The following is a 60,948-nucleotide window of genomic DNA, read 5'->3' as shown; positions in this document are numbered from 1 at the left end:
AGTAAGAGACACCCAGAGCAGGGGGTTTGGAAACATGAATGACTTCGTGGTCCAAGCAAGTCAAGCGAATTGTTGTAAGATGCTGGGGAATGGGAAGGATGGTGGCAAACTGGACAGAGTGATTTGCCTAAAGGAATTTGAATTCCATGAAAGAAAATAGGAGAGGCTCAGTCGGCTGAGAGTCCAACCCTTGATTTAAGCTTAGGTCATGATTTCAAGGTTGTGAGATGAAGCCCCAGGTTGGGCTCCGCGCTCAGCTGGGAGTCTGCTTCTCTCTCTCTCTCCCTCTGCGCCTCCCGCCTCGCACACTCACGCTCCCTCTCTCTCAAATAAATAAATAAATTTTTAAAAACAAAAAAAAGAAAATTGGAGAGTGAAATGCAGCCTCTGTTAACAACAATGACAACAATAATGGCTAATTACAAACTGACTCTGCACCAGAGAATAAGGTGCAGTGGTTCAGGATGTGGACTCTGGAAATAGGCTGCCGGGTTCGTCTCAGCCCTCTTGCCTGTTAGCTGTGAGACTTGGGTCCTGTCACTTAACCTTTCTGAGCCTGTTACCTCACTTGCAAAATGGAAATAATACCACCTACCTTAGAGGCTTGTCATGAGGATTCAAAGAGTGAGCACATGGGAAATGTGTGAAATGGTGCCTGGCCTGTGGAAAACACCCTAGAAGCGCGACTGTTATGATTCCGTGATGGCAAGAGTTCAGAGAGGGCCTCTCCGTGAAGGCGACGTGTACACAGAGCCCTGGATGGGGGAACCCATGCTGAACCCTGGAAGAAGAATGTTCGAGGCAGAGAGAAGAGCCAAGGAAAGTTCCCAAGGTGGGAAGTGGCTTTGCTGGGTCTGAGGAGTAGCAAGCAGGCAGGGGGCTGGAGTGCACTGAGTCCGAGGGAGGGGCGGGAGACAAGGTCCTGGGGGGGTCGGCAGCGGTGAGATCACACAGGGCCTTCTAGGCCGTGGAAGGAAGCCTAAGCCTGGATTTTACTCTGTGTGATGCAAACCACTGGGTGGGAGTTTGTTTTAAAAAAGGTTTTATTATTGAGGTATGGCAAGACCAACAGATCAGGAGACAACTACGATTGAAAAGACGGTTTGTGAAACTCACAGATCCCGAGAGAAGGAGCCATGACATGCTCCAGGGGGTCACATGGGGAAGCATCAGGTCTGTCAGGAGGCAGAGGGGGCAAGGGGAAAGCCTGGGCAAGAGCCTTTATTGTGGTTTCTGTGGGAGGAATGGATAAAGTAGGGGAAGGTGGTTTAAGATTGGCTAGTATGAATAATGTCCGCAGGCTCTGAGCGAGAGGGGCAGTCCCCAGTTGTCTAGCACCTGGCCCTGGGGTGAATAGTGCAGGGGGAGAGTGGCCCTGTGCCCGAGAGCCCTCCAGGAGGTGTCTGGGGGTATGGACTCTGGACTGATCGGCTTGCATTTGAAAGGTGAGCTCAAGAATGTCTTGTTTAGGGGCGCCTGGGTGGCTCAGTCATTAAGAGTCGTTAAGCGTTTGCCTTCTACTCAGGTCATGATCCCAGGGTCCTGGCATCGAGCCCCGCATCGAGCCCTGCATGTCGCATCGAGCCCTGCATGTCGGGCTCCCTGCTCTGCGGGAAGCCCGCTTCTCCCTCTCCCTCTCCCTCTCCCACTCCCCCTGCTTGTGTTCCCTCTCTCGCTGTCTCTCTCTCTCTGTCAAATAAATAAAATCTTTAAAAAAAAAAAAAGAAGAAGAAGAAAGAGTGTCTTGTTTATTATCTCCAGGAACGGCTAGCCTTGGGAGGGGCAGTCCCTTGGGGGTCAGCAAGCCCCCCACTCCCTCCATGTCATAGCATCAAAGTACAGAAAATTAAAAGATATGGTTAATACAGAGTTACAGCCAAGGAGGGATGGAGTTTACACTTTAACAAGATCCTCTGGCTTCCGTGAGGAAATAGTATTTTAGTGAGACGAGAGCAAAGCAGACGCCAGAGGTCAACGCAATGCTCCAGACCCAAAATGATGGCGGCCTGGACTTGGGTGGGGGCAGGGGGTGGGAGTCAGGCTAGTGTCAGGGTGTGTTTGGAGGTGGGGCCAACAGGACCTGAGGGACCTGATGAGGATGCTGTTGGGATTACAAGAGGCAACTTGCCAGGGGGCCGTCCTGTCCTTATTTCTGGGATTCATGCCTGTGTTTCCTCCTCCAGTCATGGACTGTACTGTCTCATTCTTCTGATGTTAATGGCACAGTAAAGACGTTCTAGAAAATGATACTTCCAGAGTAGAGATTGAAATAAAGTGTCCGGCATGCCCGGGTGGCTCAGTCAGTTAAGCATCTGCCTTCGGCTCAGGTCATGATCCCAGAGTCCTGGGATCGAGCCCCACATCGGGCTCCCTGCTCAGGGCCACTATCCCCCTGCTCTCTCTCTCTCTTTCACTCTTTCTCTCTCTCTCAAATAAATAAATAAATAAAATCTCAAAAAAAGAAATAAAATGTCCGACACGGTGCTTGGCACATAGTAGGTACTCAACAGACCGTTTTTTCTTCCATAAGGGAAAGTATAAAGTCCTGCAGGTCTGATGTCGGAGAGATCATGGTTTGGTCCTGGCTCTACCACCACTAGCTGGGTGACCCTAGACAAGTGATTTCATCTCTCTGCATCCCCCTTCCCTAATCTGGAAGCAGAGATGCAAGCACCTAGCTCTTCCGGTGGTGGCAGGGATTAAACGAGGCGAGGTCTGTAAGGGGCCCAGCCCTTGCATGGGCTCCCACCAATTGCAGCCATAATTATAATGTCTTAAGGAATGTCGGTTGAGCCAGGCTTTGGAGATGGAGCCAAGACTCCCAGAGAAATAGGACTGAGCCCCCTTTATCTCCTCCTTGAAGCCTACCTCCTGCCCCAGCTCCCACTGCTCTGCTGGGCATCTCCTCAAAGAGCCAACAGAAAGCTGTGTTTACTCTGCCAAGTGGCATCCCTAGGGAGCCCCGCATCCAGCCCTGGCTTTGAAAAGCAGACTGTTAATTACCTGGGGTTCCAAGCAGCCTGACCGCTATGTAAACACTTGCCTAGCCGGCCTGTCGATTAACTCCTTGGCACCCAGGGCTGAGGTCGAGGAGTCTGGGTGTGGGCCGATCTGGAAGGGTCGAGGAACTTGAAGAGGTTGGGCACGGCTTTGGGGCCTTCAGAGAGGGACTGATTCAGGTGAAACATATAGGAGGAGGGAACAGAATGACTCTGACTGTGGTTTGAAATTTCCTTTATTTGGCCTGTCCGGTCCTGCTATCCTCCAGCTTCCACCCTAAGACCCCTGTCCTGGGAATACAGGCCCCAAAGGAGGGGCAGGGCTGAAAGCTCAGCCTGCAGTTTCAGGCAGGGATGGTGTCCTGTTTGTGAGAGGCCGGCCCAGCGAAGCTTGCTCACCTCAACCCCTTCTGGCTTTCTCCAGCTAAGAGACACCCACCCTATAAGAAGCAGAGACCCACCTCCCAGGGGTGGGGGACCCAGGCCCTGGGCTGTGTGTCTAGGTGTGGCTGGTTAGAAGGTAGCCTTGGCTGACAGTAATTACTCACATGTGCACATGCCAGTCCAGTTGGCCAAACCCTTTCCCCTGCATTGTCTCCTTCATCCAGCTCCATAATAAACCTCTGAAGCAGGAATTAGGCCCCTGAGATGCAGTGGCTCAAATCTAGGCTCTGTTACTCACTGGCTGTGTAGCCCTGAGGCAGTCACGTCACCTCTCAGGAGCTTGCTAAGCTCACCTGTTCAATGGGGACAACAGATGCCCGTGGTGGCAATTTTACTCTGAGGCTTAAATGAAATCATGGATCCAAAGAGCTCCATCATGCCTGGCACCGGGGAGCAAATGTACCGGCCCCTCCTTTAAATTCCCTTGAATTCCTCTCTTGAATTTTACAGAAGAGGAAAATGAGGTTCACTGACCTATCAAATTATAGTCATCCAAGTGTTTAGAAAAAATGATCGTACCCTAGCAAGCACGTGTCAAAGTTGTATTTCACTCATTCATAAGGAAACTGTCGGATGACAGAGCTGGTTCAGGGGACTCATTGAGGATGGTCCATGAAGCACAGAGAATGCTGGAACAAGACTGCTAGTCAGATTCCAACCTGGCAAATACCCTACAGGGCATGACTTACAACCTTTGGGATGATCTCTACTGGTCAGAAATCATTTGTATTGCTGCTATTAGATAAAAATCATTTGTATCTTACCTGTTTTCTACAACTTAGTGTCTTTTTTAAAAGATTTTATTTATTTGACAGAGACAGAGAGCACAAGCAGGGGGAGCAGCAGGCAGGGGCAAAGGGAGAAGCAGGCTCCCCGCCGAGCAGGGAACCTGGTGCAGGGCTGGATCCCAGGACCCTGGGACCATGACCTGAGCTGAAGGCAGATGCTGAGCCAACTGAGCCACCCAGGCACCCCTACAACTTAGTCTTATTTCTCATACTTATAAAATGTCTGGGCCCCCAGTACGTAGGGGGTCACATGACCCTTGGGGGCTTCTTGGATGATGCCCCAGGAGAATGATGAAAGTATACACAGTCTCCTCATTGCTTCACTTCCAAGTTTTGCACATTTTTCCTGACAAAGTCAAGTGTTCATAGGATGGGAAAGGGAAGGATTGGGCTTCCAAACTGTCAGAATCACTTCTCAGTAAGAATTCCAGATCTTTTTCCTCTAAAAAGCTAGTCTTGCTACTACGTTAGGATGATGGAGAGAAAGTGAAGGTCCAGGAAAAGGGTGTGACTGGTCCAAGGTCACACAGCTCTACCTGGGGGAATGGCAGAGGCCAGACCTGCGTTCCCTGACTCTCATCCCCTGGGCCCCTGGGCTGCTTCCTGGGCCTGCCCCAGCTCTGGGTTCCAGGTGTGAGTTCTCCGCTATAGGCAGGAATCGCTCTGCATCCTGGTGGGGCCTCAGGGGGAGACTCAACTTTAGCTGGAGCTGGATTGCTATCATAGAATCCTGGGGGGATTCGCCGTGCTTTGGGGTTATCAGTGCTCAGGCAAGTGAGAGCTGAGACCCCAGAGCCTCCCATGGCCTCCAGCCCCCCACACGTGTGAATTCTGCAGTAAGACACCCAGAAAGCTCAGAGCTGGAGGAAACAACAGCGGCGGATGAGAAGCAGCAGATGGGTTGCCATGGTGATCATCTCCTGGAGCTCCAAGTATCTTTCTTTCCGAACAGAGATGGAGATACAGTAGGAAGAACATGGGCACAGGGGAGAAAGTCCAAGTCCTAGCCCTGATCTACCCCATCTGGACAGCTTGGTGCAGGCCGGCTCACCTGGAGGATGCATTTGTTAGGTGCCGGCTTCGTGCCAGGCATGGTGTACTGAAGGTTGTCCATTCATGATCTCATTGAACCCTCTTCCCAGGAAGCCTTGGAAGAATGTGCTATTCTTGGCATTTTATAGAGAGGGAAACAGCAGCGCAGACAGGTGAAGTAACTTGCACAGGAACACACAGCTTGTTAAGAGCACCTGAGCTAACGCTCCAGGCCCCTTTCTCTTGGAAGACTAGATGCATTCTTTCTGGAAATTTCAGGCCCATTCCAGAGAAGGAAAGACAGGAGGGAGGCAGAACCAGGGTGCAAAGAGGGAATACTCCAGATCAAACACGGTGGTGTTAACCCCCATGTTCCGCCTGGGCACTTGGCCAACACGATACCTGGCACCTCAGGCAGGGAGCACCCCCTTGCTTGGGCAGCCCCCCCGCAGGGTGACACACCGTAGCCCCGAAGCAAACACTGCAGTGCTCCAGCTCCGGGATGCCATCCGGACCACCTCCTGGTCTCCAATCCACTCAAGGTCGGCTTCGACCCTGCCCTGCGGGAAACAAGAGTGCTGCCTTCTCCCAGAAGCCTCCCTTCACTGAACCAGAGCCTGAGCCTTCTCCTCCTCCTCCTCCCTGCTGTCCTTTCCTTCCTGCCCTGTCTCACTCCCCTGTCCCCAAACTGTGGGCTATCGGGCCATTGATCAGAGCCCAGGCATAGGACAGGAACTCCGGGTGGCTTTGATGAGCCCTAAGAGCTCAACAGAGGCCCCCAGAGCTTTTGGCAGAGCCCGGCGATGTATTTTTAGAATGAGCCCAGCTCAGTCCTGCCTGCCAGGATGCCCTACCTTCTCTTCCTCCATCCAAGCCGCTGGGCAACCATGTGAATCGCAGGCCAGACAAGCCCAGGGCCCAGCTAGTCTGAGGGCCTCCCCTGCAGGGGCGAAGGTAGGAGTTGGCTTGTGCGTGTACACAAGTGTGGACACAGGCAGGAGCCAGCCAGGGTACCCAGAGCTGGGGGAGCAGGAGTCCCCTACCAAGCCCCTGGCCCACTGGCCTTGGCCTCCTAGCCCTCCCAGCTTTGTCCACCGGTCCATTCATTCACTCATTCAACAAGTTTGTTGGCCATTTATTACCCTAGTGCCGGGATGAGAAGGGTGAATGAGACAAAATTCCTAGCCTCAGAGCTGGACCCCTGGCCTTCTCCCCTACCTCGGCTCCCCACCCTATCTTGGCGTGGTTCCCCTGGGCCCACATGGCTCCCCACTTCTGTCTCTGCCCTGTGGCAACTTCTTCCTTGGAGTCCGAGCGGTGCCTCAAAAACAAGTCAGATCATGTCTCTCACAGTGCACGTCCACGCCACCCACCCCCAGAACCTGTGCCTCTCCCCGCCCTGCTGGAGTGACCCGACCTTGCACCGCGCCCCCACTCCTGCACCTCCAACGTCACCTTCTCAGGGCGCCCCTCCCCACTCATCCCATCTAACACTGCAGCTCCCCCCTTCTCCACAGCCTTTCTTGCCAAATAACGTGAGATTTTTTATTTGTTTTGCTCATTGCCGCTCTCTCCTCCCTGGAACGTGAACTCCATAAGGGCAAGGTTTTGTCTGCTTTGCTCCCCGCCCTGAGAGCCCACCTGGCCCACACGGTACAAGCCAAGAAGGAGAGTTGTGGAATGAGGGAATGAAGGACTTGTGGGGGCGACAGTCATAAGAAAAAGCAGTCCCTGCCTCTACTCCTGCCATTTCCCGTCTGCTCCCACCTAGGCAGCCACACTGGTTCTTCTAAGAAACGTACTGTGTCCTTCAAGCGTTAGGGCAGGTGTCTCTCGGTGCACTCCCATGCTCCCCGCCCCCCTCGTCCTGTGATTGCCTGGATCCTGATGTTCCTCAGAGACGGTGCCTTCTGCAAGAATGGGGGTATACCTGTCTCAGTCAGGAGACAGGATGGTGTGATGGCTGAAGGAATGGACTGCCTAGGTCCAAATCCTGGCTAATCCGGTGGGAATTCAGGCAACTTACTTAAGCTGCCTGGGCCTCTCTTTTCCCGTCTATAACATGGGGATAATAGGGCGCCTGGGTGGCTCAGTCGTTAAGCGTCTGCCTTCGGCTCAGGTCATGATCCCAGGGTCCTGGGATCGAGTCCCACATCGGGCTCCCTGCTCGGCAAGAAGCCTGCTTCTCCCTCTCCCATTCCCCCTGCTTGTGTTCCTGCTCTCGCTATTTCTCTCTCTGTCAAATAAATAAATAAAATCTTTAAAAAAAAAAAAAAAAAAGATGGGGATAATAACAGTACCTTCCTCAGAGGCCCCTAGGAGAGGATTCAACGAGCTAATACACGTGCACTTGGAGTTGCGTGTGGAACATAGTAAGTGTAATAGGAACGTTAGCTCTTACTGTTCTTCAGTGTCATATCTCCAGGGCCTGGCACAAAACCTGGCCCACATTTAGGACTTAATAAGTACTTGTTGGGGGCGCCTGGGTGGCTCAGTTGGTTGAGCGACTGCCTTCGGCTCAGGTCATGATCCTGGAGTCCCTGGATGGAGTCCCGCATCAGGCTCCCTGCTCAGCAGGGAGTCTGCTTCTCCCTCTGACCCTCCCCACTCTCATGTGCTCTCTCTCATTCTCTCTCTCTCAAATAAATAAATAAAATCTTTAAAAAAAAAAAGTATTTGTTGGATGAATGAATGAATGAATGAGTACAGGGATAGAAGGATGAAGAAGTGGCATAAGAACCTAGAGGAGGGCCCCAACCAGCCCAAGGAGAGTCAGGGAGGCTTCCTGTAGGAGGGGAGCTGATTCCTGTCGGATGAGGTGGAGTTAGCTGAGCAGGGTGAATGGCAGGAGCAGGAAACAGCAAGTGTAAAGGCCTCTCTCCCCTTGGGAAAGCCTGATGTGTGCAGGGAAAGTCAGTCCATCACTTAGTGATGGACGCTGTAGGCAAAGAGGCCAGGTTTCCCCTGTGCTGGCCATTTTGAGGACATTGGGTGAATGAACTGTAGTCTTCCCTAGGACATGCTGCCCATGGGACGGCAAAACTTTCCCACTGAGGGCAAAACATTCCCACGTAGGGCAAAACATTCTCCCTGGTCAGATCAGTGGCCCTCTGAGATCAGGGGCAGGCAAGCAAGGAAAGGAGGTGCCCACTTGTTGAGGGACCCCCTGGGATAGGCCTGGATTTAATCTGAAAACCACCTCACGGTGAAGATCTTTACCTCCATCTTGAGATGAGGGGACAGAGGCCCCACATCATCCAGCTGTTCAGAGGTGGAGGCAGAGTTCGCTCTAGGTCGGCCCATTCCACATGGCCTCCCTCATCAGACTGGGGCTCCTGGCAGCCAGGGGCTGTGTCTCCCTCTTCACCTCAGCAATTCTTTAGTGGGTGACATCACCCATTCCTGACCCCCCTCTCAGAGCACAGACTAAGGAACTGAGCAGGGGAACCCCTCAATGGCCGTGGACTAATGGATAGCCAAGTTCAACGTCGGGCAGAACTTACCATATGGACTGGAGGATGAGCATCAAGACCTTCCCTCCAGAGCTCCAGGCAAGGGCAGACCTACCTGGACACCTGAGTGAGAGGTGCCAGAAGTGGGCCTGAAAAGGCCACAGCTGGATGAGGTGGGGCTAATCCTGGGAATAGTTGAGAGCATCTTACCCAGTACCACCCACTCCATCCCGCCCCCACCTGCCCCTCCCCTCACTTCACACCTCACTTTTCTCATCTGTTGACTGATAGACTCCCCACACTCGGACCCCCCTGCTGGGGTGACCAGTGGGAAGCTCTAAGGAGGAAGGTCAGGAGTTCAGGGTTCAAGTCCCTGCCCTGCCACATGTTAGGAAGATACCACCCTCTCTGAGCTTCACTTCTCTCACCTGTGAAAAATGGCAGTGCTAAACCTCTGCCTTGGAGCGTTGATGTGTGGGTTCAGAAGCTGTGATAGCGCGAGGCATCTGTGAGGTGTGGGTCCTGCTGGTGAGGATTATTGACCATCGAGGAAACTGGTTTGGAATGGGTTAAGAGGAGACCCTGCCTCCCAGGCAGGAACGAATCAGGGCTGGCAAGGGAGGAGCCAGGCTGGGAAAGAGATCCAGTCAGGCCAGATACTGCCCTGAGAGGGAACGGGGGAGAAGACCGAGACGCCCGGCAGGGCTGGGGGGCCATGGGACAGGAGCGTGGGGCAGGGTCCCCGGCGTCGGCACCCGGATAGCTGCAAGTCAGAGGGTGCAGGACCAGCTGAGGGGGGGGGTGGCGAGCTGCCTGAGTTGGGGACAGCGGCGGGGTGGGAGAGGACTAGGACCCAGAGCACTCCCAGCCCCCCAGGCAGGGGGCACCGGCTGCACCCAGGCCTTGACCCCAACCGACCCCGAGAGCCCACATGGGCCGCTGAGTCTAATTTTAGCTCCAGCCGCAGGGCCCACAGCCTGGGAGTGCCCGCCAGTGGGCACAGGGGCAGCCAGGGCTACTCAGGGGCTGCTCAGGCAAGGGGAGGATTGGGGAGGCCAGCCCCCCTTCTGTCCAGCCACACACCCTGGCCAAGCCACCTCCTGTGAGAGCCCTGACGGGTCTCCCATGGCCTGGCAGACTGCCTGCCTCCCTGCTGAGGCCAAGGTCAGGGGGTGCAGCCAGGAGGGCAGAAGGACGTGGCCTTGCAGTGTGGTCAGGGGATTGCATCAGCCTGAGCAGTGCCCAGGGGCAGGGGGCCCTGCTGGCAAGGTGGGGGTGGGGGTGTCAAAGCCTGGCTTGATTGTCCAAAGGCCAAGGAAGTAGATTCCTGACTGCAAGAAGGCAAGGCCACGAAGCCGGGTCCTACCTGGCCTCCTGGTGCCTGGCTGGTGACTTGCGGTGTGACCTCACACAGGCAGCGTGTTCTCAATGGGCCTCAGTCTTCCCATCTGTACGATGAAGGCGCTGAACTAGAAGGCAGATCCCAGCTCCAGCGACTTGCCCTCAAGCCCCTGCTCCTCCTGCTTCCCCCAGCCCTGGCTGCGGGTGGCCACATGCAGTCGTGGAGAAGAAAGTCCCTCTGGCTGGCACTGTCGGCCTCTTGGCTCCTCGTCCTTCTGAGAATCTTCCCCCTTCTCCGCCTGGCAGTGCCTGCCAGACCTTGGGTAGGGGCTCCCCAAGGCTGGCCCCGCTGGCTGGATGCAGAGCTCCTGCAGAGTTTCTCCCAGCCTGGGGAGCTCCCAGAAGATGACCCTCAACCTCCTCAAGCCCCCCGTGGTGGCAGCTGCGACTGGGGAGCTTGCTTTGATGTCTCCAAGTGCAGGGGTGGTGGTCTCAAGGTGTTCGTGTACCCGGTGGCTGGCCCGATCTCTGACACTCACCGTGGGATCCTGGCTTCCATTGAGAGCTCTCGATCCCGCTCCGTCAGCCCTGATGAGGCCTGCCTCCTCCTCCTCCTCAGCCTGGAAGCCCCCACTGGAGAGTGCAGCCCAGTGCCCCAGCAATGGAATGGGGGCAGGAACCATCTGGTCCTCAGTCTCCACTCAGCCTTCTGCCCCCAGACCTTTCATCTGGGACAGGCGATGGTGGCCAAGGCCAGCCCCACGGTGGACACCTTCCGGCCTGGCTTTGACGTGGCCCTCCCGCTTCTCCCTGAAGCCCACCCATTGCGAGGTGGGGCCCCTGGCCGGCTGGGACAGCACAGCCCCCACCCTGGGGTGCCCCTGCTAGCCCTGGCGGAGGAGAGGGGCGGGTGGCGCACAGCAGTCCCTGACTCCTCTGCCTGCCCCTGGGATGGGCGCTGTGAGCAGGACCGTGGACCTGAGCAGTAAGTGGACCTTTACCCCCGGGGCGGTGGGGGGCTGAGTGGGAGGGATCTGCAATGGGAGTGAGCCCAGAGGCCAGGGTGGAGGGCAGGATTGAGATGGGACGAGAGGACCAGAGGCCTGGCAAACTATGGCCTCAGCCGCAGCAAGAGGGAATCAGATTAGACAGAGAGAGACCCCACCAAGATGGTTCTTTGTCACACGGGGTGTCCAAAGTAGGTTTTGGAGTTCTCCCTCGGGGATCTGTAAAAACAAAAATATGACTCACTCCTGCTTACTCTTTTTCTCTTATTCCAATTCCTCCTTTCCTAATATTTTAACGTACACATCTATTGTGCTCACTCTGTGCTAAATTATAAATAATGGTTATAATAAAATAATATTAATTGCTATCATTTGTTTGTGTACCAGACCCTAAGCTCAGAGAGGTTAAGTAACTGGTCTGAGGCCATCCAGACAGAAAGGGCACAGCCAGTGTTGAAATCCAGAGCTGCCTGTTTCCAAAGCCTTCAGCATTAGAATTCTGAGTTTTGACCAAGAGTGTATGATCAACCCATCAGATACCTCAGGGCCATGGAGATTAAGAACTGGTCACAGATGGAAGCTGCTCAGGTGTCTAATTTGACGGATTAATCTCTTAAGGAAACAGCAAATATGAATGAGGTCAGACCTACAGAAGAACTTCCCACCCCCACAACTGCCTGGAGACATATGGGGGGGTGTGGTGGCCTATGGGACATGGAGAGTTGTTCAGAAACCCCTCTCTGTGGGCTAGTTGGAGTGACAGGCCTCAGGTGATAAAGCAGTTAACCCTGAAGTACCCTAACCCCGCTGCACCCCAGGAGGCCGGTGTGTCTGAAGGCTGGTTGGGCAGGCAGGAACTCAAATCCTTTTGAAGGTTGTCCAGGGCCCAGGCAGCAGAGGGTTCCTTCTCCATCTCTGAGGCAGACCTGAGTTGGAACCTGTCACTCTTGGAGTCCTTCCCTTGCTCCCTCCCTCCGGTATCTCCCTGTTCTCTGCTAGAACAACATGGGCTATTCTCAGCAACACCTGCCCCCTAGGAATGCTTCACGTGGCCAAGCTCCCTTTTTGCCTCTGCTTCTCAGGGGCTTCTCTCAGCCAGAGGGCTCTCCTGGGAATGCACTCCCTCAAGGCACAGGGCCTCCAGGGAGCCCCACAGCCAGAGGTAGGAACGCAATTGCCTCATCAGCCCCCAGGCCCTTCTGCCCGGACCCACCCCTAGCAGGCGTCCTCAGCAGTGATGGGGATCCCCCCACCCCAGGCCCCTGAAGCTCAGAGCTCAGACAGAGCTTACCTTCAGTGAACAAGTTTCTCTTGTTCACCATGGCCCCGCCTGACCTTTCTGATTAGGCTCTTAGCCGTTCTTGCTTATAGGAAGTTCTTCTTTCGGCTGACTTGAGTTACTGCACTGGTGAATCTGAAAGCTATTTCAGTCTGAACTTCTTCGAGAGACTGGAAATTAGGGAGCTGCGTACCATAGGTGAACTGTTGACGCACCAAATGTTTACCGATTGATCCCAAATCGGCCAGAACTCGTCAAGGCTTTCTTATCTGCGTGGGCCGCCCTGTGGCTGAGTTTATTTCCAAGGTGTGATGCCTGGCAGCCTCTGACTACCCTCTGCAGTTTCACAAGGTCTGTCTTCGGCCTCAGCCCCCCTGCAGGGGACAGGCCTTGTGATCTCTGGAGTAGCGTAAGCCTCAGTTTCCCCGAGGTGTCAGGCAGCTGCCTAAGCAGGCAGACAGTATAGGGACGGGGGCAGAGAGGGAGGCCACCAGCCACAGGGCAGCCCCCGGAAGGTGGCCTGAATAAGCAGGTACTGGCCAGAGAAAGAGGCAATTCACAGTCCCTGCCACTGTCCCACAGCCACTGTCCCACATTCCCTGGGCTGGCGAGGGTGGGAGAGGGGGAGGGGAGGAAGCGAACACGTCAGGAGAGCTTGCTCGGGGCCACTTTGCACAAGTCACGTGCCTTCAAGTACCCTACAAGGGAGGCATTGTTATTCCCATTTCAGGGAACAGGAAACTGAGGCCCAAAGCGGTGGAGGGAGCCAGCCAAGGCCCTTCGGTGACGAGCTCCTTGATTCACCGTGGCCTCCCTCGAGTTTGTGATGGGGCGCCTGCGGAGTTGGGCTTAAACCCGGCGCTTCTGGCTCCAGAGCCATTTTTCCGTCTTGGGTGAACAGTCTCCTGTTGCTTTGGAATAAGCCTCCACCCATTTAAATTGTTATTTATTTATTCTTATGAATAGGGAATTCATTCACAGGGTACAAAATTCCAGAGGCACAGAAGCGTATACAGTAAAACTCCCTCCCACCCGTGTCTCTGGCCACCCGGTTTTCCTTCCTGGAGCCAAACACCGTTTCTAGTTTCTCTCACGGCTTTTCTGAGGTATTCTGTGTGTGCACAAACAATGCGTATGTATGCTCTCCCCCACTTAGGTTTTTGTTTTTGTTTTTGTTTTTTAACATAAATTCAATGCATGTTTTAAAGTCTCCTTTGCATCTAGGAGGCGCAGTGCCTAGGACCCCTGGTACTTTCAGGGACCCAGGAAAACGTTTTCATTCCTTTGAAAATCAGAAGGAAAAACTGTACTTTTAAGTAGAAGAAAATGTTTTAATATATATGTTTTTAAAGATTTTATTTGAGAGAGAGAGAGCATGAGCCGGGGGTGGGGTGGGGCGAGGGAGACGGAGAAGCAGGCTCCTTGCTGAGCAGGGAGCCCGACAGGGAGCCCAACACCCCAGGACCCTGACACCCCAGGACCCTGAGATCATGACCTGAGCCGAAGGCAGATGCTTAACTGACTGAGCCACGCAGGTGCCCCTAATATATAATATTACTATTTTTATTTATTTTTAAGTAATCTTAAAATATGTATGACCCCGTGATCAAGAGTTGCACGCTCCACCAACTGAGCCAGCCAGGCACCCCAGTGTTTTTGTCTTTATACCAATGCAATCATCAAATGTTAATTTATATATATAATATTTATGGCAGAGAGACCCCAAAGGCCAAAGTACCTAGGGCACACAGAAGTCACATGTGGCCCTGCCTATAGCCAGGCTGCAAGAGAGCCCAGTGGAGCCACATTGACTCCATCCTTGGGCACTGAGGCCCTGAGTCTGTGGCAAACACCTTTTATGGTCACAGAACCCTAAGACTTCATTGGCAGTTACCATGATGTCCCCTCCATAGCACACACAGAGACACACAGACACAAAGGCAGGTGCTCATCCAGCTCTGCTTATTTACCTCTACTGATGGGGATCTCACCATCTCCCAAGGCCACCCCCTGGCTCCTGTCAGCCAGATTCATTACTAGAATTGGTGCCAAAACTGACCTTTCAGACATTTGGCCCCCTGGTCCTGGGTCCATGCTTTATCACACGCCGGGCATCCGTTCACTGACCAGCTATTACGTGCCCAGTCTCGGCCAGGTGCTCCGCTAGGCCGTGGGGATGCTAAGATGAGGAAGGCAGGGCCCCGGCCCTCAAGTTGCTCGGTCTTTTTTTTTTTTTTTTTAAAGATTTTATTTATTTATTTGACAGAGAGAGGCACAGCGAGAGAGGGAACACAAGTAGGGGGAGTGGGAGAGGGAGAAGCAGGCTTCCCGCTGAGCAGGGAGCCCGATGCGGGGCTCGATCCCAGGATCCTGGGATCACGACCCGAGCCGAAGGCAGACGTTTAACGACTGAACCACGCAGGCGCCCCAAGTTGCTCGGTCTTGTGGGAAAGGCAGGCAGACCCCTGGTTAGGACGCACACTGTTAAGCAGAGAGATGCTGTGCAAGCTGTCTTGCTCGCTGGCTCCTCCGCTTCAGAGCTCTGGGGCCTCTCTAGGCCTCCATTCCCTCATCTGGAAAGCAGGGGACTAGCAACACAGACCTCCGGTCTCTGAGGGAGTGCTGTGACAGGGAGCGGAGTTACAGCAGGCAAAGCACTTAGAGCAGTGCTCAGTAAAGCTCGGCATGGTCATTACTACTGTATGCACACAGAGGCTGTGGGAGCAGAGAGGAGCGAGCCTTCTCTGGAAAGATCAAGGAGGGCTTCCCAGAGAAGGTGAGGTTTGAGCTTAGACTTTAAGATCGAGTAGGAGGAGGGGCGTCTGGGTGGCTCAGTCGGTTAAGCGTCTCCCTTCGGCTCGGGTCATGATCCCAGGGTCCTGGGATCGAGCCCCACGTCGGGCAAGGAGCCTGCTTCTCCCTCTCCCTCTGCTGCTCCCCCTGCTTGTGTTCTCTCTCCCGCTCTCTCTTTCTCAGATAAAAAATAAAATCTTAAAACAAAAACATTTATTAAAAAAAAAAGATCAAGTAGGAGGAATTCCTTGGGCTATAAGGCAGAGATGGGGTGCTCCAGGCTGAGGGAGGGTATACAGAGACGCAGAGGAGGGAACGGTGGAGGTTAGTGAGGACTGAGGAGTACAGTTGATTCAGAAAGCTCTTTGTCTCTGGGGCCTCGGAAGCCTGGAACTTAGGGCTTCTCAGTCCCTTAGGGCTTTGTTGGGGAGGGGAGGAGGGCTGTAGCTGGCTGGTGCTGCGGCACCAATGAGTTAGAGAATGTTCTGTTGTTTAACGTGTGGCTTCTTCCAGGAGAAGCCTGGTGGCCACCTGAGCAGGAGAGACAGAGGCGGGAGGCAGAGCCCCTGGGAGACCCCTAAGCCGCAGCTCCGGGGTAGTTCAAATAACCCAGGGGCAGGAGTTAGCCTATTTGGTTCTAGTTCCAGCTCTGCCTTAACCCTTTCTGAGACCCTAAGCTAGTCCTTGGCTCTCTCTGAGACTCAGTCTCCCCATCTGTTCAATGGTTCAGACTCAGGCCAGACAGGCTGTAGCTGAGGAGGGTCCTGGGACCTCTGAGCTCTATTCATCAGTCCCACTCTGAGCAGGCCTGTGAAGCCAGGAGTCCTGCCCCCTCCACGCCCTCCCTGCACCTCCCAGCAGCTAGGTCATGGGCACCGCTTCCCTGGGTGGGCAGTCCCAGGGAGGCGGGTCCGAGGAGGCTGTGACTCAAGCCCCTCCCCCCACAAACAAACACAGCCTGAGTGTGGCCCTGGGGTTGGGAGGAACAGAGGAGGCCTGTCCTCTGGGCGAGGGGGCCTCTGGGCAGCAGCTTCCTGTGCGGTTCCAGGCTGGGGGCCCAGCCCACCTCCTGACAGAGGAGCCTTTCATGGGCCTGGGCTCTTGGGATGGGGGGATGGCAGGGCATGGAGGCCACTCAGGTGAGGGCTGCCCGAGAATCTGCGTGTGGCAGAGCAGTGGGGTTGTGCCTTGGTTTCAGACCAGGCCTTGGAAACCGCTGGTCCCGCCACCTCCCATTTTGCAAATGAGGAAACTGAGGTCCAGAGGAGGGGGGAGATGCCTGAGCCCACCAAGGGCAGAGGCAGAACTAGAACCCAGGGCTCCTGCCTCCCAGCCCACCATGGGTGAGGGGCAGGTGTGAAGCTTGTTTGTGTCAGTGTTCCATGTGTGGTTGTACGTGTGCGTGGGTGTTCATTAACATATGAAGCACAGATGATGGATTTACACATTGTGAATTCGGGAGTATTGGTGTGGGGAGTTGGGGGGACGTCAAGGGAGCCAGGTGGGGCGAGGGGCAGCTATCTCAGACCTCATATGTGTGGGACCCCTCCTGTACCTCCTTAGGACCCACCCTGGGGCAACGCTACCCAATGCCACCTTCTGCCTCATCCCTGGCCACCGTCCTGATGCTTTGCACTTCCTCCAAGCCCTGCAGGTACAACCCCAACCTAGGCATCCCCTGGCCCTGTCCCCCCACACTCCTGAGCTGCCAGGCTCTCTGGGCCCAGGCCAATGGGAAGGGACAGTGAGCTGCCCACACCCACGCTCACCACACCCTCTGTAGAACAACCCACTGCCCAAAAAACCACCTTTCTCTCCTCTTTCTCCCTTGCCCCCAACGGAAGCAGCTGCTAATTTGGAACTGGGGGAGGGGAAGTGTGTGTAGGATAAGACTGGGCTCCCCAGTGCCTCCCCTTTCCCCCCAGGCTGGCTGCATCCCTGTGCTTCTCAGCCCTCGGTGGGAGCTGCCCTTCTCCGAGGTCATCGATTGGACCAAGGCGGCCATCGTAGCTGACGAGAGGCTCCCATTTCAGGTAGCTCAGGGTGCTGCCCACAGGGTGGGACTGGACCCAGGACATGGGAGGAGCCCGGGATCTCAGCCCCCAGGCTGATCTCAGTCCTCATTCCTATTCCCCATATGTGTATATTCATGATTTTGCTCCAAGCCCCAAGCCTCTGGGGCTCCCATAGGATCATAGAGAGGCAGAGACTCCTGAGGGTTCTGAGAGCAAGTCCTGAGCCTTTTCCAGCCTCAGTTTCCCCATCTCTACAATGGGATAAGTTAGACCGGATGATCTCCATGGGCCCAGCCCATGACTCTACCAATTTAAGGGAAAGCCGCAAAAAATCCAAAATCTGAGTGCCTCCATGGAGGCTGGGGTAGGCAAGCAAAATGCAGTGACTTTTCCAGCTGATGAAACTGGTTTTGCCTGACTATGAAAACCCTGCATAAGCCTTGAATCCCCTGAGAAGTGAGAATGGTATGGTAGTTAATAATAATAGCTACCAGCCACTGAGCCTCTACCATATGCTAAGCACTTAATGTATATTATCTAATGTATTGTTTATTTTTAAGATCTTTTTATTTATCTGAGAGAGAGAGAGTGTGTGTGCACAAGCAGGGGGAGGGGGAGGGGCAGAGGCAGAGGGAGAAGCAGACTCCCAGCTGAGCAGGGAGCCCGAGGCAGGACTCGATCCCAGGACCTCAGGATCATGACCTTGAGCCAAAGGCAAACCACTTAACCGACTGAGCCCCCCAGGTGCCACTGTATTAATCTAATTTCATCCCCACAGCCACCCTATGAGGCAGATACTATTATTATCCCCATTTTACAGATGAGGACACAGACTCAGAGAGGTTCAGTAGTTTGTCCATAGTCACACAGTTACGAAGTGGCATTTAGGCCCAGCTCTGTGTGATCCTTGAACTCTTGATTGTTACCTGGGACTTGGCCAAAGGTGGCTGCTCTAACCCACTTGGAAAACCGTGCGGAGAAGGCTTCTGGTTCCCAGACCGCCAACCTGGGTGGTCCCACCTCAGAGTCAGTCAGAGCCTGATAAGGCGCCATGCCTTCTCCTTTCCTCCCTCTGTGCCTCAGGTCCTTGCTGCCCTCCAGGAGATGCCCCCCTCGCGGGTCCTTGCCCTGCGTCAGCAGACCCAGTTTCTATGGGATGCCTACTTCTCCTCAGTGGAGAAAGTCATCCATACCACTCTGGAGGTGAGGGGGACTTCCATGATGGGGGCCATGGGGCTTGGCTCCGGCCTCATCCCTGTTCCCTCTCCACACCCCTCTCTCTGGACACCTCTTCTACCCCGCTGTTTGGACTTCCCCCTTGAAGAGGCTTCTGGGATGAATCTGAGACTTGGCTCTGAGCTCTTGGACAAGTTCCTTCTCCAGTCTTGGCCTCAGTTTCCCCATCTGTAGAGGGACAGCTCTGGCCAACAGATTTCAAAGCAAGTGCCAAGATGTCAGCCCGGGTGATGGGCAGCGGCTGCCTGGGGTGCTGTGTTAAAGGGGATTCTGGGCCCGGAAAGAATGTTGTGACTTGTTGGCAACGTCTGCCATGAGTGAGGAAGGAAAGGGAGGCAGCAAACTCACCATCATGAGCCATCTCTGGACACCATCACTGAGTGCCCCCTACTCTGGACTTCTGCACCTGAACCCTTTGGACAGTGACACAGCTGCTGCCCTCCCAGGAGCCTGAAGGGGGGCTGCGGGGGGCTGGGTGCTAGGCCAGGTCCGCACTTCCCCAGACCCTGCCCACGACCACACCGTCCACTCCCTCAGCACAGCCCTCTCTCATTTCACAGATTATTCAGGACCGGATCTTTGGAGCATCTGCTCACCCCTCGCTACTGTGGAACAGCCCCCCAGGCGCCCTCCTGGCCCTGCCCACTTTTTCCACAAGCCCCTTGGACTTCCCCTTCTACCACCTACAACGGGGTATGCCCTGGGGATGGGACAATTTGAAGTCCCCTCACCAGCTCTTCTCAAGTCTGTCCCAGCCTCAACCATAGAGCCCTGCCAAGCCCTTCCCTGATTCTCCCACATCTCTCCTGGCTCCTGGAGGCCCCGGCTCAGGCCACTCTTCAGCAGGTTCTGTCTCCTCCCACCCTAACAGCCTGTGTCTCATTCCCCTCAGGCTCTCGGCCTGTGGGCAGGTTCAGCGCCCTGATCTGGGTGGGGGCCCCAGGCCAGCCCCCCCTGAAGCTCATCCAGGCGGTGGCAGGCTCCCAGCACTGTGCCCAGGTCTGTTCCCCTTGCCAGCTGGGGTCCTGGGATCCAGGGTGGGGGCAAGGGAAAGGGCAGGGCTCTTGAAGACGTCTAGACCCCAAGCGTAACCACACGTTCCAGGGGGGAGGCACGGGAGGGGTTTTCAAGTGCCACCAGTGCCCTCCTCTTTAAGTCCCAACATTCTTGTTCCTTTCCTCCCCAACCCCTCCCTCCCTCATGGAAACTGATGAAATCATGTAAAAAGCAGGTACCCCCCTGGGGGGGCTGGAGAGGTAAACAGACGTGCGTTCACGCGTGTGCTCACCCATCAGTCATTTTCTCAGTGCCAGGCCGTGGGCTTGATGCTGATGCAGAGAAAAAGCAGGAAAGGATTCAGCCCCAGGTTCCCATCCAGTTAGCATTTCCTGGTACACGCTGTCAAATCTCACTTCCAGAGAAGGCACGTAGACTCTTGAGAGAACTCACAGGGGAGGGAAGCTTGGCCGGGGACAGACAGAGCAGCTCCACAGATGGGACATCCAAGCTGGGCAGCGAATGATGAAGGAGCAGAAGAGAATGAAAGCCTTTGAGAGAAGATGGGCACGGGGCGAGGGGCCAGGGCCCAGGCGAGGGGCTACCACCACTGACTCCCTCCAGTTCTAAATGGTATGGGTAGCTTCCTTCGCGACACCGGAATTCCTGCCTTCCTGAAGCCCGGAGGCAAAAACAGGGCAGCGAGGAAAGGACCCTGGCTCCAACTAAACTCTCCCGAACTCACAAATACAGTTGCTCTCCCAGACTTCAGGAACACCCCCTTTTCCTCCTAGATCTTGGTTCTCTGGAGCAGTGAGAAGCCACCCCCACCCAGGTGGCCCAAGACGACAGTGCCCTTGACAGTCCTGGAGGGGCAGAGGAAGGTGAGGAGTGGGGGGTGGGGGGGCTCACGGGAGGGAGGGCTCCAGCCCCTGCCTGCAGGGAACCCAGGAGGGCACACACAAGGTGCTTTGCTCGAGCCTGAGCCTGAGCCAGATCTGGATTTCCAGTCAGGCCTGAAGCTGGTCAGGAAGTCCCTCCGCCCCCGTCACTCAAGGATGTCCCCGGGCGGACTGCTTGCGCCGTGTGGGTGTGGCAGAGCTTCCTGGAGTGGATGGTGGGCTGTCTGACGTGGGTCTCAGCCGCGGGCCCGACAGAGATGATCCTCTTCCATCCCTGGCCCTTGTGGATTGTGCTTCCAGAGAACTGGGGTTTTGTGTGATGAGGGAAGGCAGAGGGCGTATGTGGGCTGCCTTGGATGAGCCAGAGGAGAAACGTGGGATCTTGAGGAAATGAGAACAGATTGCAGCACATGGAGCCGGAGGAGGGTGGCTTCTGAGAAGCCGGGATGGTGGGAACCACCTGCGTGCTGTGTGGCTCTGGGCAAGTCCCTTCATCTCTCTGGACCTGTTTCTTTCAAAGGGAGGATGTCTGACAGCCCCTCCCAGGGTTGAGGTGAGCAGGTAATGTGACAAGAGGAATCCAGAGGCGTTGAAACTAGAAGGACCCCTAGATACCCTCTGCCCGTTTTACCAAAGGGGAAATGGGAGTGCGGAGAGTCACAGTGAGCTCCGGGTCCCAGTTCCAGGCAGCCTGGCTGTTGTCACCGGCCTGCCTTCTACACCCGTGCGCGGGGGCTCCTGCTTCGAGGCTACTTAGTCACTGTTCCCACGGCTGAGTTGGCGTCACCCCCCTCCCACTACAGGTCAGTGACCGCTTCTTCCCGCACAGAGCCATCAGCACTGATGCCGTCCTCAGCCTCGACGCCCAGAGCAGTCTTACCACAAGTGAGGTGAGGACGGGGCCCAAGAGGAGCCCGGGGCGGGGGGGGCAGAGCCAGAGGGGTCGGGGGCAGCCCCTCAGATTCCCAGAGCAGAGAGGAGCAGAGGACCAGCGCAGAGGTGCAGCCCCTGCTTTCGAAACCACCCCTGCGAGCCAATCAGCCTCCTCCTTAGCAATCTGGTAGAACCTTCCAGCAGACTCCTGAAAACAGTTTTCAGCTCCCAGCTGAAAAAGCATTGTTTCTAGCTCCCAGGTGGGACCCTACCCCCACCCCAGCACTCCTGGAAACTTTCACGCGCCCATCTCCTCTCCCCGGAGTCCCCGCGGCCAGGCAAGCCTTGCCTCCGTATCTCTGGATGTCCCCAGCTGGTCGGGACGTCCCTCCTCATACCTCACTTAAATATCTCCCCAGGTGGACTTCGCTTTTGTGGTGTGGCAGAACTTCCCTGAGCGGATGGTGGGCTTCCTGACATGGAGCCACTTCTGGGACGAGGCCCGGGGTGGCTGGGGCTACACTGCCGAGAGGGCCAACGAGTTCTCCGTGGTTCTCACATCAGCTGCCTTGTACCACAGGTACAGAGGGCCGGCCTGGCACTGGGAGCAGAGGGTCAGAGACTCCTCCTTTGAACCATGAGCAGGGTGGTGTGGGAGCGAACACAGCAGTCCACCTAGAACCCCCAGAGATCCAGGGTCCAGGCCCAGATCTGCCACATCCCAGTTGTGTGATGGGCAAGTCTTTTCTTGTGAGGCTCAGTTTCCTTATCTGGAGAATGTTTTCACTTCCCAGGGCTGACATGATAATCAGATGAGAAAACCACACAGATGGTTAACAAATGGTAGCTAGTGTTATTTTAAATAGAGCTAGGTAGAGGGTAGGGATTTGGATTTGGTGATGGTGGAGACAAGAGAATGGCCCTAAAGCTTTATAAATGTGTGTGTGATGGGCTGGGGACTGTCCCAGGCCTTTCAGAAGTTGACGGAAGCACTCGTCTTTGGGGTAGGGACTGAATTTTGGAAGGCCCCTTTAGAGGGGTTCCTTAGACATACTTAAACCAAATATGTGTAACCTGGAACCTCTAGCAGGTTTACCCAGGAGCTCTGCGGGGGATTCTCAGCAGAGTGAAGAATGCCCCTAAGGTCTGCAGGGTGCACCTAGGTTGTTCTATAGGAGGGCTGCATGAAACAAGGCTCACCTGGAGCATCATCGTCTGGTTAATCCACAGCCTTCCTGAAGCCGGTCTCTGGGGCTGCCATGTTTAATGGCCTTGGAACCAGCTGATCCCCCACCTCATTCTGGCTGAGGTCAGACCTCAGAGCCCAGGGGTGGGGCCCCCAGGGAGCTGTAAGGGAGGGGGCAGGGAGGACACCATTTGCTACAGACGACCCACAGAGCACCGAACAGTAGAGAGGTTTCTATTTCTGGTGTGAGCTCTCTGAGGCGGCCTGGGCTGAGAGAGGGAGCAGGGGTTTCTAAAGAGGCATGGGGATTGAAGTCAAAGGGAGAGTGAGGTCAGGAGGGAGGAGAATGGGGCCTGGCAGGGAGGGGTGGTGGGTGAATTTGGCTGCTGTCATCCCACCTTGCCCAGGTATTACCACACCCTCTTCACCCACGCCCTGCCCAAGGCTCTGAGAGCCCTGGCAGATGAAGCACCCACCTGTGTGGACATCCTCATGAACTTCCTAGTAGCAGCAGTCACCAAGCTGCCCCCTCTCAAGGTGCCCTACGGGAAGCAGCATCTGGAGGCCAGACCTCCACTGGTGAGGATCCAGGGGGGCAGGTCGGCACTGGGAGGGCGCTGCTGGGGAAGGGATTCCCTCTGTCTAACCCCAATCCTGTTTTGTTGCAGGGTTCGGGGGCATGGGGGTGGGTTCAGAAGGACAGAGACCTCCAACTGTTTCTCCTCCCCCTTAGGCGCCTGGGGGCCCCGAGTCGCAGCTGCCAGCCCAGGACTGCATCAATCGGATGGCCGCGGAGTTCGGCTACATGCCCCTGGTTTCCTCTCGCCTCCGTCTGGACCCAGTACTCTTCAAGGACCCCGTGTCCGTGCTGCGCAAGAAGTATCGCAGCCTGGAGAAGCCCTAGGAAGGACCAACAGAGCCCCAGCCCTGCTCCCAGGGGGCACTGCACCTGCGGGGGAGGGGGGGGGTCATCCCCCTCCCTTGGGACATCTGGAGAGCCAATCAAGGCTGACAGCCAACACGTCAGATCCCTATTAGCCAACCAGCCCAACGCCCCGAACTGCGGGGCCTCGCCCCACCCTCCAGTCCCACGGCTAGTGGCGGGTCACGGGTGCCAGGTGCTTGCTCTGCGACTGTGCCCTCACCCATCGCTGATACTTTGCCTGGAATGCCTTTCTCGGCTTCTCTGCGGGAGCTGAGTTCTACCTGTCTTTCAGATCTCCGCCTCCTCCACGGACTTGCCTGACCCCCATCCCCGACCCAGGTCCTCTGCGCTTTCACATCTGGGTGTTTCCCACACTGTTCATGCTGCTTTGCGAGGTACAGGACCAGCCAGGAAGCGCCGGGAGGGCAGGGCCATGTCCTCTTCTCTCTGGCCTGGCAGGTGCTTCACAAGTATTTGACGGATAGAAGACATCAACTGCGTGCCTGGCCCTGTGCGGTAGTCGGGATTGTGGACAGTGTGCCACGTGAGACAAAACTCCGCCCCCCACCCCCGGTTCCTAGTCCGGCGGTAAAACAGCTACCCGCAGACGCCTGGGTTGCCAGGCGCGATCTTCGCACAAAGAGAGGTTGAGAAGCCAGTTTCGGGGCTTCCTGCCCGATCTGGCAGAGCAGGGGCCGGGGGAGAAAGAGGATGAGAACGCCAGGGGCCCGTGCCGGCCCAGCTCAGCGCTCTGCATTACCAGCCACGACCACTAGAGGTCAGCGCCGTACCGCGCTCCCTCTTCCCGGAAAGGGAATGGCGTTGTAAGCGACCCCTTCGGTCCCGGGTAAGGGGATGTGGAGTGCTGGTGGGCTGAAGCCCGAGGTCTAAAAACGGGGGGGAAGAATTTGAAAGAACAGCCCCACTCCTTTAGTCCACATAGTCAGGACTAAGAAGCCATTTCTAGATGGCTGGGTGGGAGATGGGGCTGTCGGGAGCACCCTGGCCATGGCAGTGGAGTGGGGGAAGGGCTGCTGGGTTCTCCAGGGTTCATCCACCTGTAACTGGAATTATCACTTCCGAAATAAAGTGCGTGTCCTTGCCCCCTCATGCTCGGGCTATAAATACCCCTACAGCAGCTGCGCAGGGGGAATGGGGTGACCCTAGAGAGGTGGGGGTGATGGGTCCAGCTCAGGTCCAGGGTGTCAGGTGTTTTCCTGCTTTGATGGCCTCGCCACTTTGGAAACTCTCGTGACTAGCTCACCCTGGCCGGCCGGAACATGCTGTCCCCCAGGGCTTCTCCAAGGCCTCCCGCCCCATCCTCCAGCTTGACCTCTGGCCCCTGGATGACTCAGGTCCTCCCTGGAACCAGTCACAGCTGGGGTGCAGAGAGGGCTTTCCCTTGGGAGGCATGGGGCTGCTAGATTATTGAGGTGGAGGGGGGCCTGGGAGTTTAAGAGGAGGGAAGGCATTCTGGCCCAGGATCAAGAACAGTTGAAGGTGGGTGAGGAAGCACACAGCTGTGGCCCAGGCAGCCTTCCCAGGGTAGGGAGGGTTCTAAGTGCCAGGCCCAGCCAAGAGAAAGAGGCACTCTTCCCCTTCACTTCGGCACCCAGACACTGAACTGTCTAGGCATGGCCTTACCAATGGAGGGCACTGCCAGGCCCAAGGGCTCACACTGTACCAACATGTAGCCCAGAAGGTTTTCAGCTCCTGCTGTAGAGGGAGGCCTGGGTGACTGAGGCAGAAACCCCAGACCTTCACAGTGGCTATGTGACTTCATAGACTCAACCTCTCTGAGCTTTGGTTTTCTCATCTGTGAAAGCAGAGTCTCTTGAGAGGGGTGTAAGGACTTGGATCCAGGATCCTGGGGCCTGGAGGGGAGAAGGGGTTTGATTCCCCAGAGAGTGAAGTGGAGTAGAACACAGCCACCAGCAGTCCCCCACCTCAGACTTCCAGGCCACATGACTTCCGGCAGATTTTGAGGGGCTGAAGAACCCACTGACCTAGATCACAGGTAAGCCTGGATGACAATGCTTGAACGGCATGAAGAGGTTATTCCATAGATGGGAAGAAAGTAGTTCACAGGGGAAGGCGAGTGACCAACCCTTCCTCAGAGTCCTGCCACGAAATCAGGGCAGAGTCAAGACAAAGTCAGTGCTGCCCCTGGGAGGGGGGGGCTCTTTGGCAAGGTGGCCTCAGGGGGCATCTTTCCAGCATGATGATCAAAGTACGCATTCTTAAAGCAACACTAGGTGCTTAACAAACTTTGCCTCCAGTCCTCAAAACAACCCTGTGAGGTAGGTTCATTCTTAGTCTCTCCTTCTCTGATGAGACCTAAGGGCCACCTAATGAGTGGGGGCGCTGCCTTCTCTGTGAGACCAGGGATAAGTGTCCCCTCTGCATCTTGTAAACACAAGCTGCCCCTAATTCGGGAATCTACATACACCTCAGGAAGCCAATGTCTCCCATCTGTTGTACAACCAACCCCTCTTTGTCTTCCATCCTCAAGTTCTGAGGTCAGGCCACACCAGCCACAGCGCTGGCCCAATCACATCGGATGGCAGGCTCTGAGATCCCTGAGACTCTATCAGGACAAGAGAAGGGGGCAGGGGCTGTGGGGCCATGAGGGCAGGACCCATGCTGAAAGCCCTGCCCCCACCACCACCATCTGGGGCAAGGGAATCATTGTGTTGGCACAGGGTTCCTGCGCTGGGGGAATAAGGAAAGAAGAAACCAGCCAGGTCCTGACGCAGTCAGAAGCCTCCTCCCTCCAGGAAAGGGAAACGTGGCTCAGAACTGAAGTGACTAAGGCACGGGCAGGCCTCAGAGGCCTGCTGGTTTCCCACCTCAGAGGGACAGGTCGGGGAGTGCAGGGTCCTCACAACCCCCAACCCCCCCTTACACCATATTGTTAGAGGCAGAGGGAGAAGGACTTCTTCACAGATTCATAAGGCAAAGGCCAGACTGAAATGAGGAAGAAGGTAGGTGGGAAAGGGGACGTTGGAGCCGGTCTCCCCTCTGTCAGCCCTCACTGTGCCTCCCTGCCTTTCTGGAGGCTGGTGGTAGGAAGGCATTAGCTGAGGATTAGACCCAAACCCAGCCCCGCCAGGCACCAACCCAGAAGCTGGAGGAGCAGGGTCATACTAGCTTTACACTTGCCATGTCTCCATCCTTAAACTGGCTATCTAGTCAGATGGGGGAGGCAGGGGACAGTTCCTTCACCACTCAACACAGAGCAGAGGTCAGGAGAGGGACCCGCTTTATGACACAGCCAGGGAGCCCGAGTCCTGGCTGGGCCTGGCGGACACTCAGCCCCACCAGCGGCAGGTCCGGTCCATGCCTCAGTTGACACCTGGCCAGGCAGTCAGTCGGAGGGGCCTTGGCACGCCTGACAGTCCTTCATGTCCTCAGAGTAGTCTTCGATCTGGATGGTCATGGTGTGGAAGTGGAACTTGCCCTGCAGGCGGGTGCTGGCTGCCTTCAGCACAGCCTGGCCATCTGCATTCTGAGCTAGGGGCCGAGAGGACACACCAGGAGAGGCACCAGACAACGATTTACTCACTCGGGCCCTGAGGAAGGATCGGGAGCCCAGCTCATTCCCTACCCCCCAGCACGACAGGGTACGGGCATCAGGAAGGCCCCCCACCCCGATCCCACCCCTGCACTGGGCCACCTTCGGGTTCCCATACTTGGCACGATCCCGGAGAGCAGGGGCAGCCGTGGCTTTAAGGCTGGGAATCTATGCGCTGCCACCTAGGCGCTGGCAAAGCCTGGGCAAGTGACGTGACCGCCCCACCCCAGTCCCAGCCTCAGTTTCTTCATCTATAAATGGGATTGTGATGACCAAATGAACTAAGGTCTCTAAAGTGCTCAGCGTGGGGCCAGGTTCAAAGCAGCGGCGCTGCAGACGTGTGAGGTCATCGGGTGCTTCGGGGCTGGCCCCAGGCCTCCGGCGGTCTCTGTCCCTCACCCCGCCCTGAGGACCCTGGCCACTCACCGATGGCGATGTGGACCGACAGCACGGGCTGGGCCACAGTCAAGGCCCAGATGTGCAGGCTGTGCAAGGCTTCCACGCCTTCCACCGACAGCAGCAGATCCCGAACGGCTGTGAAGTCCACACCCTTGGGGGTCCCTGAGGGGCACGGGGACAGGGGCTTAAGGAGCCTGCTCCCTCCCGCCCCTGCCGGTTCCTGCTGTTCAAATGCTGCCTCCTCACAGAAGAGCGCCCTGGCCAGCAGATCTGATGCTGCCCCACCCCCCAAATGATCTCCATCATATCGCCCTTTTGTGTTTTCCTCCTCACGCCTGACACTGTCTGAAATGACCCCGTCAGTCTCTTGCCCGTGTCCCCTTCTAAAACGGAAATTCCACAAGCGCGGGACAGTCTCCTTTGTTGACCACCGTATCCTCAGTGCCTAGAACAGTGCCTGGTCCAGAGCAGGTGCCCAGTGACTATTCTTTGGAAGGGAAGAAGGGAACCTGGGGACCCCTGCACCCACATGGGGCATCAACATCGTCACTTGTATCCGGGTTGGTCACACTCCTGGGGAAAATGCTCCCACCTGCAGCCACACACTCCCGCTGACTCCAAATCAGCACCCAACTGCAGACTGACCCTGGCCGCACAGAGCCCCATGACCCCGCCACCCTGGGCCACAAGGAAGCTGGTGAACGTGGTAACTCAGGGCGGACCATTTGCCAGCACTGAGGAAGCCCCCGGAGCCGAGCCACATGCTCCCCGAGGCGGAGGCCTCAGAAAGGAAGGCACTGAGCTGGAGGGCATTTGGGAGGCTTGTCCAACACCCACCATCTTGTTTTCTGAGCCTCAGTCTGCTTCCTGTGCCACAGGAAGCAGAATCCTGTCCCTCTCTCTGCCCCAGCAAAGGCAGATGGAGACTGAGGAGGTATATGGGGGAGGGGTGGAGCATCCCGTGCTACAGACACCCCCTAGAAGCTACCTGACTAGGCAGGGAGGACACACCCCGGCAGGGAGGGGACACCATGCGGCTAGAGGGAAGGGAAGGTTCGGTCCAGGGGACATTTCTAGGAACAGCCACACCTGAGGGCTCAGCTCGATGCCAAGACCGGCCTGGGGCCCCAGGAGGTTTCCTAGCCTGTGCCAGGCTCCAAGACCATGGCTCCCTGCCAGTGTGCTGGGACTCCCCTGCCCCCCCCCCCACAAACTTGTTAGTGCTGGAGAGCCCAGAGCAAAAGGAGAGCCCCAAGCCCAGGTTACCTTCCATCAGCACTAGGATCACATCTCTCAGGATGGTCAAGGTTGTCCCCAAGACCAGGATGGAGAAGAGGAAGGTGCAGATGGGGTCTACATACTTGTACTCTGGCTACAGAAAAAGGGGAAGGCAGAGCTGCGGCTCACCACCCAACATCTCAGCCTCTCTCCCCCTGCCCACCCAGTGCTGAGTCGGGGAGAGGGGCTCTCTGCGGGGCGGGCACAAGCCTTCCCCTGGCTCTGTCTACCAGTTCTCTACCTTGGCTCCTGTGTCCACAAGAACAGGCAGGGCAGATCACAGCTCAGGATGAGGCACAGTCCCTTCCCACCCCTCCTTGCCCAAGGGACGGATGTGTGAACAAAACTAAAAGGAATCTTAGACACCAGTGGTCCAACATCTCATTTTATAGATGGAGAAACCGAGGATCAGTGCACGCAAAGGACTGTATATCACACGGGTAGCAAGGGGTGGAGCCAGGCTTGAACCCCAACACCTACTACACCACTCTGCCTCTATGTGATCTGCCCCAAGCAGTGGCAGCCCACAGGCCTGGGGGTTGGACTCTGGCTCCACGATATCCCTGGTGTGTGATACCATCCAGGTCACTGAACCTTTCTGAGCTGCAGAAAACACCACCAGCTGCTCTTCAGGATTGTTGTGAAGATCAGAGGTGCTGACACTTGGTGGGCATTGGGTAAAGGTTCCTTCCCTCTCCACACACAGCTGGGAGGGAGCTAGAACCTGGAAAGGGCCATGTGTAGAGAGGAGCCCCCAGATGATCTATACTCTCCCGCCCACACCCACCCCCGAGCCTACCTCCCTCTGTCCCCAGCTCTGACCTTGAAGTATAAGATATAGGCTGCCACCAAGACGCCTATGCTCTGCAGAAAGTCTCCAATCACATGGATAAAGGCAGCTCGGACACTGGGATTCTCCTGCTGCTGGCCGGTGTCGTGGCTGTGCCCGTGGCCAGACTGGTGAAGAGTCAACCCCATTCTGCAGAAGCAGAGACAAAGCCAAGGGCTCGCTGATGTAGCAGGCAGAGGCCCCCCAGTAGGGCTGGCCTGCCTGTGGGACAGAAATCCTAATCCCCAAGCTGCCTGTTCCCTTTGCCTGGTGAGGATCCCAACCCATGGCCTTGGTTCAGAGAACCACAGGAGAACAGGCTTAGCTCCAATGCCAGGCTAATCTGGGCACAAAGATGCCAAATCTCAGAACAGGAGGGCACCATGGAGGTCATCTAGTTCCCCCCACCCTTTCACAGAAGGGGAAGCTGAGGCCTAGAGAGGGAAGGGACTTGCCCAAGACCACTGAGCAAGGGAGAGGAAGCCCAAACAAGACACCCATGTTCCACAGACCCTGCCTCTCGCTGACACCAATTTCAGGCACACCAGCTTGAAAAAGAACTTGGGATTCTGCCCCTAGGGACATCTGCTCCTGTAAGAGCTAGACTCATGCCTTCCCATTTCAGGTATGAAGGCTCCTGGTTTATTCACACACACGTATGGGGGGAGGAGTTGGCGGTAGAGATGATGCTGGCCCAGACTCCCAGCTCTCAATGGCCTCAGCCTAGGCCTAAGGCAGGACTGAGGTGCTCCAGGAACCAGAGCTCAGGCCACTAGGGAAATTCTGGTCCTGCGGCCTGTGCATGGCCTCCTTCCACTGAGAACAGGCATGCAAATGTTCGTGTGAAAAGTGGGAGGGAGGACTCACCGGGAACGGAGGCCACACTCACATGATATTCACGGCCACAGCGCAGCCCGACGTGATCAGCATGGTCCCCCCTTCAATCTCATAGTCCCCAGAGATAAGCCGCTCCACCGCCAGGAACACCAGCACTCCAGTCACGACCCAGATGGACAGTACAGAAAGCAGGGCTCCCAGGATCTCTGAGGAAGAACCCAACCCCCAACACCCATCTTAGCATGGGGCCCTAAAACTGAGGAGGACTCCCCATCCCTCCACGATCTCCCTGCCCCCTCCCTGCACAGTCAGGGCCTGGATCCACCTGGGCTCTGCTGAAGGTATGGCTGGCATGGTCATGCCTTACCTCACCACTCATCTGTCAGAGTACGTCAGAGCTAGAAGGAACTGAAGAAGTCACCTGGGTCAACCCTTTTTGTTTTACATGTAAAGAAACTGACTTACTAAAATAGATACCTATTGCTCAGCTGACAAACTGAGGCTTCTGAGGAAAGACTGGGCCATCTCCCACCACAAGGAAAATGACCGTGCAGCCCAGAAATGAACTAAAGGGGCCTTAGAGCCTCTATCTTCCAGAAGGCTTTGCTGACCTTTCCCTGCCCGGGAAATTATTCCACATGGAATTATGTGCAGAGTTAATGCCATACATAGTCATTTCTCCTTGAAGTTTGGCCATTTCATTTCTTAGGAAGGTGAACTCTCCTTCTCTGCAGACTGGAAGTTCCCAGAGGACAGGGGACCAGGGCTCCCCCATCAGACTGGGAGCTACCAGAGGACAGAAGCCAAAACGGACATCCTCTTCCCCAACCCAAGTCACCCTCCTGGTCTCACTCAGGGATCCACCTGTTGCAGCCACCAAAGAACACCAAAAGTCTTGACCCGCCCCCTCTTCCAACCCCATTCCCACCCCAACCAGGGTCCTCACCGGCTCGCTGCCAGCCGAAGTTCATAGTCTTGGTGGCTGGTCGGGAGGACATCCAGAGAGAAAAGAGGCTGACGAGCATGCTGGCAAAGTCAGTGAGCAAGTGGGCTGCATCGGTCATGACTGCCAAGCTGTGAGCTAGGTACCCACCTGCAGGGGCGGGACCAGGGAGATGGAGGGGCCTTATCAGCTCCCCGTGGAGCCAACTTCCCAGACTGCATGTGCAGCAGGGAAACCACAGGCTCTGGAGAAAGACCATGGATTTGGGACCTCTCCACCCATTAGCTGGGTAACCATGGGCAAGAGACTAACTTTCTCTGAGCCTCAACTTCTGTGAAATGGGACTGACACTATCTACTTAGAGGGTGACTGTGAAAATCAAGTTCAAATAGGGCCTGGAAAGCATAGGAGGCACTCAGGAAATGCTCTTTCCTTCTAGGCATTCAGGCCATCCCTTACACAATGGTTGTGCATGATCTTGGGCAGATTACTTAACCCTAATGTGCCTTAGTTTCATCATCTGTAAAAGAAGAATAACAACACCCACACGACAGTACAGGCTTGTCAGGAGGACTGGATGTGATAACCTGTATGTAAAAGACTCAGCATACTGAATGTTCAAGAAGTGCGGCTATTAGTAGTTTCTTTTTAATTAAGTAGGCTCCACACCCAGTGTGGGGCTTGAACTCACGACCCTGAGATCAAGCGGTGCATGCTCTACCAACTGAGCCAGACAGATGCCCGGAGGCTATTAGTATTAATATTACTGGGCACATCCTGGAAAAAAGCCTTTTGGATCATGAGACTATCCATGCACCCAATTTCATTTAATTAGCACAAAGGTTCTTACCAACGACTTCCCCAATCATGAACACCAGGCAGATGGCAGAGGCCACATAAAGCTGTCGCCGGGCCCGCTCCTTCTTGGGGTCGAAGTGACTGCCAGGACCCTTCTGGGCATGACAGTAATGATTATTCTCAGTGACTAGCTCAATGGCCTGCAAGTCCAGGCCAGATGGGGGCAGTGGGATCCAGCCAGTCCCCTCCTGCCACAGAGATCCAGTGTAAGACCTGGCCAGAGAGGATGGGAGAAGGCAGACTCAGCTCTGAGTTGGGGGCAAGGAGGGCTGACTCCAGTCCTATCTCTCTATGGGGCCTTGGCAAACGTTCCCACGTGTCCAATTCAAAGAATAGCTAAGGACACTCCAAGCTCGACAGTCCCTGTGGAGTAACCAGAAACTCGTGTCGGGAGTGGGGTGCTGGGGAAATGACCAGTCCAGGAGTCTTGGGGTCTTAGCCCAGGGTGTTCCCTCCTCCCCCACCCCACCCGTGGCAAAGCCGGAGGAGGCAAAGACCTTGGGACGTGGCCAAGGGGCAAGGCCAGTGCAGCCAAGCACGGAGAAGGAACAGAGCTCAGACTCAGGGAGAAGGGCAGATGCCCCTCTTGTGCACTTGGGGACACAGGGCCTCTCAGGGCGGGGCTGCCCGGGGGCAAAGTGTCGGGCCAAGGGCGGGGCTCCAGGCATGCGACTGCCCACTAGCGGGCAGGGGTCAGGATCTGTGCTCAGCCTCGAGGGGGCGGGGTGGGGGGGGGAGTGATTCCCCCTGCCCAAGCTCGATTTCCCCTTTCCCTCCCCTCCCTCCGCCCCCACTGTGTGGTCCCGGTTCAAGCCGCCGGCAGAACCGTCCACGGTAAACCGCAAACCCAGGAGATGCGTCCGGTGCCGCTCAAATCCCCGCCGCTCCGCAGGCTCTCGCCTTACCGGGCTCCGGGCCTGGCGTCCACCAGACGCTGCTTCTCGGTGGGCTCCATGCGGCCCCGCGCGCCCCGCGCGCCCCGCGCGCCCCGCGCTGGGTCCGGGAAGCCGCGCGCGGCCGCCGCGCCCAGTGCGCCCTGGAAGTTGCGCGCGGGACGCTGCGCAGCGCGCGCCCACCCGCCCGAGGGCCCCGCGCCCGCCCCCGCCGCCCCTGCGCTCGCGCCTCTCGCCCGCCGGCCGCTTCGCGAGGCCGCGCCCGCCCGGGCCGCGCTGGGGCCGTCCCGCCGCCGCTCCGGCCGCTCCGGCCGCTCCGGCTGCTCCAGCCCGTCCGCGCCGGCCGCTGCGCCCCGCGCCCGCCCGCTTTATCCGGCCCCGGCCACCCCGTGTGAAGCGGCTCGCTGCGCGTCGTGTGCAAAAGCCGCGGGGAAGGGGGAGGGGAGGCCGGCTGCAAAGGGTTCCCCGGCGCTGCCCCCGAGCACCCCGTCTCCAGCGCCCCCGGGGCCCGACGAGCCGACCCCGCGTGACCTGGGCCTGGGCGACGGCTGCGCGCGCTCTCGGCCGCGCGCGGCTGGCCGCATCCCGCCGAGGCGTTCTCGGACCTGGGTTTGTGGAAATCCGCTTTGGGTCCCCTGAGAGCACATCCCCCTCGGGAATGTGGCTCCCGAGGCTAGGTGTGTCTTCCCCTCAGGCTGGAGACTCCCGAGGTTGGCTGCGTTCTTCCGCTCGGACGAGGGGGTCTCCTGGGGGCGGGATATGCGTGCCCTCGGGCTGGGGCAGGAGCCCTCCTTAGGACTGGCTGGGACTGATGGACCCCTCCTAGCCACCGAAGCGGCGCCCGTTCCTGCCCTCCGCGCGCTCCGATCACTATCTGGAGTAGCTTCATCTCCACCCCTACTAGCGCAGTGTGGCCCTTCAGCAGCAGTCACCCTCTGCGAAGAACAGACACCACCACCACCCTCCCTTCCCTGCCCTGCAACAGCTCACAGAAGCCCCAGGAAGGTGCTAGATGTGGTGTTCCACGGGAGAAGCTGGCCTGTCTGTGTTGGCTTGGTGCCCCACCCACTTTAAGCTGCGTCTTCTCACAGCGGTTCCGTTCCGGGCAGGGGGTGGGGGGTGTCAGGACCTTATGGTCTAGCCTTATGGATGGACTCCGATAGGGGCCCATTATATAGAAAGAACTTTGGACTGCTGACCTCTCTGCCCAGTCACTCCATCATCCCCAATGCCCTTGGTCTAGGGGACCATGGCCTGGCTATGTCCCTTCACATAGACAAGTGTCTCAGGTGCAAGCCACTTGCCCACACCACTGGGGATAAAGAGGGTTCCTTCAGTCTCTCCCGGACAAGAGTCATTTTATTTGGAGACCAGTGCAAGGAGTGAGGGTGACAGCACCATGCCTTCCTAGACTGGGTACCCACTGAGTGCCTTTCCGCCCCCTCTGGACGCTAGGTGTGAAAAACGTTTACCTTAAGCTTTGTGCTTTTCCTGGTATAGTCTAAGAACCAGTAGATCCAGCAGTACCTGGAAAAGGTGTTAAAATGCAGGTTCCCAAAACGCTGCATCAAACCAACTCAACCAGAATCTTATAACATGGGGCGCCTGGGTAGCTCAGTCGGTTAAGTATCTGACTTCCCCTGGGGTCATGATCCCAGGGTCCTGGGATCCAGCGTCCCATTGAGGGGTCTGTTTGTCCCTCTCCCTCTGCTCCCCCCCCTTACGCGCTCTCTCTCGCAAATAAATAAATAAAATCTTTTTTAAAAAAGAATCTTATAACTTATTTGATGGGAAAATGTTTATGCTTTAAAAAGCATATTTTTATGTCCCTTGTTTCCTTCGATGCAGAGCACATTGTAAGTTCTCAATAAATGCAGATTTACAAATTGGATTCAGATGTATATATTCATTTTATGAAAAAAAAATTTGTCAGATTTCCTTTAAATTAATACTTTCCAAGATGCACTTTAATTGATTTGCAAGAGTTTGACCAGTCAAGACTTTGATATAGTGAAAAAGTGCTAGGTCCATTTATATTATTATATACCTGGCTCCAGAGATTGCCAGGAGGTCTACATGAATGACCTAGCAGTTCTCAGACCTCAACCTGAGGAATTTTTTTTTTTAAAGATTTTACTTATTTGACAGAGAGAGACACAGCGAGAGAGGGAACACAAGCAGGAGGAGTGGGAGAGGGAAAGCAGGCTTCCCGCCGAGCAGGGAGCCCGATGTGGGACTCGATACCAGGACCCTGGGACCGTGACCTGAGCCGAAGGCAGATGCTTAACAACTGAGCCACCCAGGCGCCCCCTGAGGAATTTTATTTTAAAAATATAGTTTCCAGGGGCGCCTGGGTGGCTCAGTCTGCTAAGCATCTGACTTGATTTCTGCTGGGGTCATGATCTCAAGGTTGTAGGATCCGGCCCGGTGTTGGGCTCCACGCTCAGCATGGTCTGCTTGAGATTCCCTCTCCCTCTCTCCCTTTGCCCCTCCTCCCACTCCAGCACATGCTCTCTCTCAAATAAATAAATATATCTTTTTTAAAAATAAGAGTACTTTATCTAAAGTGTTGAAGGATAAAAATGATATGATATCTGGGATTTGTTCCCGAATAATCCCAGTGCTGGGACTGGGGAATGATAGAGAAGAAACAAATGTGTCAAAACCTGTTGAAACTGACTGATGGGTACATTATACTATTCCCTTTACCTTTCCATATGTTTGAAATTTTCCTGAATTAGAGGTTTAGGGAAAAATAAACCTTTTCTGGTGATTCTAATGCAGCAGGCTATGAAACCATATTGAGGATTCATTGGAATAACCCCTTTGAAGCTTTCCTCTCTACAGCATGATCTTTTAAGTTTTTGATCAAGAACCCTTCATACTACCCTTAAGTGTTCTGGTTTGCGAGGACAAGCAGAGCCCTTTGTGTGGCCAAGTAGAGATCCTCCCATTTGCAATCAAGACATACCTCCCCGGAATTAAAACTTGACTAGCTTTGACTGCCTTCCCTCTTCTCTGTGATAAGTGACAAGATAGTGGACTGATAGGCCTGTTTCTCATGTTATCAGCAACCCGCAGAAGAAATCTGGAGGCAGAATGTGGACAGGTTGTAATACTCTTGTGATTTCAAAATGATGAACACCTCTCTCTTTCTGGCTGCAAATGCCTTCGGTCTTTTATAGGAAGATACTTCAGGACTATAAAGAAAAGCAAGTGTGTGATTATCAAAAAGGGACACGATAGGGGCGCCTGGGTGGCTCAGTCGTTAAGTGTCTGCCTTCGGCTCGGGTCATGATCCCAGGGTCCTGGGATCGAGCCCCGCATCGGGCTCCCTGCTCCACGGGAAGCCTGCTTCTCCCTCTCCCATTCCCCTGCTTGTATTCCCTCTCTCGCTGTGTCTCTCTCTGTCAAATAAATAAATAAAATCTTTAAAAAAAAAAAAAAAAAAGGGACACGATAATGGCTACCTCCCAGGAGGGGGTCACATGGGGCTTCCAGGGGCTGGCAGTGTTCTTTTTCTTGCTTTTGCACAGTAGCAACACAGAACTTCATTATGCAGCAGTTTCTTTCTTTCTTTCTTTCTTTCTTTTTTTTAAAGATTTTATTTATTCATTTGACAGAGAGAGACATAGCGAGAGAGGGAACACAAGCAGGGGGAGTGGGAGAGGGAGAAGCAGGCTTCCCCGCGGTGCAGGGAGCCCGATGCGGGGCTCGATCCCAGGACCCTGGGATCATGACCTGAGCCGAAGGCAGATGCTTAACGACTGAGCCACCCAGGTGCCCCATCTTTCTTTTTTTTATGCAGCAGTTTCTTAAACTCTACAGCTTGTTTTGTTTACTTGTGTGTAATATATTACACAATTTGTGTGGAGGCTGCTTTTAGGCAAACAGGCTTGAGTGATGGAATGTAGAAAGGGCTCACAGCAACCCCCTGGCTGAATACAGACAGGCCCATCAGGCGACCCACCTCAAAATGTCCATAGGCCCGAACTAGCCAATGGGCTACTTACAACGAGACACAGCTACCAAAAAGGGGAAAGATTCCATACATCACCACACCTCCTCATCTCCCCCTTTATAAACAGCTACCACCCACTGTCCCCTTGCAGACAGCCTCACCTCTGCTCCCTTGTATTCAGTATTCAGTAAACTTCCATCTCCTTTGTTCTGCTGCAGGTGAATTCTTGTCATCGCCTGCACCACCAGCTACCCCCCCATCAGTCGCCCCAAATTTGGGGACTCTCATCTGATCAGGAGAGACATCCCGTTTAGATACCACATTTGGTGGCCCATTTGGGGAGACTTGGTGGCCTCCCCACCCAACACACATCTGGGGGAACCCTGCATTAGGAGCCTTTGCCGGTCTGGGACTCTCCCCGGATTCTCCGGGAATCTCTCAGGACTTTCCCTCGGTAGACCAACTCTAGCACTCCTTGGGGAACTGAACTTGTTTCCGAGGTTCCTGCTTACGGAGATCCAAAGCCCCGAGGGGGAACCAGCTGGACCACCCGTGCCCTGAAGCATGAGAGATTGCCCCTTCTGCCCTTGGGAGAGACCCTTCTCTCCCTCTCCTTTCTCTTTTCAGGCCCACTTCAGTCTAACCCTGGTACCTCCCAGATAACTGAAGGCCTGCGGCCAGGACGGCTCCCTGGCGTGGTCTGAAGGTCTAAGGTCGAACAGGTCAGACTGTTGGGCCTGTGAGGAAGGACCCCTTTCCTCTGCTTTCTCACTCCCTCCCGAGGTCCGCTCCCAAAGTCCAGCACAATTGGCTGCTCCCCCAGAGAACCCCCCAAGTTAGGGACTTGGTTGGGACCCTTTCCTGATGCTGGCTGGCTCTAAGCCACCTCGCCTCTTTCAGCCTCTGCCCCTTTCCCTCTGTTTGCTAGGGCCCAGCCGCCATCTTGATCAGTGGGCAAACGTGTTCCCACGCATCTGAGTGGTCAGTCCTCCCCCTCCTTTTTCCCACCCGGTCTGGCCAAACAGCATCAGGCTCTACCTGCTGCCAGGGGACACAGCCACAGGAAGTGCCATGCCATTTGCCTCTACCCCTTTCTGTGGTAGGACACCACCAACCGGGAGGATCGGTTGCCTCATATAGGTCTGGTCCGTTCTCAGCTCAGCAGAGCTCCTGAATGAAATGGTGACCACGAGTGGGATCTCCATTCTCTTTGGCGAGGGCACTCCTTCGGGGATCGGCAGCCAGTCTTTCTCACAATGGGACCCCCTCTCTTCCTCTGGACTCCCCCTTGGGCTGTGTTCTTAAAAGCTGGAACAAATTTGACAAACTTCCAGATCAAGAGATATGACCCTCCCATGGACCTCTTTCTTATAATACTATTTTCCAGCTTGACTTCCTTTGCTGAACTTAAATGGTGGGAAGTCCCATATAGGTCTTGCTCGGTTTCATAGCCCTAAATCAGGACTTTGACCTAAGAGCTCTTACAGAATGTGTTTGACTGCTAACCAGACACCTCCTGACATATTGGATGCTGACTCTTCTCACTGTTCCTTCTCCCAATAGACCCAGGTTCCTCTTGCTGTCTGTGGGGGCTTCTCCCTCATTCACTTCCTGGGTTCATGGCTATAATAATTGGAGCCAACTATGGTTAGTCTACCTCCGAACAGGGACTTTAAGGAATATTCCCAAGCAGCTGCCAAAACTCCTTTTGTTTCAGGGATGCTTCCTGTCTTCTCTGGCCTGACAGGGACTGCCTATTCCCTCTTGTTGGTGAAAAAACATGGCGTTTGCTCATCTGTCCGAACTGGTGAGCTTTAGAACCAGGAACCCTCTTTTTCTGCCCTCTGGCAGCACTTCATCTCTTCTGCCTCCCTCTCCTCCTGTTTCAGCACTACCTTGGGCACAGCTTGCATAACTGGTTCCTATACCGTCCATTGGCTCCTCCTTCTACCCTTGCTTCAAGGAGGGAAGAGCACCCCCTCAGACTTACCCACACCGCCCACTTCAGATTTCCCCACCAGTGCCCCAGTTAAAAACTGGCAATGGGGAACAAATTGATGGACTTTTAAGTGAACCCAAGTGGAACATAAGTCGGTATTTAAATTAATTGGAACTTTTATCCTATCAAGTTTTGCTGAAGGTCAAATAAGCTTGTTATCTCTATTGCGATTTGTCAGCAAAATGATGGTTAATTTTTCTGTCTCAAGTTTTCATGGGTAATGGTTAAGATAGTCTTTGGTAACCTGAAACTTTAAAGTTTTGATTGGATGATAGATTGGATTGAATTCATCGGACATCTAGGTCTTTTCCAAATAGAATGGAGTGCTAAAGCATTGATTACTGAATGTAGGTTTGTGGTTTTGACTTCTTATTGCAGAGGAATTAAGGATATTTGAAGAACAGGCTTTGTGCTTAATTGATTCATAAATTTGCCCTCTAAAGAATTCTGGTGTAGCAGTTCACAATTGGCTACTACTTAGCTTTCGCTGGAGACTAAGGATCCTAACAGTTCAAAATTCTGCTAAATGTAATTAAGACTGATGGAAATAAGGGAAGCAACTCTGTAAGCAGGAAAGTAAGAGATGTGTAAGAAAGATGTAGGGAGGGGCGCCTGGGTGGCTCAGTCGTTAAGCGTCTGCCTTCGGCTCAGGTCATGATCCCGGGGTCCTGGGATCGAGCCCCACATCGGGCTCCCTGCTTGGCGGGAAGCCTGCTTCTCCCTCTCCCACTCCCCCTGCTTGTGTTCCCTCTCTCGCTGTGTCTCTCTGTCAAATAAATAAATAAAATCTTTAGAAAAAAAAAAAAAAGAAAGATGTAGGGAATGGAAATACATTTTTGTTGAAGGAAAAAAGAAAGTAATTTTGTCCTAAAATGAAACTGGTTGTTTGGAGAGAAATGGCTTGGGACAAAATCCGAATGCAAAAGAAAGTTGTGGAAGGTTTATGAAGGGAAATCTTTGGAAAGGAATTTTATGTGTGGTCAGGACAAACTAAGATTGAAATGAATGAATTTTATTTTATTTTTTTAAAGATTTTATTTACTTATTTGACAGAGAGAGACACAGCGAGAGAGGGAACACAAGCAGGAGGAGTGGGAGAGGGAGAAGCAGGCTTCCCACGGAGCAGGGAGCCCAATGCGGGGCTTGATCCCAAGACCCCGGGATCATTGCATGAGCCAAAGGCAGATGCTTAACGACTGAGCCACCCAGGCGCCCCAAAATGAATGAATTTTAAAAGTACACTGGTATAAGATTGAAATTCTGCTTTCTCTCTTTTAAAGAGACTAAGTTTTCTTGGATTGTTGGTCTGCTCTTGATAAGAAAATGTAAACAAAGTTGTTTTTTCTTTCCTTTGTCTGCCCAGAAAAACCAGTTTCTTTTTTTTTTTTTAAGAGTTTATTTATTTATTCATAAGAGACAGAGAGAGAGAGAGAGGCAGAGGGAGAAGCAGGCTCCCCGCCAAGCAGGGAGCCCGATGTGGGGCTCGATCCCAGGACCCCGGGATCATGACCTGAGCCGAAGGCAGACGCTTAACCATCCGAGCCACCCAGGCACCCGAAAAACCAGTTTCTATGTTTTGTCTCTAGCAGGTTTTTGATGATCTGAAATCCTATTTAGGCAGGTGCTTTGAAACTTTCTAAAGCTTTTAACAAACTTCACTGAGATTTGATGTGTCACAGAAATAACTGAATTTCCTTGTCAATTGCATCATAATGAACTCTCATATCAGATCATTAACAATGTCCACTTCTGAGTTCTTTGTCATTTATAGTTATTGTTCTGATGCTTTTGCGAAATGTGTTTCATCTTCAAGGAGATTCATAAAAAGGGCTTTTGACAAATACAGGTATTTGATATCTTTAAGATCATAAAATTGAAATGGGTAAGAATTTCCAGAACTAAAAAGGTGCATTCAAACCGAACAAAAATTAGTAACATAGAACTAAATGAACTGAGGAAAATGATTATAGTTTTTGTGACTCCTCTTTAAAATATTGCTGGCTCGGAGGCACCTGGGTGGCTCAGTCATTAAGCATCTGCCTTCGGCTCAGGTCATGAGCCCAGGGTCCTGGGATTGAGTCCCACATCGGGCTCCTTGCTCGGCAGGAAGCCTGCTTCTCCCTCTCCCACTCCCCCTGCTTGTGTTCCTGCTCTCGCTATCTCTCTCTCTGTCAAATAAATAAATAAAAATCTTTAAAAATAATTTAAAAATAATTTAAAAAAATAAAATTAAAATATTGCTGGCTCTCTTGGGGCACCTGGATGGCTCAGTAGGGTTAAGTGTCTGCCTTCGGCTCAGGTCATGATCCCAGGGTCCTGGGATCGAGCCCCAAGTAGGGCTCCCTGCTCAGTGCAGTCAGCTTGTCTCCCTCTCCCTCTGCCCCTCCCCCTGCTCATGCTCTCTCCCTCTGTCTCAAATAAATAAGATATTGAAAAAAACAAAACAAAACACTGCTGGCTCTCTAATGTTTGCTCTTCCAGATTAAGGAAACTTTCTCCTAAGATATTTAAATTTTGTTTGTTTTTTTAGATAGAGAAAGCACACATGCACGCATACACACACACACACACACACGCACACATGCAAGCAGGGGGTGGGGGGCAGAGGGAGAGAATCATAAGCAGACCTGATCTGATGCAGGGCTCAATCTCACATCCCCAAGATCATGACCTGAGCTGAAATCAAGCGTCAGAAGCTCAACCGACTGAGCCACCGGGTGCCCTGAAGCATTTAACTTCTCTATCTGAACCTTCTGAAATTCAGAAAGTCTCAGTGAGTATTCTTTCGTTCATGGCAATCATAGTTATTTTCCTAAGTTCAATAAAAATCTGTTCTCCTTGTAACAGGACACCATTGGGAACATTGGTTATTTTACAAAGGCGTTAACTGGAGTGTCATTTTTGAGAGAGACCTGAATAGACTCAGATATCACCAGACAGCTCTAAGGAAGTAAGGCTGACTTTATGAAACATGAAGCCAATAAAACCCCTTGAAAATTTGACCTGATACCTGCTTACCAGGAAACCTTACCAGGTGAGTAAAGAATGTCACTTTCTGGTAGGTGCAGGAACCTCAGGATATTTTGGGGACCTCGAGAAGAGGAATTTGCCCAAATCCACAGGTATTGCAAGCATGACTGATGGCAAGTATTTGGTCTTGGCTTCTGGCCTAGAGAGGTTACTAAAAGTTCAATTGAGATTCCTTATAAAGAGTTCCAGCAGGGCGCCTGGGTGGCTCAGTTGGTTAAGAGTTCCAGCAAAGCAAATTTTAAAAGATCTAAATGATCAATCACTATACTTGCTAAGCTTCTGTAAATGATTAGGTCAAGTTTGTTAAAATTGGACTTGTTTTTCAAATGAGTTATTCTTGATTTGCTTATCTCTGGAAATAAGGGTGATTTCAGAGAGAAAAATTATGATTCCATAACACACCTTTGTGGATGTTAAATTCTAGTTCTGCTTGTCTTTGAATGTTTGTTGTTTGCCTGAGCTAGACAACCTGAGGTAAACTTCAGAGAAATTGCCGCAATAGCTCATGTATAGACAATCTTTGTGCTTGTTATCCTGTGGGGATAATAACAGGACCCCATGGGCATATGATTATTTGAACAACCAGAAAATGGAATGGATTCCCCAACAATCGTATAACTCAACTAGCACCTTGACCAATTCTGTGTGGCTGGGATGACAAAGTGGCTCCCTAAAAGCCAGAGTGTACCCCACTCCATGTGGTTAACTATGGACTTGTGGAGAAAATAGATGGCCCCACTTTCATTATGATTGGACTGGATGATACACTTCTGGATGCCCATACCCCGGACAAATGTTCTACCATTTGACAGTGATTCTTCATAATTAGGATATTGTTAAGGCTAGACCTCAAATAAAGAGGGCTTCCTGATGGTTTTATCCTTTAGCCATATTTGTCCCAAGAACTACCTCTAATGATATAAAATTGTAAATGGAGGCTTTAGCCAAGCATACAACAGCCACCTTTAACCAAACCCAACTTAGAGTCACCCACAAATTCAAAAGGTAGCCCTCCAAAACTGAATGGCCCTTGATATCCTGACTGCAGCTCAAGGAGGAACCTATACTTTACTAGAACAGAGTGTTATGTATATACTCCAAATGACAAAATGTGGCAGGGTTACTAATTGACATAAATACTCAAATTGGGGGGTGCCTGGGTGGCTCAGACGTTAAGTGTCTGCCTTCGGCTCAGGTCATGATCCCAGGGTCCTGGGATCGAGCCCCACATCGGGCTCCCTGCTCAGCGAGAAGCCCGCTTCTCCCTCTGCCTCTGCCCCTGCTTGTGTTCTTGCTCTCGCTATCTCTCTCTTTGTCAAATAAATAAAAATCTTAAAAAAAAAAAATACTCAAATTGGTGCTTTAAAAGATCTCTCTCTTGGGGCGCCTGGGTGGCTCAACTGTCGAGCGTCTGCCTTCGGCTCAGGTCATGATCTCAGGGTCCTGGGATCGAGCCCCACATCGGGCTCCCTGCTCGGTGGGAAGCCTGCTTCTCCCTCTCCCACTCCCCCTGCTTGTGTTCCCTCTCTCGCTGTGTCTCTCTCTGTCAAATAAATAAATAAAATCTTTAAAAAAAAAGATCTCTCTCTCCTTTAATGATTGGTTAAACTACTGGACTGGAGGAAGATTTTTGTCAACTATCAAAGGACTCTTATTTGGGCTTCTTTTTCTTTTTGTTATTCTGATTACACAGTATGTTATATCCCTAGGGCAAACTGTCTCCGCCATTAATGACCATCAAAACCAGTACAGTCCAAAACCTGACCCCTCTTTCTCAGGTAACATACATCCAAAACTTACTTCCAGGGATTGAGTATACATACCTTAACACTCTTTGCAGGACAAAAAGCCACTTGAACCTGGCTGGGCCTGGCCCCATCAAGTTCACTTGCCCACTCTGATAGTAGAAAAAGTCATAGCTTCTCCCCGTGGATCCATCTTTCCAGAATCAAGACTGCTCCAGCCCCGGATAAGGAGCCCTCCTCTAAGTACGCTGTTGGAGATCTACACCTGTTATTCAAACTACACACCTAGGGGCGCCTGGGTGGCTCAGCTGGTTAAGCAACTGCCTTCGGCTCAGGTCATGATCTTGGAGTCCCCGGATCGAGTCCCGCATCGGACTCCCTGCTCAGCAGGGAGTCTGCTTCTCCCTCTGATCCTCCCCCTCTCATGCTGTCTCCCATTCTCTCTCTCAGATAAATAAATAAAAAATCTTTAAAAACAAACAAACAAACAAACGACACACCTAGAGGCTTAGAGACCCATGAATCTGGCCCACTGCGGATCCCTACTCTCTTCCATTCAATCATTCTATGATACTGTCTTAGAAAACTCCTTAAATACTTTCCTCCTGAAACTCTCACCATTTCTCCTTTCCAATTCCAAGACTTTATTCTTGACCTTTTCCCTCAGGGTGACCTCTCCAAATTTACTTGGTCAGAAATCATAACTTACCTGGAGCTATCCCCACCACCCCTGCCTTGATGTCCTGCTCGCACAATACAATCCTCACCCTTTTGGGGGCTAAGCTTTGTCTTTCTCATCATAACCTTCTTTTGGTTTCCTCCTTCTGGGACCATGCAGCGCAAGGATGGTTTTCCTGGAAAGAAACCTCCTCATGACTATCCTAACTCCTTCCCTTCTTAGGACCCCTAGCCTCAATACCCCTACTCCTAATTATTGGTCCCCCTCTCTTTAATCTCTTTGTTAAATTTGTCTCTTCTAGAATCCAACAATTCCCCCGTTGATGGCTCAACAGGGATTCCAACCCATACCATAGGAGGGTCCCCTCCCCAAATCTCATGGACCTGGCTGCCAAGGAATTTCACTCAAATTGCCTATCAGCACATTAATGTAATACCATGCTCTGGTATATAACTGCACAGAACCCCTGATGGACTGACAAGTTTAGGTAAGGACATCTCTATGCCCCTCATTCAGCAGGAAGCTACTGAAGATGAGACCTCCGCCCAAATGCCAAAGATTTGTCATTGTCCATCTGTCGGGGTGGGAGGTGGAGGTAGAGGCCACTTTTAGGCAAACAGGCTTGAGCAATGGAATGTAGAAAGGGCTCACAGCAACCACCTGGCTGAATACATCAGGCGACCCACCTCAAAATATCCATAGGCCCGAACTAGCCAATGGGCTACTTACAACAAGACACAGCTACCAAAAAGGGGAAAGATTCCATACATCACCACACCTCCTCATCTCCCCCTTTATAAACAGCTACCACCCACTGTCCCCTTGCAGACAGCCTCACCTCTGCTCCCTTGTATTCAGTATTCAGTAAACTTCTATCTCCTTTGTTCTGCTGCAGGTGAATTTTTTTTTTTTTTTTTTTTTTTTAAGTAAGCTCCATGCCCAACGTGGGGCTTGAACTCACAACCCTGAGATCAAGAGTTGTGTACTCAGGGTGCCTGGGTGGTTTAGTCAGTTAACAGTCTGCCTTCAGGGGTGTCTTCGTGGCTCAGTTGTTAAGCATCTGCCTTCGGCTCAGGTCCTGATCCCAGGGTCTTGGGATGGAGCCCCACATCGGGCTCCCTGCTCTGCGGGAAGCCTGCTTCTCCCTCTCCCACTCCCCCTGCTTGTGTTCTCTCTCTCGCTGTGTCTCTCTCTGTCAAATAAGTAAATAAATCTTTAAAAAAAAAAAAGTCTGCCTTCAGCTCAGGTCATGATCTTGGGGCCCTGGGATCGAGACCATGTTGGGCGCCCTGCTCAGCAGGGAGTCTGCTTCTCCCTCTCCCTCTTGTCTCTCCCCCCTGCTTGTGCTCTCTCTCCTTCTCTCTCAAATAAATAAATAAAATCTTTAAAAAAAAAAAAAAAGAAGAAGAAGAGTCACATGCTCTATAAACTGAGCCAGCCAGGCATCCCGCCTCAGGTGAATTCTTGTCACCACCCGCACCACCGACTTCCACCCTATCAGTCACCCCACATTTGGGGGCCCTCATCCTCTCAGGAGAGACACCCCATTTAGACACCACAAATGATAAAAAAATAATAATAATAACTTGAGAAAGGACTGGAAATGAGAGAAAATTTTGAAAATTCAAAGTTAGAGGGGTGCCTGGGTGGCTCAGTCGTTAAGCATCTGCCTTCGGCTCAGGTCATGGTCCCAGGGTCCTGGGATCGAGCCCCACATCGGGCTCCCTGCTCTGCAGGAAGCCTGCTTCTTCCTCTTCTACTCCCCCTGCTTGTGTTCCCTCTCTCGCTGTGTCTCTCTCTGTCAAATAAATAAATAGAATCTTTAAAAAAAAAAAAGAAAGAAAGAAAATTCAAAGTTAGGGACTGAGGTAGCCTTGGAAAAACTCCCAAAAGTGAAAATGGGCAGAGGCGTGATGGGTTGAAAACACTTTCATAAAGGGAGCTCCATAGGACACTAGTTCTGGACCATGTCTCATGAACGAGTAAGCTGGGAAATGCTGGGTTAAATACTCAATCCAGCAGGAAATATCAAGAGGCAGCATTTCAAACACCATGAACTAGATGTTCCGATCATTGTCTAAGGTTAAACAGGTTTCTTTATGGCAGGACTGCTCAGAGCCCTTACCTTGCTGAATGTCAGAAATGTGGGGCAGACTGCGATGTTCCTCAAATGTGTAAGTTGCAGTGTCTCAGACCCAGTAATGTGCCTCCTCGGGTCCGCTCAGCCTCACCTCTCTGCTGGCCCCTTGGCTCCTTGTTCACGGAGACCCTGGATGCTACTTCGGCCTTGGTCCTGGCCTCATCCATCCCCTAGCTCTGGCGGCTGGCTTGGCGTTCCCTGCATTAAGTCTGGGCTCCCACCGAGCCACTGTTGGGCCCCCTTTGGTGGTAGCAGCAAAAGCTCCAGCACCCACGTCCAACCTAACTGGGCCCCGGAGCTCTGCTCCCTCCACCGCCTGCAGTCAGGTGGGCCTTCGAGCCTCCCCCCTCCCCCCTGCAGCTGCCCCAAGGGGTCAGGTGGTGCCACCTGGCAGGTGCAAGGGAATTAACACTGTGGGAGGCCGACTTCGATCCTGAGCGAAATTCCCTCCCCCCTTCCCTCTGATGCACTGCTTTGAGCAGTGCTGTGTTCTTTATGACCCGCTAGAAACATCTCACGTGACTCAGCGAGCCGCGGGGCGGGGGAGGCTCTTGGTGAAGCTGCGGCCAGCTCAGGAATGCCCTGCATCGCACGTGCTTCACTCCTTTCCTATCCCGCTGCCACTTCCCTTCACTCTGGCTGCCCTGGGGTCGCACCGAGGCTTCAGCATTGAGGCTTTGCTTCAGTCTCGGTGTTCTGGAGAACCAGAGAACAAGGCATTGAACCAGCTTCTTGGGGACACCCTCTCAGGGCCAGTTTTCCATGGCGATCCCATTGGGAAATGCTAGTTTAAAGAAGTTCTTCTTTGATGGGATGGAAATAGACGAGCCTGCAGCACACATCCGGTCAGGCCCTCTGTCCTGGCCTCCCCCGGTCGTGTCCCCCCCTTCCCCATGCTGGGCTCTTCTCTCCAGAACAACAGGCTGAATGAAACCCCAGCTCTTTTGGTAATAACAGAAAGAGAGCGTTGTGCATTTATTGAAACAACATGTAACACAAACTCAGTTGCCATCCACTATGTCAGGGATGGGCATTGACACAGTACAGTACTTTCTAGGCCTGTCAGTGCTACCCAGCTCTCCCTCCCGGGAAAGGAAGAGGGCAGCTTTGTCAGCCTGGCTTCCCTCCCCTCTTTCTAACACCAGCCGGTCACCCAATGACCAGGCATTATCATACAAAAGTTCCTTTACAAAAAGCACCAATTGGCATACATATACAAGTATATACAAAAAAAATCACATTTAAAAAATGTACAAAATATTCCATTTTGCACCAACGTAGAAAAGTGTCCTGTGTGGTTGTTTCAAGCATGTTTTCAATTCTGGTTCAGTGGCTGCTGGACACAGCAGTGGGGGTCCTACTACTAGTCCCTGCTCTCTGAGCAGAGAGAAGACACGCCTTCCCATTGCCCCTCCTGGGGCCCCGACCCCTCCCACCCTGGGCCTGTCATCACGGCAGCTGGGCCCATCCCCACCCTCCCCAGGCTCTCTGCATTCAGAAGGTCTCTCCCTCATCTAGCTCCTTACTGTCGTCCTGCAAGAAAAAGACAAAGAAACACAAGGTGAGACAGGGCCCGGTGGGGGGGGAGGGCGGGAGTGGAATCCAGGGCTTACCAAGCCCCAGTGACAAAATTATCAGACTCCAGTTCCTGCCTGGCCTCTAGAATTTAGTTGTCACAACACCATGGATTGCACATCCAACACAAAACTCCGAAAGAGTATCCTGTATTTTTCAACTGGATTGGAATTTAGTTCCAATAGTAACTTGGCTTGAAAAATGATATTAGCAAACATGTGCTAATTAGCAAACACGTCCTTTCTATGAGCTGCTGTGTTAAATGATGATCTCATTTACTCTTCCCTAGAATCCTTTGAGGTCAGTAATATCGTGCCCCATGAACAGATGAGCAGCCCCAGACTCAGAAAAGTTGTGAACAGCCCAAGATTATACCATTCGTCTGTGGGAAAGCTGCGATTCAGAACCCAGGCTTTTAACCTGGGTTAAAACTCTCTGCAGCTCAGAGAGTTTTCTAAATGACTTGCCCAAGGGCACGTGGATGATCAGATGCCCCCAGGGGCCCGAGGAGGCCGGGACTGAGTAAAGCCAGCAGGCTGTCAGCGGTGGGCGGAGCAAACTGGCAGAGGGGGGCGGCCCCTGCCCGGCGCCCCTCTCTGGGATTAGGGAGGGGTGCAAGCATTGTTAGTTCTTCCCAAATTTTCACAAGAAGGTGGAAATCCAGATTCTTAGTTGAAGTTTCCTTTAAAAAAAAAAAACAGGGGCGCCGGGTGGTGCAGCCGGTTAAGCCTCCAACTCTTGATCTTGGCTCAGGTCGTGATCTCAGGGTCGTGAGACCGGGCCTGGAGCCTGCTTGGGATTCTCTCTCTCTCTCTTTTCCTCTCTTAAAAAACCAAAAAACCTGCCCCCCCCCATCTCCTAATTTTTAAAATGTTGGCAGCTAATTTCAAAAATTTTAAACGTTGGGCGCCTGGGTGGCTCAGTTGGTTAAGCGACTGCCTTCGGCTCAGGTCATGATCCTGGAGTCCCGGGATCGAGTCCCGCATCGGGCTCCCTGCTCGGCGGGGGGTCTGCTTCGTCCTCTGACCCTATCCCCTCTCGTGTGTTCTCTCTCTCTCATTCTCTCTCTCTCAAGTAAATAAATAAAATCTTTAAAAAAAAAAAAAATTGTAAACGTTGTGTTGGCCAAACAAAAGTTCTCAGTGGGCCAAGCCTGGCTCCTAAGTCCCTTGTCTTTTATGTCTGTTATACTGTATTTTGCTTGCCACTCAGGAAGGTCATTGAGATATAAAATGAGAGCTTTTTATTATGAATAGTTTGGGTTTTGTTTTGTTTTGTTTTGTTTTGTTTTCTCTAAGGATAAAGGGAACAGGACTTTACCCTCAAAAGGTATAAAACACATATTAGGACCATCACCACAGATCGGCATCATCCCCACAGTCCAGCACAGGACTTTGCCCACAGTCAGGATTTCATGTTGTTGAATGACTGAACGAACGAACAAACGAATGAAGGTAGATGAATTTCTTACCTTCTGCCTTTCTCTCTGTGGACTCTTCCTCTTCCTGATCTTCTTCTTCTTCAATGAACTCTTCCTCTTCCTCAACTGTGTGACAAAGAACAACTGTGTTAGGATGGGGCCAGTTCCTCAGAGGAGCTGCTGCAAGGGGCACCAGGCTGGAGACGGCACTTATCCAAACCCCTTCCCACACCCAGTTGGGACCACATGGCCATGCGGTGACATCTGTGGCCCCGGAGGTGACGAGCTTGCCATACCTAAGCTGCACAGAGGCCCTCTCCCTCCTCCCCCTGGCCTCCTCCTTCCTTCCCACACCCCTCCAAGGGAGGGAGGTTCAACACACCCATTTGTTCTGGTAGCAACAGCAGTTCCTATCACTTGACTTGCCAGTGACTAGAGGGGACTTTGGGGGAAGCACACTTGGTGCTTCTGCATGTCCCCCGGTTAGGCAGAGACACATCACCTGGGGAGAAAGGACTCCCTGGTTCTCAGGGATCAGAGTCCTTGTCTTGAAGGAATTTGCTCAGCCTTTGAAATCTGCTTGCCTAGCACTCCTTATCCAGTTTTCCTCATTCCACAGCCTACAAAGGGGTGGCTGTGGGGTGGGGGCCGCTCCTGGGGCCATCTCCTTGATAGCTCTCTGAAGCTGAGCCCCAGACAGACGGCGACCTGTGTCCTCACCTTCCCATCCTGGGACATCGCCTTCAAGCTCCACTAACAGGGAATTAGTCTGTTCTCCACCCCCCACCCCCCCAAGCCTACTCCTTAATGCTTTGGGCCCCTGAGGGGGTCACCAGAGAGCCAGGGTATTTGTCAAGAGTGTGTAGGGAGAGGTTGAAAGAGTTCATGCCTCCAAAATGTCAGCCCAATCTCCAGCTACATAGCTGGGACCTGTGCATAACCCAAGGCTTTTTGTTGTTGTTGTTTATTATCACAATTAACTGCTCTTAGCAGCATCTGCTGAGCACTTACTATGTGCCAAGTGTTGTGCCAAGCATCTTTTGTGTGTGTGTCTGCGTGTGTGTGTGTGTGTGCGCACCAAATGTCTTACACGCGTTGTCTCATGGAATCCTCCCCAGGGTCTTGGGAGCCGGATGGCCCTTGGTGGAGTCCGCGTGGGCAACTTACTAGCTGTGTGGCCTCCAGCAAATTACTGACCCTCTCTTGGCTTTACTTCAGTAACTACAAAATGGAAGCGACGATAGAAACTACCTCATGAAGTTAAATGACAGAATATAACGAGTGGGGCATTTTGGAGCTCTGAGCATAGCTTCAACACCAGATTCTGAAAGCTTGTGGGACACAACACAAGACGTGCCAGTTCGTCTTTCTCAGCTGGTCCTCGGAGCATCTCCTCTCAAAGCAATACAACACTTAGCAAAATTGGATTTGCTCTTTCTCTGTTGCTAAATAGCTACCTTGCAACCATGTGCCCTTGAGCAAATTATTAAATCTTTGCTCTTCATCTGGTTTCCTCATTTCCCCTTATTACTTTTCCCTTATTATTGTTACGGTTGTGTTGTGATAATTATTATAGGTACTCTATGATAGAGTAATTACAAACAGAAATGAGGACATGATACAGGTAAATTAAGGCGCCCGAGTATCAGAGATGGCATCATTCAGAAGCTGAAGCTAAGACCAGCCTGAGGCAATAGCTAGTTGTTGTCTAGTACCTGACTAACTCCTCTGCATCGCTCTCTTACTTGTTGCCAGAGCACCATGATGTGGTCATTATTAATAGGACCACCTCTAATTTTTTTTTTAAAGATTTTATTTATTTATTTGAGAGCGAGAGAATGAGAGACAGAGAGCATGAGAGGGAGGAGGGTCAGAGGGAGAAGCAGACTCCCTGCCGAGCAGGGAGCCCGATGCGGGACTCGATCCCGGGACTCCAGGATCATGACCTGAGCTGAAGGCAGTCGCTTAACCAACTGAGCCACCCAGGTGCCCCAGGACCACCTCTAATTTTTAAAGGTAGAAAATGCAGTGCAGGGGCGCCTGGCTGACTCAGGAAGAGGAGCATGCGACTCTCGATCTCAGAGTCATGAGTTCGAGCCCCATGTCGGGTGTAGAGATTACTTAAAATAAATAAAAATTACAAAAGAAAAAGAAAATGCAGCTCAGAGAGGGAGAGGGGCTCACCAAGGGTCACACAGATAACAAGTGGTAGAGCCAATATTTGAACTCAATCTGCCTGACTCCAGTTGCCATATGCTCTGTTGCCCCGTGCCTCCCTGCAGTGGATCCATACATAATTTACTGAGCAACAATTATGTGCCAGGTACTGTGCGGGCTCTGGGCTCATGCATGAGTTTGGCTGTTTGCTAGTGTACCTGCCTCCAGGTGGGGCTCGGCGGCAGGGAAGCAGACTGCCAGGGCTGAGGCAGGGAAACAGACATATGCCACCACCACCTCCTCCTTTACCTGTCCCAAAGTCGATGGCCCTCAGGGCGTCTGCTATGTGCTCTAAGTCCAAAGTAAAGTAGTCCATGTTTTCAAAGCCCTGTTCTGTCTTCCCCAGCTGGCAACCCTTGGAAGCTTCCACAATGCTGTGGGGGAGAAAGAGAGAAAGAGGGGGACAGGATGAGATTTCTGGGCCTCAGTGAAAGAAGGGGGTGTCTTAGGTCCAATTCACATCAGTGCACGTATGTGTGCCCACACCCATGCCTTGCACCTAGATGCTCCCCTGGAGGGTGGGGTATTGTCTCTCCAGTCACAAGCAGAATGGGGGGGCCAAGAAGGCAGGGGATGCAAAGGCCAGGAAAGCTAGCCTGGGCTAAGACCCTCCCAGCCAACCTAATGCAAAGGGGGAGGCCCACTGGACAGAGATCAGAGGCCCTGGTGGGAGCTGGGGCCTTGGATCATAGTCCTGGAGAGACACTGACCTTTTGATGAGTTGCTTAGCACTCTGTGGGGAGAAAGAGAGAGAGCAAAGGGTTAGCAGTGCAGAAGAAGTGGCCCCAAGAAATCAGCAAAACCAGTGATGGTGCCACAGATGGGCCCTTGGTGCCATTCCCTAGCCTCGTTGGGACTTGCTCCCTGCCGAGTTGAACAGCACTTGGGTCTTTTCCTTCTATTCATGGACTGCACGGGTTTGGGGCATCACTCTAGGACCCTTCCATTGTCATGGCAGGATGCTTGGATTTTCCGGGTATCATTCTAAACACTCTTAAACCCCCAAATCTCCAAGATGAGAATCATACCCTAATCACCTTTTTATACCCAGGGTCTAGCCCAAAGCCTGGTCCACAGTATATGCTTAGGAAATTTTTATTGAGCTGTGAAATCTTATCGTTGATCCTTTTATGTACCCACCCCCCGCCCCCCGCCCCAACAAGCTTTTCTAGGGCAGGGCTGTGTCTCATTCATCTCTGTTGTCTCTGCCTCTGTGGCTGACCTACAGAATGTGCTCAGTGAATAGTCTCTGTGTGGACACTGTATTTTGCACCTTACAATGCCATTTCACAAACATCTCTTATTTGATCCTCACAAAATGAGTTAAGAGGAAAGAAGGGAGGAATCATTGCATGCCCATTTTACAGATGAGGACACTGAGGCATAGAGCTTTAAATGGCTTGCCCAGGGGCACATGGGTGACCAGCGATGGAGCATAACTTGCACTTTAGTCAGAGCCGGTGAGTTGAAGTGACCGCCCACAGCCTCCTCATCCTGCTCACCATGAGGAAGATGGCCCCGCCAGGCTCGTCCAGGGACTGGATGGCCGTCTCCACCAGCTTAGTGGACTTGTCCAGTTGTTCCCGGTACTGCAGGATGAGGGCCTCGATGAAGCTGAGCTTCTCCTCCTGCTCTTGCGTGATCCGCTGCAGCATCTCACTCTTCTTCTCGTCCAAAATGGCATACAGTACATCAAACTTCTGGCTCAGCTCTTCCTTCACCTGGTGACTGTTCTCCTGGGGACAGAAATCAGAGTCACACCCAGTGGGGTCCTCCTCCCTATATCCCCAGGTGTGCTAGGAATCACAGGTCTGAAGCTGGAAGCGATCTTACTACACCTCCATTTTACAGAAGACAAGATGAAGGCTTAGCAAAAAGAAAACACTTGCCGGGGTCTCATAGCCACTTAGCAGACCAGTAACGTTTGGAGGCTGGTGTCATGGAGAAAGCTAGCCCCTTCCTCAAAGTTAGAGACTCCAGGGTCAGATGGGATGATCGATTCTGGGCCCTCTGTGTGCTCCCAAGTCACTCTGTCCCTCCCCCCGGCCCCCATTTTAGGATCAAGACTGGATTCAGGAAGCTCTGCCTCAGTTGGTCCTAGCAGGGGTGGAAAAACAGCCCCTCCTCCACTGGCTTCCTTGTTGAGGCCCCTTCTCTCCAACAGAGATGCTACGTCTCAGTTTCCTTACCTATAGAATAGGCATAATAATAGTATCTCATCAGACGGGTGGCATCTCATGAGTAGTAACTATGCATCCCTCCTTCCTTTGAAACCGTCCTTCACACAACTCTTCATCCGCCGGGAGTGTGATGATCCTTTCCCCCCAATCTCATCTCCAGGCCCCACCCCAAGTGCAGATGGAAAATCATGGGTGCTTTTGCAGAGATAGAAAAGTTTCCTTCTGCCTCTACAGTCTTTCTACTCACAGTGTGGTCCCTGGACCGGCAAGCTGGGCAAATCCCGGGAGTTTGTTAGAAAGAAATGCAGAACCTTATGCCTCGCTCCAGACCTACTGAATCAGAACTTGAATTTTAACAGGATCCCAGGGTGATCTGAATGCACTTTAAAGTTTGAAAAGCTTTAGTCTACCACACACTGAAGACAATGCTCTGAAAACTACTAGTGCTGAAAAAATACTGAGAATTATTGCTGGGATGCTCCCTGAGGTCAGGGATCAGGTCTGTCTTGGTCACCACCCCATCCCCAGAGCCTTTGACGGGGCTTGACACACAGCTGTGTTCCAGAAGCATTTGGTGAATGAGTGGATGAATGGATTAGTTGGTCCGCACTCCACCATCCCCGCTTGAACACCCCAGCCTCCATGCCCCAACCAGTAGCTACAACCCCCAGGTGAGCCTTCACCCCAGAGACCAGGCTGCACTGAGAGGCTTCGGACCCCAGACAGAGCTCTTTTCCCCCTCACCTTGGTCACTCGACAGGAGTCCTCCAGCTGAGTGATGATGGTCTGCACACGGTCATTCCCCGCCACCAACATGGAGATACAGTTACTTAGCTCAGTCTAGATGGCGGCGAGGGGAGGGGGGGAGGGGGGCGGGTCAGGAGAGGAGAAACAGAAATAGTCTCAGGGGCTGTCTTCTCGGGAGTGGCACCCTCCTTCCCCTCTCTGCTAGAAAGAGCCTCTTTCTGAGGTGCTGCTCAGGTCCAGAGCAGAGAACAGCAGAGAGAGACTGCATCCCTGATATTACAAATGAGGCCCAGAAAAGCAGACATGAGCAAAATACAACAGCAACGTACTGTCAGAGGAGGGGTTTGTTTCTAGGAAAGAAGGGATGCAGGAAAGAAATAGAGTTGGAGAGTTCTAGAAGAGAGAGATCAAGAGAAGAGTGGGAGGCAGGGAAAAAGTGTACCGAAAGAGGGGCCACAGCTTACTGCATGGGCAGGATGATGGGACTCCCACAGGCCTGGGGGCCCCGGGGGAAGGTTCTCAGCCACTTTCTGCCACAGGAGAGGTAATCAGCACAGGAAGAGGTATCTGGGGCCCAAAGCACCCTGGGATTTAGAAGTCGTGGCCTGAGAGGACCCTGGTGGCCTGATCCAGGGGTCTGTTCTCTCCCTTGTGGCCACACCCAGGTGCTCTCAAGTGGCTCTAAGTATAACCCATGAGCTCAGCCACCTCCCCCTGCGGCCTGGGAAGTCCCTCCAGAGGGACTATTCCTGAAAGGCCGGCTCAGCAGAGGGACAGGGATCAAATCCACATCCTGAATCATCTGGCCGTGCCCCACAGGCCCAGGCTGGGGGTAGAGGCGGCACTGGCCAGTACCTTCTGTCCCTGGAAGACGCTCTGCAGCGGGGCCACCTCACAGGCCTGGTGAGCCCCAAACACCTTGCACATGGAGCACGTGGGCATCTCACACGTGAGGCAGTAGATGTTGATTTTCTCGTCTTCGTGCTCCTTGCACATGGGGTGGCTGCCCTTCTGCAGGGGCCGACTGCAGTGGAGAAGAATCGCAAATCAGACCGGGGTGGGGGGCGGTCCAGAGTCCCTGTCTCCTCCCCAGCTCCAGGGTGCCACCCCAGATCTAGGGCCTGAGCCCTCAGTGACTGGCTTCCCCGGTCCTTTTCATTTTCTGGAGACCCAGAAGCAGGAAAGCCAGCGACACCACGGCTGTCCTCATATCCTCGGACTCCAAGGCCAGTGACGGAGTTGGCCTTCGGCCCCACCAGTGCCGAACATGGGAAAGCTTATAGAATCCCAGGGTCGGGACGGGAGACGTTTCTGAGAAGAGGAAACTGCGCCCCAGAAAGGTGAATTGACTTGCCCAAGGCCACCCATCAGGTCAGGGCAGGGGGGGCAAGAGTGTACTTGCGCTAATTATAGTCCCCGTAGCACTTGGTTACTGCAGGCCGGACTCGGAGCAAAGCGGTTTATACTCATGGCCTCACTGAGTTGAATTTTAACAGGATCCCAGGGTGATCTGAATGCACTTTAAAGTTTGAAAAGCTTTAGTCTACCACACACTGAAGACAATGCTCTGACAACTACTAGTGCTGAAGAAATACTGAGAATTATTGCTGGGATGCTCCCTGAAGTCAGGGATCAGGTCTATATTTAATCCACCAGACTGTAACCTCCATCGAAGCAGGGAAACTTGCCGGTTCTTCTCATCCCTGCTGTGTATGTGTGGCAGGGAGGAGGTGGTGATTCGGTGCAGGTGGAGAGAATACATCAGTAAGCACGCCGTGAGAGCGGCCCCAGGCTCCGACAAGGAAGAAATGTGTGGGCCCCAAGTCACACGACCAGAACCCGGGCAGCCCGGGGATGGCTAACAGCTCAGCCTAAGCCTTGACTTAAAGTCCAGAAGGTTTTTTTTTTCCTTCCCAAACACACATTCTTAGAATGCTTTTCTCCCTCGGTCGCGTTCTCTACTTAGGGACTCTGGTATGTTATTTGTTTCTATCGGGGCATCAGTTACTTCCTATCTGAGGCTCAGTTTTTGGGGGCTAAGTCCTCCCTCTCCAGCTAGACTATACACTCGTTTAGAGCCAAGCCCATGGCTACATTGCTGCTGCTTTCCCAGCCCCTAACCCAGCAAGCATCTCACAAATGTCAGATGGTGACTGTCCCCATCCATGTCAATGCCTCACCTCTGAACAGCCTTGCACAACTGGTCACCCCCCAGGCATTATTACCTCCCCAGGTTCTTAAATAAGTCCCTTTCCAGACCTATCTTTCTTTCGTCTTTGAGCCCAGGGCCCCCCCTGCTGGCAAGGGGTCTCCCTTTGCCACCTGGTTCAACCCGCTTCCCCCCCGCCCGCCCCCCCCCCCCCCCCGGGGAGGGGAGCTCCGGAATGGCAGTAGCTGCAGAGGTGAGGTAAGATCCTGAGGGTCCGGTGCCCGTGCCCACTGCCATCCCCGATGCCCATTCTCCCAAGCCCAGGCATCAACACCTGGGTTCAAATCCAGACTGTTCTGCCACTCACTCATTCTGTGACCTTGGGCAAGTGATTTCACCTCTCTGAGCCTTGGCTTTATCCCAGAGCTACTGGGATGTATGCAGAGCCTAGCACAGAGCAGACCCTCCAAAAAGGGCAGCTCTCCCTGCCACTGGACTATAAGGAAAGGCCCCGAAAGGTTCAGACATAACATGCTCTTCATAGGTCGACACTTCGGGGCAGGGGGCTGCCATACTTAGGGGCCATATTGATTTTATTATTATGAGAATGATCAGGGGCGCCTGGGTGGCTCAGTCGTTGGGCGTCCGCCTTCGGCTCAGGTCAGGATCCCAGGGTCCTGGGATCGAGCCCCACATTGGGCTCCCTGCTCGGCGGGAAGCCTGCTTCTCCCTCTCCCACTCCCCCTGCTTGTGTTCCTGTTCTCGCTGTCTCTCTCTGTCATATAAATAAATAAAATCTTAAAAAAAAAAAAAAAGAATGATCAGCACTCTATCTGCACTTTTGTAGTTTGAACTCCAGCAACACAGAGGTAATACCAGTTCGGAACGTTCACTGTGGAGTAGTTAGACAGGCTCCCTCCCTGCTTCACTGCTTGCTGAGTAGCCCTGGGCAAACCTCTGACCCTCTCTGAGCCTCCATTTCCTCACTGGAAAATGAGGGTAAGAATGCCGAATGGATTACCGTGAGAATTAAACAAGGGTCATGCACAGAAAATGCTTAGTACGGCGCTGAGACACAGGAGGTGCTCCATAAATATCTGACACGTTTAACATTTCCCATCGAAACCCTATTTGAGAATCACAATAACAAGCCTTACCATCCTCTTCTGCAGACAGGGAAAATGAAGGCCGAAGACTCACCCAAGTTCCCACCGTACCTTAGTGACAGTCGGACTCGCCAACGGTTCGCCCGGTGAGGGCTTTTTCTCCCTAAGACTGGTCTGTCCCCTGTGCTTGGGCAGGACACTGCCTGCAGGCAGCACTGGGTGACGGTTTGGGACCAAAGGGCCTGAGGGCAGGAGCCTGGAAGTCTTGTCCAGATTAGTAAAGAGCCCCCTGGTGGCCATGTCTCTCCCCGGGTTGAGGCCCCACTGCACAAACTCCGATCCCACAAATTCTACCCAGGACGGAGCTGCTATTTCACAAACAGGGAGGCTTGGGGCCAGATCTCTGAGGCTGTTCTCGGCCATTTCTCTTCCCCGCTGGGAAAGCTTGGGCAATTGACGTCACCTCTTTGAGCCTCCGCTTCCTCATCCGTGAAATGGGGATGATGAAATTCGTGCCTGGTCCACAGGATTGCTGTGGGTCAGCAGGAGGAAGCTTCCCCAGGGCCCGTGATGACAGCTGTTACCTTCACTATAGAGAGACCGGCTGTGTTCTCTCTGGGCGCTTTTCTCTGCTTGTCGCGGCCACTTAGCTGGCCCCAGTGCGTCCCTCTCCCTGTCACATCTCGCCCTTCCCCTGGTTCCTGTCTCAGTCTCTCCTAAGAGGGCAACCTAATGTGTGGGCTCTTCCCGTTCACTGAGTGACCCCGAGAGCCCGTGTTGGGGGATAGAGATGAGCCTCTGCTCTGCCGGAGGAAGAGAGAGATGGCTCTCTGGACTGGGGAGTGTAGCTCTTGCAGCCAGGCCACTGGATCCCCGGCAGATGGGAAGGAGCCTGGGAGAGCCAGGCCCAGACTGACTGGGGAGGAAGGAGGGGCTCCCGACAGCCCGGCGGACTGACCTGGAGCACTCCTGCTTGTAGATATCAATGATGTTCTCCACCAGCAGATTCCTCTGCAGGCCGTACACTCCGTGACGATCCATGATCACCTCGTGACGGCAGGAGGGGCAGCGGAAACGGCCTCCAGACATGGACACGGAGCCAACCCGGTTGGTCCAGAAGGGATTTGCGGCCTGCAGGTGGCAAGGGCAGAGGTGAGGCCTGGGACAATCTCCAATTGTCCTTCTTCCTGCTTCCCCCAACCATTCATGTCAAACCATTTGACCTGGAGCTCCCCATCCTGAGATGAGAGCCAGCCCACTTATAACGGGGAGCCCCTGAGAAACACCTAAGCAAGTTTGAGAGTCAGCAGACCTAGGTTCAAGTCACGATTATCCTCTGAATGACCTTGTCACCCCAAGCCTCCAACCCATTCACTCAACAGGCATCATTAGACCTAGCTCAGAGGGCTGCTAATTCAAAGATAAAATTGTGAGACAACATTTTGTAAAGTGCTTCTGGGAACCTTGAGTCCTGCCTCCCTGCCAGGACACTCCTCCCATTCCTTTGTTAAAGAGATGGATCCCCTCCAGCCCCATATTAGAGGGAAGATGCCCCTTCTGCCCAGTGTCTCCTGGCCACCCTCCTCCTCCTCAAGCTCTGGGCCCCCTGCCACCAGGGAGCTGGCTCCAGCCCCAGGGGTCTGGTTTCTCTCTCCTCTCCGCCTGCCTCTCCCACTTATCGCCTGAGGCATTTGACTCCTGATTGGAGAGTCGACTGCGGGCTCAGGGCAGCGGTGGGGGAGCTGTGGGGGAGCTGTGGGCAGGGTGGGAACGGGAAACAGGCGTCCTGGAGGAGGAATGGGGCAGCCAGAGCCGCCGCCGCCGCCGAGCCCCCTTCAGCCCAGAGGCCTCTGCTGGGGCTTCGCTCTGGACGGGAGAAAGCCAGCCCTGGTTTAGAAGTCCTGGACTAAGAGAGAATGGCTTTCACCGCAGGAATACTCAGCGGCCACCTGGGGGCCCAGGACCCGGCGCTGCCCGGCACTGACCTGGAAGATGTCATTGGCACACTTCCGGCAGAGGTTGTGCTGACAAGGCAAGATGACCACCGGCTTGGTAAACATCTCCAGGCAGATAGGACAGATCAGCTGCTTCTCCAGGTTCTCCATGGGGTTCCCATCCTGGATCAGGCTTGATTTATAATCCATATTGTCAGGAGGTATGGGGGTTCACCTGGCTGCCTCCTTCACCTGCCTCGCTCTACGTAGACCTGGGGTCTTGCCTTTGTCACGAAATACCCACCCAGCCTCTTTGTCTTCTCCTGGTGCCCGAATTCTGTCTTGGTCTGAGGCCCCTCTGATATTTATAGCTGGGTCCTGGTCACATGAGCCCCAGGAGGGGACCAGCTGAACATTCCGATGCCAAGTGGCTGGCTGGGGCTTGAGTTTCCTCCAGGCCTGAAAGACCGGCCCTCTCAAATCACATGTAGGGATGAGCAATTGCTGTTCTCCCGGGAGGAGGGTCGTAAACAAGAACAGCCTGTTCGTGGGCAGGCGTGGGGGGGAGGACAGGGTACCCAAGTTTCCTCCAGAAACTAGTCTCCCATACCAGGCTGGTAAGCCAGCAAGGGGACCCAAGAGTGGGCCACTAGGATTTGCAGGATTAATAGGCCGTGATCCCTCACTGACCTAAACCCCCTCCTCTAGAGTACCGAGTACCGAGTAGCTCCCAAGAAGGCAGATCAGGGCAACCCCTCTCTCTGAGCCCATCCCTGAGCACAGAATATTGCTAGAGACCTTGAGACCCCACCCCAGCTAGCCCATCCCTCCTGCATCCACTGGCCACTAAGTTCACTCTAACGTTGAAAGGGCTTCCTTGAGACATAGTCCTTGTTTTATAGATTTTGACCCTGAGGTCCAGAGAAGGAAAGGACCTTATTCAAAGTCACTTAGAAAGCCAGTGGCAGAGCCAGGAATCTTTTTCATTCATTGGACATTTCTCTGGGTACTAACCACATGTCAGGCACCAGGGGGACCGGTAAGGGAGGAATCATTTTCCCTGCCCTGAGAAGCTCACAGTCCAGGGAGGGAGGCAGACAGAAATAGCTCTTATGGGGTGCCATGAAGCCCTATCTGGACACTTAAAGGTTTTCCAGATGTTCCCCTCTGCTCTCTGCACTAATTTA

General features: G+C 53.5%; 3 protein-coding genes and 1 long non-coding RNA gene across 4 annotated transcripts; 1 reads left to right on the top strand and 3 right to left on the bottom strand.

Moving 5' to 3' along the window:
• Window positions 1–6,515: 6,515 nt before the first annotated feature.
• On the bottom strand, window positions 6,516–10,634 carry LOC123859929 (uncharacterized). The gene is made up of 5 exons (XR_006794620.3): window positions 10,596–10,634; window positions 9,144–10,163; window positions 8,767–8,900; window positions 7,066–7,173; window positions 6,516–6,584 (listed from the first exon to the last, which is right to left on the bottom strand). It is a non-coding gene; the product is annotated as an uncharacterized LOC123859929 (long non-coding RNA).
• Window positions 10,162–24,370, top strand: EXTL1 (exostosin like glycosyltransferase 1). Its single transcript, XM_045898391.2, has 11 exons — window positions 10,162–11,041; window positions 16,699–16,789; window positions 17,061–17,168; window positions 18,234–18,353; window positions 18,947–19,079; window positions 19,279–19,385; window positions 20,177–20,266; window positions 21,088–21,174; window positions 21,577–21,737; window positions 22,751–22,922; window positions 23,077–24,370. Exons 1-11 carry the CDS (start codon window positions 10,269–10,271, stop codon window positions 23,245–23,247), a joined length of 2,013 nt encoding a protein of 670 aa, XP_045754347.1. The 5' UTR covers window positions 10,162–10,268; the 3' UTR covers window positions 23,248–24,370.
• Window positions 24,371–26,513: 2,143 nt separating this feature from the next.
• SLC30A2 (solute carrier family 30 member 2) lies at window positions 26,514–33,012 on the bottom strand. The gene is made up of 8 exons (XM_045895483.3): window positions 32,892–33,012; window positions 31,979–32,199; window positions 31,132–31,278; window positions 30,238–30,391; window positions 29,342–29,498; window positions 28,508–28,613; window positions 27,269–27,403; window positions 26,514–26,781 (listed from the first exon to the last, which is right to left on the bottom strand). The coding sequence occupies exons 1-8, from the start codon at window positions 32,939–32,941 to the stop codon at window positions 26,636–26,638; spliced, it is 1,116 nt and encodes a 371-aa protein (XP_045751439.1). The 5' UTR covers window positions 32,942–33,012; the 3' UTR covers window positions 26,514–26,635.
• A 14,363-nt stretch (window positions 33,013–47,375) lies between these two features.
• Window positions 47,376–60,132, bottom strand: TRIM63 (tripartite motif containing 63). The gene is made up of 9 exons (XM_045898390.1): window positions 59,813–60,132; window positions 58,786–58,958; window positions 55,428–55,596; window positions 54,570–54,665; window positions 53,148–53,381; window positions 52,356–52,378; window positions 51,895–52,019; window positions 49,480–49,554; window positions 47,376–47,966 (listed from the first exon to the last, which is right to left on the bottom strand). Exons 1-9 carry the CDS (start codon window positions 59,969–59,971, stop codon window positions 47,956–47,958), a joined length of 1,065 nt encoding a protein of 354 aa, XP_045754346.1. The 5' UTR covers window positions 59,972–60,132; the 3' UTR covers window positions 47,376–47,955.
• Window positions 60,133–60,948: the final 816 nt, after the last annotated feature.

This window comes from Mirounga angustirostris, unplaced genomic scaffold (genome assembly GCF_029215605.1).
Source record: "Mirounga angustirostris isolate CCGP_5_RB_7025 unplaced genomic scaffold, mMirAng1.0.hap1 SCAF_4, whole genome shotgun sequence".
Classification (NCBI taxonomy): domain Eukaryota; kingdom Metazoa; phylum Chordata; class Mammalia; order Carnivora; family Phocidae; genus Mirounga; species Mirounga angustirostris.
The sequence above is the reverse complement of the archived record's forward strand: the minus strand, read 5'-3'. Positions and strand labels throughout refer to the sequence as shown.

What these genes read in the sequence shown, in the direction of transcription:
- EXTL1 (XM_045898391.2), top strand. Translation starts at nt 10,269, where the DNA reads ATGCAGTCGTGGAGAAGAAAGTCCCTCTGGCTGGCACTGTCGGCCTCT. An exon ending in TCATCCATACCACTCTGGAG is followed by an intron (nt 18,354 to 18,946) that starts GTGAGGGGGACT and finishes CTCATTTCACAG; the next exon opens with ATTATTCAGGACCGGATCTT. An exon ending in TCAGCTGCCTTGTACCACAG is followed by an intron (nt 21,738 to 22,750) that starts GTACAGAGGGCC and finishes CACCTTGCCCAG; the next exon opens with GTATTACCACACCCTCTTCA.
- SLC30A2 (XM_045895483.3), bottom strand. Translation starts at nt 32,941, where the DNA reads ATGGAGCCCACCGAGAAGCAGCGTCTGGTGGACGCCAGGCCCGGAGCC. An exon ending in GACGCCAGGCCCGGAGCCCG is followed by an intron (nt 32,200 to 32,891) that starts GTAAGGCGAGAG and finishes CTCTCTGGCCAG; the next exon opens with GTCTTACACTGGATCTCTGT. An exon ending in CATGATTGGGGAAGTCGTTG is followed by an intron (nt 31,279 to 31,978) that starts GTAAGAACCTTT and finishes CCGCCCCTGCAG; the next exon opens with GTGGGTACCTAGCTCACAGC.
- TRIM63 (XM_045898390.1), bottom strand. Translation starts at nt 59,971, where the DNA reads ATGGATTATAAATCAAGCCTGATCCAGGATGGGAACCCCATGGAGAAC. An exon ending in GCGTCTTCCAGGGACAGAAG is followed by an intron (nt 54,666 to 55,427) that starts GTACTGGCCAGT and finishes GCCGCCATCTAG; the next exon opens with ACTGAGCTAAGTAACTGTAT. An exon ending in GCGGGGCCATCTTCCTCATG is followed by an intron (nt 52,379 to 53,147) that starts GTGAGCAGGATG and finishes TTCTCCCCACAG; the next exon opens with AGTGCTAAGCAACTCATCAA.